General features: G+C 36.6%; 5 protein-coding genes across 5 annotated transcripts; 1 reads left to right on the top strand and 4 right to left on the bottom strand.

Annotated features, from left to right (window-relative positions):
* The first annotated feature begins 2343 nt into the window (after positions 1-2343).
* On the top strand, positions 2344-3314 carry LOC129987458 (uncharacterized). Its single transcript, XM_056095439.1, has 2 exons — positions 2344-2358; positions 2583-3314. The coding sequence occupies exons 1-2, from the start codon at positions 2344-2346 to the stop codon at positions 3312-3314; spliced, it is 747 nt and encodes a 248-aa protein (XP_055951414.1).
* Positions 3315-29874: 26560 nt separating this feature from the next.
* LOC129987459 (alpha-crystallin A chain-like) lies at positions 29875-30399 on the bottom strand. The gene has a single exon (XM_056095440.1). It carries the CDS (start codon positions 30397-30399, stop codon positions 29875-29877), a length of 525 nt encoding a protein of 174 aa, XP_055951415.1.
* A 9206-nt stretch (positions 30400-39605) lies between these two features.
* Positions 39606-40901, bottom strand: LOC129987460 (uncharacterized). The gene has a single exon (XM_056095441.1). It carries the CDS (start codon positions 40899-40901, stop codon positions 39606-39608), a length of 1296 nt encoding a protein of 431 aa, XP_055951416.1.
* A 16411-nt stretch (positions 40902-57312) lies between these two features.
* Positions 57313-58383, bottom strand: LOC129987461 (uncharacterized). The gene has a single exon (XM_056095442.1). The coding sequence runs from the start codon at positions 58381-58383 to the stop codon at positions 57313-57315; it is 1071 nt and encodes a 356-aa protein (XP_055951417.1).
* Positions 58384-63967: 5584 nt separating this feature from the next.
* LOC129987463 (uncharacterized) lies at positions 63968-65853 on the bottom strand. The gene is made up of 2 exons (XM_056095443.1): positions 65780-65853; positions 63968-65030 (listed from the first exon to the last, which is right to left on the bottom strand). Exons 1-2 carry the CDS (start codon positions 65851-65853, stop codon positions 63968-63970), a joined length of 1137 nt encoding a protein of 378 aa, XP_055951418.1.
* Positions 65854-72089: the final 6236 nt, after the last annotated feature.

A 72089-nucleotide genomic window follows, 5' to 3' on the forward strand; every position in this document is an offset into this window, starting at 1 on the left:
CATTCCACTTCAACTTTTTCTATAACATCATGAATAGTTTTAATAATTTTTATGTATGAAATATGGAAATTGAAATTTATTTAAATGAAATTTATTACATACTGATGGAGAATTATAATTTTTCGAAATCTATTTATTTCTAAAATAAAATATCAGAAGTTCATATCGAAAATATCAAAAAAAAAAAAAAAAAAAAAAATGTGACAAGCATTCAAGCATTGGTCTAAATTTAAGAGATAAGTTCTGAATACCGTTACGTAGTCTCTAAACAAAGTAAATAATTTAAATAATTATCAGTGTTTTGAGGAACGATGATAATGATGAAACAAATGAAGTAAATGATCTAATAATGGTAAATAATATTTGAACGCATGGAAAGCAACCGTAAAAGCCTCTCACGAAAGAATAAAAGGAAGTCTTAGAAATCTGTTCTAAACCGATATCATAGAACTCCCCCTACCTCTATACCCCAGTATTGCATTTTAAATGTTCAATAAGGACATGAAAATAATGGAATACCAAAAAATACTTTCCAGCAATATTTATCGCATTCCAGGAACATGTCAAATTTTTAGTTACCTATATTTACCGAAGAGACCCTACTATCATCTCTTTCCTTAACTTCCAAAATCAAACTAATTTTATCGATTTTAATTTCATTTGTATATTTAAAGTTCTGAAGCAAAAAATATTATGAAAAACGGAGGAGACAAAATAGTTAATACCGTGTTTTCTTCTCTGGAAATTTGTATTAGTATTTGGCTATTGAAACCTGCGGAAGCGTATTCTCGAAACTTCCTGACATACTTTGCAGTCAAGTGCAGCCCTTCCCTTCCTTTACTTCATAAAACTTTGGATTCTCTATAAAATTTTGTATGCTACGCGTGCTAAGATTTTAAGTTTTATAGTGCCGTACATATGCATTCTTTGATTCGAAATATAATGAAAACGAGAATATGATACTAATCTACTCATGGGACACGAATTTGGATACACCCATACCAAAATACTACACGGGACTGCAATTTCATTAGCAAGAATATGTAACACGTTTCGTATATCTAACTCACTGCAGTCTTGAGTTATAGCATTTACATGCATGAGACTGTACACGCCGCCATTTCTCAGATTGCATTTAAAATTTTAAAAGAATCCACACATTAGCTTCAGTGACTGTATACCAAATTGCAGCAATCATAAAAGCTGCATTTTTCAGTTATAGTGCTCTCATGTATGCGGAAATACAGAGCGGCGGACAGCAGTTGCAATATTAAACTCATCATTTAGTATGAGTGTACGATTTCTATGGTAACATTCTAAACCTTGTTTCACTCATTTGAGTCCAAGTGTGTTTGAGTTACTGAGTTTACATGCATACAGACAGACAGAAGATAATTTCTTTGTCGGATTCAGTTCAAAATTGATACTATTTGGGAATTTAGATTCTAAATCTGTGAACACAATTTTATAAATCCATTTCTTTATGTTACTGTATTTATCTTGTTCAGCTGTTCTCAATCAGCCAGACATAGATTTCTCGTAAAAGGATTTCGTAAAATGTTTGATAGAAATCTATAAATTTGTTATAAAATCTATAAAGCAAATTTCATTCTTCTTTAATGAGCATTTTTAAATTATCACGTTTACATAAAAACTAAAAAAGCCTTTTTTCGGATTCAGAGACATTTGAAATATAGAAATTCGGCAATTTTCGAATTTGGATATTTTAAGAATTACTATACTTTATATTTTCATATTTCGTGTACGAGGTAATAAGCATTATATAAAGGTAATTATGAGCAGTTATAATCAGAATGTTGTATATAAAACAAGACATTTTACGACGATTTAAATATTCTAATTCAAAACTTCCAAGAAATTGACTACGCTGGGGAGCATATTTTTTATGTGTGACGGCCTTCATGACCTCCAGGTGCCCCTCAGGGGCTCACCTTCTTTAGGTGAGTACGGGTGTCCCAATCCCGAGGTACCCAGGGATCTTTACTCCCTTTACGTTTCCACTCCACTACGCCTTATGCTATCTGCTGTGTTTTTCCTTCCCTCGACGGCAAGCGAGGGAGCTCTCCATGAGAAGCTGTCGCCGCTCTGTTTGCTTCTTGCTTCTCATGGACAGCCAAAACCCCACGTGTTTGCCGTGCGTGGCGACCCATTTGAAAGACGGGTGGTGCACTGTGGTTCCCTGTGCATCAATCGGCTGGTAGCTAGCCACCTGAGTGGTTGGTTTGCTAGGGATCAAGTGAAGGGGTCACTCCTTGGGCTTGGCGTTAAGGGTGGTCACTGTCCCCGGGGGTGACTCCCAACGTATAGGTTCCGGCTAGCATTATGGCAAGTGCCGAGGTTGGGAATTCCCAGAGCCGGTAACTGCCATCCCTTGTTGGGCTCCGTGGTGGGCGATGCCGTCGGGCCCGAATCATCTTCAATATCATATGGGGAAATCTAAACTTACGCATCACATTGAAAATACTATAAAAATTCAACCATTTGATAAATTTTTTGTTATACAGAGAGTTTCAAATGAAAAAGAAACATTTAATTCGGTATCGCCGTTTCTTGTTCAAAAGGCCATTGTAAGCACTATTGGCGAAGTTACTTCCATACGAAAGCTGCGTTCTGGAGATTTACTTGTTGAGGTAAATTCTCGTAAACAAGCTCAACAAATTTTAAAACTAAAGGCGTTAGCAACAATACAAATCAATGTTACTACTCATCGAACTTTGAATTCCTCTAAAGGTGTGATAACCTGCAGAGAATTACTAAATGATACTTTGGAAAAAATTACTGATGAGCTTAAACCTAAAGGAGTGACTCATGTGCGTCGCATCAATATTCGACGAGATGGACAGCTCCTTCCAACCAAGCATTTAATTTTGACGTTCAATTCTCCCAAGTTACCTGAGACTATAAAGGCAGGCTATATGAAATTGCCAGTAAAGCCTTTTATACCGAATCCTTTGAGGTGCTTTAATTGCCAGCATTTTGGCCACTCAAAAGCTAATTGCCGCGGGACACTTACCTGCGCATGTTGTGCAGTAGCCGGCCACGAGAGCTCTGAATGCACATCTAATGAAAAATGTGTGAATTGCAGGGGTGAGCATACTTCTTATTCTCGCTCTTGTCCTAAATGGAAACTTGAAAAAGAAATTGTCACTACTAAAGTGAAAAACAATATAACATTTCCTGAAGCTAAACGCCTGGTGCAAGCTCAAACACCCACAGAAGGGAAACGCTATGCATCTGTGATTAAAAAATCTGTTTCAGTATCAGGAACACAAACTAAACGTGTTTTATTGTAACAACTGATACTGATTCAGATCGAATCCCTGATAGTCCAATAGCAGAACAACGGCCAAACAAGGTAAACAAGAAAAAAATGTCTAAATCTCAAAGATCCCTTGCTTTAAAGCATTCGAAACAGGGATCTTCTCTTAAAGATTTGAAATCAAAAAGATCAATTGCTCTAGAACTGGGAAAAGCTGGTCTCGCTACCAAGGATTTACCATCTTTGTTTGGTAATCTATCGACAAGTACAGAGCTATTAAAAATCCATCCTTCAGAGGATGAAGAAGATATCCAAATGAGTTGCGATCAGCAAGCAACTCCACATACTGTCATTAATAAAGTTCCCCCCTAAAGCCGTTTAATGGTTTCTTTCCTCTCTTGGAATTGTCGCGGCATCAGGTCGAAACTTGCAGATCTTAAAGCTCTTATCAATGCGACACACCCTATTTGTATTGCACTTCAAGAAACTTTCTTGAAACCAAATACTTATTTAAAATTGCGAGGATATAACTCAGTAAGGAAGGATAGTGATATTGGAGCTGCAAATTCAGGTGGAGTTTGTATACTGACATCTAATCTCTATCCTAGTTGCACCCTTCCTCTTCACACATCCTTGCAGGCTGTAGTAGTGCAGGTTCATGTTCGAACCTTGATGACTGTCTGCTGCATTTATCTACCACCAAATGATGTTATTCCTCAAAAGGATCTTGATATGTTGATAGAACAATTACCGGCGCCTTTCATATTATTAGGTGATTTCAATGGGCACAGTAATTTGTGGGGTTCTGAGAGTACAAACTCGCGTGGACGACAGATTGAACAACTCATTTCTGATAACTGTCTCTGTCTCCTAAACAATGACGAGAAGACGTACTTTCACAGGCCCACACTTAAGTTTCATTCCCTTGATCTGGCTATTTGTTCTCCAGCACTCCTTCCCTTTTTGAATTTTGAAATTGCAAGTGATCTTTACAACAGTGATCGTTTCCCCTTGATTGTATCTCATTCAGAAAGTAGCAATTTGATGAATTCTCCACAAACGTACGCTTTTCAACGTGCTGACTGGGTTGAATTCACTAGGAATGCAGTGTTAACTGAATCTATGATCACTTCTAGCAGCATTACTGATGCTGTACAAAATGTAATTAACTGTATTATAGGAGCAGCTGATGCCACCATACCTAAACGATGTCCTATTCCACGAAAATTTTGCAACCCATGGTGGAATGAGGCTTGTCGCGACGCTTATAAAAAACAAAGAAAGTTGTGGGGAATTTTCCGCAGGTACCCAACTACGGAAAATTTAATAGCATTTAAGAAAGCAAGGGCAAACGCTCGTCGTATCCGGCGTTACAGCCAGAGAGAATCCTGGATAAAATATGTATCTTCAATAACATCCACTATATCTAGTGCGCAGTTATGGAAAAAGGTCAAAGCCGCTAATGGCATTTATAAAGAATTCGATTTTCCTGTTTTGAATACAGAAATGTCTACATTCTCTTCGCCTTTTGACATAGCTAATGCCATTGGTGAAACTTTTGCAGGCGTTTCTAGCAACGGTTCTGATAATCCAGTCTTTCTTTCAAAAAAGAAACAAGCTGAGAAATTCATTTTGCAGTTCAGGACCCGAAAGAATCTGCCATATAACTGCGAATTCCGGATGAATGAATTAAAAAGTGCTCTTTCCAAAACTCGAGATACTAGTCCAGGTCCTGATGGAATTACGTACAGTATGCTTCGGCATCTGGATGAAACATCTCTTACACGCCTACTTTATCTATATAATAGAATTTTGAGTGGAAATTTATTTCCAACCCAGTGGCGAGAAGCTACTGTAGTTCCCATCTTAAAAGCAGGGAAGGATCCCAAAGACCCATTAAATTACAGACCAATCGCTTTGACAAGTTGCCTTTGCAAAACCCTTGAGCGCATGGTTAATGCGCGTCTTCTTCATGAGTTGGAGAAAAATAGATGCATCCCGCCATTCCAAAGTGGGTTTCGTCGTGGACGATCTACTCTTGATAACATTGTGTATCTTGAGTCGCAAATACGTAACGCGTTTGTAAGCAGAAACCACCTTGTTTCTGTATTTTTAGATATACAGAAAGCATATGATCGTACTTGGCGATACGGAATCCTTCGGGTTTTATTTGACTGCGGCTTTAGGGGTAACCTACCAAATTTTATACAGAATTTTTTAAACACTCGTGTTTTTCGTGTTCGTATTGGTAATACTTTTTCCGATTCTTTTATTCAAAATGAGGGTGTCCCACAGGGAAGTGTTTTAAGTGTCACCCTTTTTATTCTCCATTTGAGTCAAATCCTTCATGTTTTACCATCATCCGTTTATGGAACATTATACGTGGATGATCTGCAGATCTCCTGTCAGGGATCTAATATGGCTTTACTAGAACGGCAAATTCAGAGAGCTATCAACAAACTTACTGCTTGGTGTGATAAAAATGGGCATATGATCTCTCCTGAAAAGAGCCGTTGTGTACATTTTTGTCGAAAACGGGGACTCCATCCTGATCCTGTAATACATATACGAGATGTTAATATTCCAGTAGTTCAAGAGGTAAATTTTTTGGGGATTATTTTTGATCGAAAACTCACCTTCCTTCCTCATGCTCTTCATTTGAGAAAGAGGTGTGAGAAATCCCTTAATATTTTGAAAGTCCTCTCAACAACATCATGGGGAGCAGACAGGACATCTTTACTTCGCATTTATCAATCTGTTATACTCTCCCGTATTGATTATGGATGCGAAGTGTATGGAACAGCTCGCTCTAATGTTTTACGACATTTGAACACGATACATCATTCTGCCTTACGGATCTGTTCTGGTGCTTTCCGCACATCACCGGTGCATAGTTTGTATGTAGTTTGTAACCAAATGCCATTGAATTTGCGCCAAAAACAGTTAAGCGCTCAATATTTTTTTCGTCTTCAGAGTTATTCAAATCATCCTATATGCCATATAACTGTGCCTATTGGACTGTCAAGATTATATACGGCTCGTCCTTCTAACATCCTTCCTTTCTATGAAAGGACTAAAAGAATGCTTGCTGATTTTCAAATTTCGGATGTACAAATCTGTAAGTTAGATTCTATATCATTTCCACCATGGGATATCCCAGACATCTCCCTCCATAATCCCTTTTCACAATATGATAAAGCGAATACAGCTCCAGTTGTTTTCCAAAAGCTGTATTTAAATCATCGTGATAAATTTTCTGCATACATTCCCATCTTTACAGATGGTTCAAAAACAACTGGTCATGTTGGCTGCTCGGTTGTCATTTCTCAAGAAACATTTAGTTTCCGCTTGCGAAACTCGTGTTCAGTTTTCACAGCTGAGCTGACGGCGATTTTACTCGTGCTTGAGAAAGTTTCAAGTTTACATGATCGTAAATTTTGTTTATACTCAGACAGTATGAGCGCTCTTGTTTCTCTCAACCAACCCCAAAATTCTAAGCATCCTTTGGTTTGGGATATACTTCATCTTTTACGAACACTGAATTCCAGGAATATTCAGATTTTATTTTGTTGGATTCCTGGTCACGTCGGTATAATTGGAAACGAAATTGCTGATCATGCGGCAAAAGCAGCATCCACTTTATTGCGGCGGCCAATTCCTTATTGTGATATAAAGAAGAGTTATCTCTCGTACATACGTATGCAATGGCAAACATTTTGGGATTCTCAAATCTCAAATAAATTGCATAATATTAAACCCAACATAAAACCATGGCCAATTGTTCCGGTGCGTGATCTCGATGTCAAATTGACTCGACTCCGCATCGGCCACACCCGATTCACTCATAAACATCTTTTGTTAGGTGAAAGATGTCCTTTATGCACATCATGCAATGTTGATTATACGGTCATCCATATTTTAATAGAATGCTATTCTTTTAATCACCATCGATTACGTTTTTTGGTGCATCGTCACCACATATTTGTGACTTGGTGGGAGAACGTCCCCATTGTAACATTTTTAAATATTTGAAGACCATTGATTTTTACCCACACATTTGAAACTTTTTAGCTTTTATTATATTTGTTCCGAATCTTTTATACTGGACTTTATGCTTTTAAGAACATTTTTCAATTATTATATTTAAAGTTTTGCCTTTTATTCACAGCTCTAACCACATGTGTTGGCGCAGCATGGCCATATGTGGCCCTTGTGCCATAAAACCAGAATTAGCAACAACAACAACGACCTCCAGGTACCTTATTGATTAGGTCTACGCTCCAGATTCTCCTCCTCTCAGTCTGCTAATTCATTCGATTCCCCTCGATGGCGCTTGGGAGCTCTCCATGAGAAGTTGTCGCCGCTCTATTTGCTTCCTGCTTCTCATAGACAGCCAGAATCCCCACGTTTTGGCCGTGCGTTGCGACCCATTAGACGGGCGGCGCACTGTAATCCCCGGTGTATTAGTCTGCCGGTACCTAACCACCTGCGTAGTTTGTCTGCTAGGGATCAACCGAAGAAGTTTCTCCTTGGGCTTGGCGTTAAGGATGGTCACTGTCCCCGGGAGTAACTCCCAACGTATAGGTACCGATTATCACTAATGTAAACGCCAAGGTTGGAAATGTCCAGAGCCGGTGACTGCCTTCCCCTGTTGAGGTCCGTGGTATGCGGTGGCTTCGGGCCCGAAGGGTCCCTTCAGTGGGCAACATATTCCTCAAACTTTCAATATTGATAATCATTTTGATCGGTTTTATATTACGAAACGCATTTCTGAAAAAGACATTTCAAATAGTATCTTCAAATTCTATTTGCAAGATGTGTTGTGGTGACTTGCTGATAGAGATCGACTGCCATAAGCAAGCACACAAAATAAAAGTTCTGACAACTATACTGGTTCGTGTTACACCTCACCTGTCATTAAACATTTCAAAAGATGTCATAACTTATGGTGAGATATTAAATCATACAATAGATTTAATTACTAAGGAGTTAAAATCCAAAGGTGTTACGAATTACTATTGGGCGAGACAGGAAAACAATCGAATCTAAGCATCACATTCTCACGTTTATGTCACCTGAATTATCCGACCACATATATTCAGGGTACATTAAGCTCCCAGTCAGAATTTATATACTAAACCCCTTGAGATGCTTTAAGTGTCAACGCGTTGGTCACTCGAAAGAAAGTTGCCATCGCGTAGAACAAAAGAATTTGCATTTTCCACCCGAAGATCCTTTCCCTACAATTCCGAGTTCAGCATGCATGAACTGCTATTGGCCTTTTCTAAACTGCATGATACCAGTCCCGGACCAGATGAAATCATGTATAATAGGCTTTGCCATTTATCTACACCCTCTCTCTCTAATCTGTTGCATTTATTCAACAGTATATGGATTGAACAGATGTTCACTTCACAATGGCACGAAGTGATTGAGATTCCAATCCTCAAACAAGGGATTCCCCTTATCCTCTGCATTATAGAGCTATTGCGCTCGCAAGTTGTCTATGCAAAACGCTTGTGCGCATGGTTAATGCCCATCTTGTTTTTGAACTGGAGAGGAAAGAATGCATTCCACTGTTGCAGAGTGTTTTCTAAAAAGACGTTCAACATATGATAATATCGTCCTATTCGAAACCCAAATACGCAATGCATTTGTTCTCCGAAATCATTTTGTCTCCATTTTCTTTGGGGTTGATAAGGCCTACGACCTCACATATTACTTTGATATACTTAAAACCCTTTCAAATTATGGTTTTCAAGGAAATTTACCTATTTTCTTAAAACATATTTATCTTAAGAACATTCGAATTGGCAATTCTTATTCAGATCCTTTTATTCAAGCTGAGGAGATTCCATAAGGAAGCGTTCTTAATGTAACTCTTTTTATTATTCATTTTAGTCGAATTCTTAATATTTTTCCCCCTCTGTCGAGGGCACCCTGTATTCGGATGATCTTCAGATCTCCTGTCAAGGATGCAATATGCATCTAATCAAACGCCAGCTGCAAGTTGCAGTTAATAATATAGTAGATTAGCGTGAGAAAAAAGGCCTACGATTAACCCCAAAAAAATGTCGATGCGTTCACTTTGGCCGGAAGCGAAGAATTTATTTGGAATAATTTATATTAGGAATACTTCAATTCCTGTAGATGAAGAAATAATGTTATAGGGAGTAGCGTTTGATAGTAAGCTCACTTTGTTTCCTCATATTTTATATCTGTGGAAGAAGTGTGACAAGTCAATGAACATTCTAAATGTACTTTCTTCTTTCTGGGAGTAACTCCCAGCATATAGGTACCGATTAGCACTGAAGTAAGCGCAGAGGTTGGAAATGTCCTGAGCCTAATGTTGGAGTATCTAAGTGCCTTCCCCTGTTGAGCTCCGTGTTTTGCGGTTGCTTCGGGCCCGAATGTACTTTTATGTCGTATTGCTCGTCGCAACAAGGGTCCCTTCAGTGGGCAACATATTCCTCAAACTTTCAATATTGATAATCTGAAAAAGGTGAGACATTTCAAATAGTATCTTCAAATTCTATTAGCAAGATGTGTTCTGGCTGATAGAGATCAACTCCCGGAAGCAAGCACACAAAATAAAAGTTCTGACAACTATACTGGTTCGTGTTACACCTCACCTGTCATTAAACACTTCAAAAGATGTCATAACTTATGGTGAGATATTAAATCATACAATAGATTTAATTACTAAGGAGTTAAAATCCAAAGGTGTTACGAATTACTATTGGGCGAGACAGGCAAACAATCGAATCTAAGCTTCACATTCTCACGTTTATGTCACCTGAATTACCGCACCACATATATTCAGGGTACATTACGCTTCCAGTCAGAACTTATATACCAAACCCTTTGAGATGCTTTAAGTGTCAACGCTTTGAGCACTCGAAAGCAAGTTGCCATGTCATTGTGACTTGTGCCCGATGTGCTGCGAGAGGACAGAAGAACCAAGAGTGTTCCGTACAAGAAAAGTGCTTGAACTGCAAAGGTGATCATACGTTCTTTTTCCTCTCGTGCCTTCATCGATGTCAATTTAAAAAAGAAATAACAACAGTTAAAATTAAGGAGGAAATATCATACCCAGAAGCCATAAAGAAAGTTCTTTATTAAACCCCTTCATCCGTTTCTGAAAGAATTTTTGTGAAAACTGTACATGTCAAAATTGTACTAAAAATATGAATCCTTTATCAACTTCTAAACCTTCATCTGATTCCGATACTGATAAATCTATTTGTTAATGATCACGACACTGAGAAGTCAGAAACAACCAAGCGAGAATCATCAAAAACAGACAAATCATTAAAACTTAAATTTACAAAACGGGAGACTCGAAGACAAATCTTTCTGCAAAATTCAAGAAACCAGCTTCTAAAAATTCAGACGCTTTCGGACTTACATGTCAAGGTATAGCCCATAAAGACTTAACATCTATTTTTGGTCTCATACCAAATAGTCCCGATTTCAAACATTATCCTTCGGGAGATGAATCTGAATTTGAAATGAGTTGCGATGTTTCTGCAATTCCTGTCGTTGCAACTAATAATCCATCAGCGACGCACATGTCTTAATAGGCATCTTCCTTTCTGGGGATTGTCGCTGCATACGGTCCAAACTTCATGACATCATCAAGGCCATTATTAACACCTTTCACCTACAAATTCTCGTGGGAATTGTACTAATAGTTATAAACAGATTGAAGACTTTATAACTAATAATTGTCTATGTCTCTCAATGATGAAGAAAAAACATACTTCCACGAACCCACACGTACCTTCCACAGTATTGACTTGGCCATATGCTATCCTGACCTACTCCCGTTGTTGAACTTTGCTGTCAGTGAAGATCTCTACAAAAGTGATCGCTATCCCATAATAGTCTCCCAAGCTGATAGAAGTGGTGTGACTCTTGTCCTATTCCACTGGATAGATTGGGCTACTTTGACCAGTTGTCAGAAATTACCGAGACTTTGATTAATACTTACGATATTACGGAGGCAGTGCAACACATTATTGATTGCATTATATACGCTGCTAATAACACCGACCCAAAACGTTTCCCACGTTTACACGAAAATTTCGTCGACCGTGGTGGAATGAAACTTGCAGTGAGAGTCACAAAGAACAACAAAAAAAGAAGTCGGAACCTTTTTCGTAGGTATTTTTCAGCAGAGAATATTATTGCTTTTACATTTTCCCGAGCCAATGCATGGCAGTGCCAGAGGAAATCAGGGGTTCACTTCATCTCATCTATTAAATCCTCTCTTTCTAACAAATTGGTTTAGAAGAAGATGAAGGCTACAAATGAATTTATAAAGACTTTCTTTCACTGTATTGAAGATAGGAAATGAAATGGTTTTATCTCACTTATTTGTTGCCAATACTCTCGCGGAAGCATTCGCAAAAGTTTCTGCTGCTGATTCGTACCAGCCTGCATTCGTGGTAACTAAGAATCGCGCATAACGAAAGAATTTGCATTTTTCCACCCGAAGATCCCTTCCCTACAATTCCAAGTTCAGTAGGCATGAACTGCTATCGGCCTTTTCTAAAGTGCATGATACCAGTCCCGGACCAGATGGAATCACGTATAATATGCTTCGCCATTTATCTACACCCTCTCTCTCTAATCTGTTGCATTTATTCAACAGTATATGGATTGAACAGTTGTTCACTTCACAATGGCAAGAAGTGATTGAGATTCCAATCCTCAAACAAGGGATTCCCCCTATCCTCTGCATTATAGACCTATTGCGCTCACAAGTTGTCTATGCAAGACGCTTGAGGGCATGGGTAATGCCCATCTTGTTTTTGAACTTGAGAGGAAAGAATGCATTCCACAGCTGCAGAGTGTTTTCCAAGAGGACATTCAACATAGGATAATATCATCGTATTCGAAACCGAAATACGCAATGCATTTGTTCGCAGAAATCATCTTGTCTCCATTTTCTTTGATGTTGAAAAGGCCTACGACCGCACATATCGTTTGTTTTTCTTAAAACCCTTTCAAATTTTGGTTTTAAAGGAAAATTACCTATTTCCTTAAAAATTTCTTATCTTAAGAACATTTCGTGTTCGAATTGGCAATTCTTATTCAGATCCTTTTAATCAAGCTGAGGGGATTCCACAAGGAATTTTTCTAACTCTTTTTATTATTCATTTTTGTCAAATTCTTAATATTTTCCCACCCCTGTCTAGGGCACCCTGTATTCGGATGATCTTCAGATCTCCTGTGAAGGATGCTATATGCATCTAATCGAGCACCAGTTGCAAGTTGCAGTTAATAAAATAGTAGATTAGTGTGAGAAAAACGGGCTACGATTTACCCCGAAAAAAATCGATGTGTTCACTTTGGCCAGAAACGAGGAATTCATTTGGAATAATTCATGTTAGGAATACCTCAATTCCTGTAGATGATGAAATAATGTTTTTCGGAATAATGTTTGATAGTAAGCTCACTTTCTTTCCGCATATTTTATATCTGTGGAAGAAGTGTGACAAGTCAATGAACATTCTAAAAGTACTATCTTAAACCTCTTGGGGAAAAAACCACACATCTTTGCTATGAATTTATGAAGCAACTATTTTATCCCGTATGGGTATGGGTGTATGGTTCTGCATGGTCCTCCGTTTTGCGTAGACTAGATAATATATACCACATCGCCCTGAAAATTTGCTCAGGAGCGTTCCTATCCTCACCAGTCGAGAGTCTTTGGAATGTATGTCACTAACTGCCACTAAATTTAAGGTGCCAAAAAATATATGCCCTGTATTACCTCCGATCATTGTCCGTACCGAAACATTCCATGGTTTATATGATGCTTCCTACTCGTCTTCAGAGATTTTACGCAGCCCGAGTATCCAACATTCTTCTTTTTTGTGAAAGAGTAAATTCGCTCCTCCCTGATTCTGAACTCCATGATGTGGGTATTCAGTTATTTGATTGATTTGCGTTTCCAGCTGGGGATATTCCTCATATTCCCTTTTTATGGATTCCCTTCCTGTGGATTCCAAAAGTCTAGAACGGTCCCTGTGGTTTTTAAAAAACTTTTCCTTTCTCATCACTGTCAGTTTTCATGGTACATGCCTGTTTTTACAGATGGTTCTAGGTCAGATGATCATGTTGGGTGTGGTGTTGTTTTTGGAACGCAAATATTTGGCTACAATATACATATGAACCTGTCTGTTTTGCCTACAGAATTACTGGCAATTCTCTCTGTCCTACAGAAAATTTATCAAAGCTCTGAATGCAACTTTGTGTTTATACTAATAGCATGAGTTCCTTAGAAACTCTTTCCCATTTTCATAATCAGTTTCATCCCATTGCCTTGGAAATCTTGTATCTTTTGAGGACTCTAAAGAATAGAGATAATGAAATATCATTCTATTGGGTCCAAAGTCATGTGGGAATAATTGGAAATGACCTGACGGATAACTCTGCTGAAACCGCACCTTTGTTAATGCAGCATGAAATACCTTTATCCAACGCGAAGAACTTTTACTCAAGAAAATTCCATTCGTTACGGCAACAATCATGGAATCCACAGAAAAGTAATAACTTTCGTAGTATAAAACCACCAATTACATCCTGGTCTTGTCATCCAAGGCGTGAGCTCGATGTCAAATTGACTAGACTCCGCATTGGTCATACTCGTATAATGCACAAATATCTTCTATTTGGTGATCGAGCTTCAATCTGTTCGAAATACCAAGTGATTTTAACGTATCGTCATAATTTTATTGAATGTCTTGATTTGAATTTTCATTGTTTTCGTTTTTTTAACTCAACATCACTGGGCACGTCAAAGCTGGTGGGGAGAAATCCTCACAAAAATCTTTTTAAGCTTATAAAGCAATTGGTTTTTATCATTCCATATAAACTTGTTTAATATTCCACCGTTTCCTTTTACAGTTTTAACGCAGACATTCAATGCATCTTTTTTTCTTATTAAAGATTTTTAAATTATATTAGAAAAATCTTTTATTAACCATACGTCTGCCGCAGTATAGCCTATTCTGACTCTTATGCCATTAAAACAGACAACCAAGCAAACAAGAAATTGACTTGGTAATCAGTCATTTAACAGCTAAGAGAATTTGTGTTACATTGACCTCTCAATAGATTTGAAAATGAAAAATGCCTTAATAACTATATTCTGAAATTTAGATACGAAGATGTCATGGCCTGGAGGTAATATAACAATTTCGGCTTCGAAGGGTTCAAATTCAGAATCAGATTCCTTCGAAGTTCTAATGTTAAGCGAGTTTTGTGTACGCAAACTAGAAATGCCACGGGTAAAAAAATAAAAAAATTACAAAAACAACGACGGATTTTCGTGCCACATTACTAAAATTTTGAAGTTTCTTTTTCGCATCTGGAATTTATTATTCAGAAAATACAATTCACGAAAATCTAAATTATAGAAATTAAATGCTGTTTTGTCTCTTTTTAAGAAGACAAGAAAAGGTGACCTCTTACTACATGATGTTAAGTTCGATTGAAATGGAAGACAACAATTTGCAGTTTCTTCGGACAGAAGTATTTGGACACCTCTCTGCCTCCCCACCTATCTGGGCACTGCCTTATAAATATAACGTTAATAATCTTTTGATCTTTGACCCCCCCCCCTACCATACCATACCATACCATACTGTTCATTATTTGTGTTTCATTTTATAACCAGAATTTGTAATTTTAAATTGTATGTCTCAATTGTACTTGACATATTTTTTAATACCATATGTCTAGCGCAGTATAGTGTTTATCTACCATAAGCGTGGCGCAGTATAGCCAAACATGGTTCTTGCGACAGAAAAATCCAACCAACCAACCAACTTTGACCCCCCCCCTTCTCTCCTCCCTGCAATGGAGGTGAAATTACCAGACGACAAGCTAAGCAATATAAGCCGATAATTTCTTACAAGTATTGATTGAACTGTTACCGAAATAGTAAAACGGTTGAATTACCAAAAAACGTGATGGCTTAACATTTCATTTGGATCTCAATCTACCACGCCAGGATATCTTTCATTTTTTTACATTCTTTGGATTAACAAAATAGTTTTGATTTACTTCATCTAATAGCACATTTCTACTTCAATCTAGGAAATTCGTTTACTTTTCGTAAGAATTAAACGGTTTTGCGTATTATTCTAGACATTACTCTTTGCGAAAAAGTCAATATTTACATTCCTTAAGAGAGGAAAAATGCGCTCATATTAGCCATCTCTTCTAAAAGAAAGAATGAAACATTTAATAAATTTGTTACTTTTTGTATACAACATTTTTAATTTTCAATTCCAGTATGTAGCATTATAAATCAAAATGCACTATTAACATAATCTTCTTTTTTTGCCTTTCGTATGATAAGCTGCTTACATTCCCGATTCAATTGTTTCTAATCAGTATATTTTGGTCAAGCAATCTTTATACCTTAGGTGTTTTGTTTAGAGACAGTCTTTTTTTAAAGAATATCAATAAATGTTATCCTGTTTTCTGCCATATCTTATAATTATACATTCGTTGCAAAATCAATTCTTTTTATTTTTTCGATTAATTATTTTAATCAGCATTATATCAGCATTTCTCCAGTTTCTTATAAAATGAACTGCTTAGAAGATTTCATTTATTTTATCCCGACAAACAGAATTCCATTTCCTTGCTCGATTGTTGATTGCTTTGCTATTTTATCTGGATTTTTAAATAACTTATTATTTCCTGGAGATTTTCTCATATCTAGAATGTTTTAATCAATTAGTAAGACAGGAGGATTTTCCAGACACAAATGTCAGAGAGCTTTCAAGTGAAGAAATTTATTTAAATTGTACAGAATTTGAAGGTTTTATCTATCAACTTTAAAGATGTGAAGAACAATCAAAATCCAACCTTCATTATTCAAAACGAATCGCATTTGCCGGCCAGCTATTTCCCCACGGATATTATTTAAGCTTATTTTTATTTAAATTGTTTGGATATGCTTTCATATCTATAATTTCGTCACATTATCATGCTCAGAACATAAGTAAAAACACACGCTTTGATTTGCATATTTCTACTCTCCAAAGTCCGTATGTGCCGAATTCGGTAGATGTAAATTAAACGACCTGATCAACACACACACATTCATCTTTATTAGAAGCAGGAAAACAGACCAAATCATAACACAAGAGCCCTTCGAGAAAGATAAATCTGTGACATTGTATACATGCATTTTGAAAACAAAACTGGGAATAGGAGGCTACTGTTTTGCATTTAAAGATGGCATAAAAATGCTAAAATAGAAAGGGAGAATGGAAAAATTCCAGAGACAACTTCAGACTGAATCATAAGGATTTCAAGAAGGAAATATTCGAGCAAGTAAGAGAAATGAATGTTGAAAATTTGGACAGTCTCTTTAGTATATTGTCCAAAACAAATTCCCTTATCTCTATTCCTCTCTATAAAACAGATTCCCTAACTCTTTATTTACCTTTTTAACCAAACTTTAATCAGTCTCTTAAATTGAATCAAACCACGTATTGGTTCTCGGGGTAAAGAAGAAGTCGGCAGTCTCACCGAAGAAGCACTTTCAGAAGAAGCTCTAAAACCTCCACACAGACTTACAATTAGCACCTACAATTAATATTTTTACGGAAATTAACAAAACATTAGGGGTAGATCAAACATTGATCGATCTGTAAATAAAGTCCTCAAAACTGTCAAATTAAGCCATTCTCTTCGGGCTGTTAAGAAATCGCGAATGCCACAGGATGCGGTTTTTCTTTTCTTCATCCATTTTATTTATCAGATGGTCAATTTTATTTCTGTGGTGCAATGGACAAACCTATCCACTATGCAATATCTCGCCCTTCCACTCTTTCGTGGAACTCTAAAAGGTTCTTACTTTCACTGGTAAATCTTTCATATAAAAGTGTCTTTAAAATCAAGAAAAAGATTCAAAGAAAAGAAACATGATTAAATTAGTAATTGATAATGTTCAATTATTCCGATTATCGATTATCATATAAAATTTTCCCGTTCCATATTTCAATATCTCCTCATATTATTCATAATTCAGTCTCGATCCTTCTCTGATATTTCATTCTTATAATACTTTCTTCCTTATCTTAGTATTCGATGCATTATGCAGCCTTTCGTGTTTTTCCTTATAAATAGATAATAGATATTTTTAAAAGGACCGACAAAACTCAGAGTGTTCTTAATAGACCTCAAGAAGATTATTAAATCTTGATTCTTAATGACGGAGGGGAATTTTTTTTTTTCAATTTTAAATTATAAAAATCAAGACGATCTTTAAAGTAACGTTTATATTGTCTTAGTGTTTATTAATTTTTAGAATATCAGTAGCCCGTCAGCCGCTGCTCAATTTCGTAGCAGCGTTGCCCGAGGAACACCACTTGGAGGTCGGCTACCAGAGTTCCTCGAGGGCTGTCCTCCTACACTCCGATCACTACATTCCGGGACAGCCCCGGGAGGTCGAAAGAACCTCGACCTCCCTCGCACACGCCTAAGAAATGGGTTCCATCTGCTGGTCACAAATTCGGGGTATGAGTAAATTAAAGTGTCGTGCGTTGACGGTAGGGGGGTGGATCAACGCGTCCACAACAACTTAGTGCACTCCTGCAGACTTAAATATTTAATTATATCTAAATCGTTTAATTAACCTAAATGTTGGAATTGTATATGTGTGAATGATGCTTAACTAACTGGTCCCTTCAACAATCAATTTGGAAAGAAGTGATGCCGAATACAGGGTTTTGGAGTGCGCTAAGTGCCTTCCTGGAAGGGCTTTGGAAGGAAACTGGCCCACATTCATGCAAAGCATGGGGAAACCAGGTAAACCTCATGCAGCCAGTCCGGCAGATATCCGCTATCCACAGCGGAGGACTCCGCCTCCCAGTTCAAAGAGCTTCGGCGCTCGGCCACTGGTGGGGCGCTGAAGGTGGCTGGTGAATGGGAGTGGACCAGCGCGGCCACTTTTATTTGAAGACTCATAATCGGGATATTCAAATATTACTGTCGCTCCTAATAGCAAAAAATGTTTAAATATGTCTTTAGAAGATGCTACTAAATTGCGCTGAGATTCTTCAAATAATATATGCCACCTTAATACGAAAACCTATCTAGCTAATTTTCTATATATTTCTGAAGTCATTATTGTTTCGCTCTCAATTGATTTATAATTGGTAGTAATTTATCAAATTATTTCTTGGGATGGAAATACGTTATAATGCTATGATATGATGAAAACATTTCATAATAATATTACATTCAATTTTTACAAATGCTGGATTAAAAAAATATATGCTTTTATTTTTACTGTTTATAATTCTCCTAGCAATGGCATTTTAAATGTGTAATGTCTTTAATAAACAGTCTAGTCTTTTGTAGTTACTTCGATAACGTTTCATTTACAGTAGTATAAATAGTTTTAATATTAAATTCTAAGATATATTCTGCAAAATAATCAATGAATATGTCAAAAATAATTTGCAGTGCCGAAAAAATAGTATAATCTTTCCACAATTTCGCCATAATAGTTCTGATTTAATGTTGATGATCCTGCATTAAAGGCAATATACAGAACCGCAGAGTTTTTCTTTAAACACATGAATGTATTAATAAGACAGTAAGTACCTGATTTATGTCACGAACTAAACTTACTGATGATCTTTCATATGTATCTTTTAATTCAGAATTCACACTTACTTGCTCTTTCGATTTTAATAAATTCATGAACAACGCTTCTTACCTTTTCCATGCTTAATTTAAAAAAAAAAAAAAAAAAAAAACAGACACAAATATCATTGCAATTATGTGCGAATATTCTAATTTAATTAAACTCAAAAGTCAAGCTTCAGTCTTTAATATGCTTACTTTAAAGCACCAAAAATTATTTTTTTTCAAATGAAACAACAAAAGAAAATTATTTGAAATTTTTTTTTATGTCAATAAGATTAAAAGTCTTGCTTTTTCAAAGATATGTAACAGAAAAGATGATATTTCCTGCTTCCATTTACTACATGCATTTGTCATAGAGATGGCTAATCTCTTGAATGCGACATTTGATATATCTAAATGAGGCTTGGCGATTCAGTAGGAACTAGATTTTCCTGAGAAAATTTTGTCACTGCGCTTTCCTTCAGTGTATTCTATGAACTAATACGCGTGTAACTCCTTAAATAAAATAAACTCTTAATTAAACTTTTAAAAAAAGCATTTTTGCATGCTGTATCAGTTCTGAACGAAATAGGATTTCCCCCCTACATTTCTGCGTATTGTTGATAAAACCTTCTTTCTATTAAAAAAAAATGGTTTTCCATCTATTGTATGTTTTATTTTTAAAATATTTAGTTTCAGATGCTGGATAGAATAGTTGAAATAAGATAAGAATTTTTAGTTTTAGATTTAATTTCAATATTTACTTCCGTGTTGCAAAATAATGTGCGATTAATGAAATAATAAATGAACTAACTATTTTGAACTATCCATATTATTCTTCCCTTAAATGATCATAGATGTTAATTTATGCTATCAAAAGCTGAATTTAAAATTCATCAAACTAAAAATTTCCTAAATGGTGACATGGATGGCTGCGCTCTTCGTCATTGAAAATATAAATTCAACTATTGAAGGCTTTAAATAAATAGTTTTTGTAATGGTACCTTGACATTATATTTCAATGATTATCTATGTTCTGCTAAAGGGTTAAATATGAAGTAGTTAAGTATTTTACTCTTAAATTGAGATGATTATAACCATTTGTTTCTTTTATTGTACTATTTCCACGATTTCCTTTTGTTGTTTTCATTTCTTTGTCTTGTATTAGGTTAACACATCGTGTATTGTATCTTCAAATCCTTTGAATGAACCTATCATGATTTGAAATGAGTCTTTGTGCGCAAACATGGCTATTACTAGAAGCACTCCTTCATAATCAAGAAATCATATTCTCACATTTTATACAAATGCATAATGCTACAATAATAAGTATTTGCGCATAAGTGAAATGTCTTTTAAATATCTTGAATTTAAAGAAATATACATTTTCAATAATTACATACGTATGAAAACATTTAAAACAGTTTCTCATGTTTCTTATCATTTTTCTTTCACACTGAGTAAGAATTTGATAATTTTTTTTTAATTTCACGTTATTTTAGAAGCTTATTTTATCTACTCCAATAATAAACTAATTAATAAAGAAAAAGACATTCTTAAAATATTTTCTCCCTTTTTTTTCCTACCGTCCATAAAGAAAATGTATAACAGCAATGAATATCTGCTTTTTTTTTACTTGTTATTTTTTATATTATTTGGTTTGTAATTTGACAATTAATAAATAAATTTAAGTGTTTGAATGATTCAAAAATTCTGCCTTACTTTTATTTTCCATAAATATTTCCTTACTGAAGGATAAAATATTTTGGTTTTCTGTTATTTTCTGCAGTTACTACAGTGTTTTTATTTGAAAATGACATTTTTTATTACTCTATTCTAAATTGAAATTCAAAGCTACCTCCGATATTATTCTTTCAGGTGAGTATTTTAAATATTTTTTCTTGTGATTATTTTTATATTTACTTAAACTTCATTATAAATGTCTTAAAAATTAAAAATAATTGAAAAAAATCTATAAAACTCTTTGGTCATCTGATTCCATTTTCTACTAAAAATTTTCACATGTTCATAATTTTCAAAAGTTTAAATTCGAGAAACTGCAATCATACAACTAAAGTTGTATGTTTCAAAACAGAATATCTGCTTCTAAATTTAAATATTTTATTTCTTTCTTTTGAGAAAAAAAAAAAACATTATAACAGTAAAAATACCTGTTGCTGAATGCACAGACATGACCGATTACAAGGTTAATGACTTTGAAACAGATTTAAAAATTAATATGATAACATTTGGAGTTCATTATTGTAAATATTCATTATTTGTGAATTATACTAAGCATATTCTTAAATTAGATCTGTATTCTTCTGATAATTAAGATGTTAATGATATTTATAACTTCAGAAATAACTGAAATAATTATTAGAAATAACTGAAGAAATACTGAATTTTTTAATTAAGGTAACATTTTTAGCACTTAAATCAGACTTTATTTCAATTACTCTACTTTTATAAATTATTATAGTATGCACATGTATTGTTTCAGATTATATAAATACGCTTTACTTCTGTGTTTTTCTCCGATTTTTCTGTTACTATTCGGGTTACTTATTTTTGAAAAGAAAGCTATGCGCAGTAAAGTTCTAGCAATATTTGATTATGCTGCTGCAGCATTGACGATTGGTAGTCACGGACGATTGATAAAAGATAGTCACAATCTTTTTAAAATGATGGAAAAATGTGAAAATTTATATTAAGAATTTTTTAATAGTTTAACTAAATTTTTCAAACGTTACAAATTTAATATTTTCACTTTAAATATACGTACGTTGTACAACGCAATCAGTATACAAAATCAGCTTCTGAGAAAAGCTACTTCCAATCAAGTATTGTCCCCGAAAATATGTTCGTCTATCAAAATATATTCGAAAGTGTTGTAAGGAATATTCAAACTGTAAGATTTCTGAGGTGACCCAAATCTGTACAGAGGACTATATATTTGTGAAAGAACGCATGGATATGAGAAAAATTGCTTAATAAAGGATGCAGCACTACTCTTAAGGAGTATTAAAATAGTTTTCCTGAAGTTTAAAGCCCCACTTCGTCCTATTCCCTAACGATTCATTGAATTGTTCCTTCGAGCGTAAACCGCTTCCTCTGTATCAAGAAAGTCAAAAAGAGTTAAGAACAATAAGTATCCCAATCAAGCGCTCGTATAATTTCGAATGTAAATATATTGTTACACTTCAATTAAAATTCCAACCCTCATATATTTCAATCATCTGCAATTCATAGCATCTGTTATATTTCAGAAAGTTTAATAAATCTGTTAAGTTCGTTAATTATATGCAAAAATGAAACTTTTGGAAAATTAAGAGATTGTTGCATTGGTTTTCACAATGAAAACTGAATAGCACCTATTCACAGCAAAATATATTAGTAAAACTGCGGCCTCTTATCTTTAATCATTATATCAAGGAATAGCTATTTTGAACTCTCAACCAATTGTTAGAGCAGGCATTACTGAAATGCAATAAAAAGGCCTGATGGAATTTAGGTCTTTCCATTTATCAATTTAATTTCTGGACTAAATAGTTTGAAAGAAAGGGATGAATATATTTTTAAATAGACTTTCCATATGCTTTTCTCTATTTTCAGCTGAGTCGTTAACAATGTATTCAATCATTATGCGCAATTTCAAAGAAAGCGAGTCTCACAGGAAAAGATATATATATAAAGTTTTACATAAGTCGTTGAATCGTTAGAAAAGCAACAGAAAATAAATTTAAATTTGCGTCAACGATGTAAAATTTCTGCAATTCATTTATACTATTAGAACTCAAAAGATGGTGTGAAACAGAAAATGAGCTAAGATTAAATTTTTCAACGAAAACGGTACCTAAATTTTAGGAAGAAATTTTTTAAAGTCTAAGAATTCCAACTCCATCTTAGATTTTAATGTCTTAGTTTCATATCTAGGATAATACAAACCAGTTTATCATTGGCGTATAATAAACCTCCACTCAAATATTTTAATGTCTTAGTTTCATATCTAGGATAATACAAACCAGTTTATCATTGGCGTATTATAAACCTCCACTCAAACAGGTGAAAAAAGAACGATATATATTCAAGAATCAAATGGATATCTTGGAATGTGATGGCAACAAAATAAAAAAAATGCTAAATTGAAAATATTGGGGTTTTTTTTTTCACTATTTCAGAAAATCGGAAATAAAATTGCTATTCATAAAAACAATAATTTCTCCAACGCAGGATAACAAAATATATATATATATTCCAAAACATTATCAAAATAAAACATTAGGATTCTTAAAATTAATGAGTCACAAAAGTTTTAAATAAAATTTTAATAATCAAACAGAGAAAATTGTACTAAATCTATCTTTAAAAACAATTAATAATTTTAATTTAAACTGAGCTCAATTTAAAAACACACTCATAGAATTGAAGTTTTTAAAATGTTTCACACTCTCTTTTCACAACAACAATAGCCAACTTATTTGTACATGCGCCAAATTAATTTCTCATAATGTATTGTTCTGCAAGATGTTGGCGTAACTCCTAATTTCGTAATTTGTCATTTTTGCAGTCATCGTATTTAATCCATTCCTCCTGAAGCACCTCTGTTTATTCACAATAGCGATTTCCTCGGTTAAAAAAGATTTGAAAGGACTCCTTGTAAAAAATAATTTTTTCTCGCGAAAGAAAACAAAATGATGCTTTAGAGATCAAATTGATTTTATTAGCATCCGATTGATGAGCTTTCTTCACGATGAACCGACGAAATAGGCCATTGCTTATAAGTATAGGGAAAATAGTTATCGTATCTCATTTGCGATAAAAAGCGGAAAGAAAATGAAATGAAGGACTCAAAAAAGTATTGGCAATAACTCGTGCAGAAAGAAAAATTTCAGTATTTTCTCAACGAGAAATTCAGTACGCACTTCTTACTTCGACTGTATTACAAATCGAGCCAAATACAGTCAGCCAGTCCCGGAAATCAAGCAGCTTTTGAATACATTTAAAGTATCAGTTTGATGCGTTTTATAAACGTGATTTCCATTTGGCGACTCTCTAACTGACAACAAATACCTGTTATTTGAAACTAAAATTTTTACTTGGCGATAAGAACTATCCTGCTAAATGAGAAGTAATGAAAATATAGAATTATATATCTATTGATTCATAAATTATTTTCATTTTATTTAAATGCCCTAATATAAAGCTCTCTTTATGTGTGATATTTCAGAATATTCAGTAGAAATAAGAAAATTATGTAAACGAATGAAACAATTCATAATTTTTCGCCTTCTTAAATTCAAGCGTATGCTCAAAGATTTCCTATTCAAAATTATTTTTAATATAATATAATGCTGGAATGCAGAATTAAAGTGTCAGAAATCATATAAATTTCTTAATTTTTATTTCCTTAATATCCAAAATTTTGGAAATCAGAAATGCTAAAATTTTTTTAAATGAGTTTTTGCCAAAACTAAATAGATGTTATTATAATGGAGGCCATTGAATGATGTGGCACAGCTTTTATTGGCTTTTTAAATACTTACATCTTTTATTTTCACATACAACTGATAACGACATATAAAATAATTGCTGATGGAATCAATGAATTACCTTTTTCACGCTTAGGATGAAAGAAAGAAGCCTCAATCACTTTTTAAGACATATTTTAAGCAATGTGTACCAATTTCCATTTGGAGCTTTCAAAATGTATTTCAAATTTAAAAGAACGTGAAATATTTCCGATTCAGCTATATCCCCGATGCAATGCACTGTCTTGTAATAGAATATGAATTTGGCTTGAATAAAAAGCTATTTCTTTGTCGCAACTCTCAAATTAGCATACTTTTTCTATTATTGATGTAATGTGATTTGTATGCAATCTACCAACTGTAATCTTGCTAAATTTTAAAAATGATTTTATTTATAATTTCAAAATTTTTTTATTAATCATTAATATTTTCTATTTGAACTACGTTTTGCAACAACATTAATGCTTGGCGAAAGCCGTTATCCAATCAATATATCAAAAAACATAAACATATGCAGCGAAACTTCGCCAAATCCATGTCATAAAATTACACTACTTGGCACATTTCAATGCGTAAAAACTAACAGTCATTTCACGCCAGCATTTGAACTTGCGACATTCTGTTGGCGAACTAACGGAAATGTAAGAAAACATTTTTAAAAGTTTATGTGTATCCAAACTTATGAAAATAACAACAAAAATTTTGAACTCTGAATATTAGCAAAAATTGATAATATTAGCTGAAGCATTCAATGTTTTTGTAAACAATTGTAAATTGCATTGAACGTTAAAAGTAGGGAAAAATGATTTCGATAAATAATGATAGTTGGTTAATTGGTTTTTATGGCGCAAGGACCAGATCTGATCATTCTGCGCCAAACATTTGTTAAAAATATAAATAATGATAAATAATTAGCTTAAAGCCCAGAATATCTTAAACATATTGTTAAATAACATTGAAATCAGGTTGGGTTTTTTTACATTTTGTAATCGCCAAATGTTATAGAAAGTTTCTCGAATCAAATAATTTTAAATACTTAAAGCATTAGATGTATCAAGACATTTTATAACCTGCTTAAATTGGATGTTTTCAGAACCGTTTTCTATTCGAGCGACAATTAATATACATAATTCTGTCATACATGGATTTTTTGATCTTACGCTCTGCGCTTGGGTCTCCTAGCAAAAGTTGGTCTAGGAGATGCCTCAGGGTTAGCTACTGGAGGTGTAGAAAAGGACGTACCTGGAAGACTTACCTGGGGAGGAAGAGGAACTTCCTCCCAATCCATAGGCTCCTGGCAATCCACGGACTCCCAGTCCATCGGCTCCTCAGTGCAGGCAGCCTCCCAGTCCATCGGCTCGAAACCTGCAACGAAATCTGAAGAAGACACACAAAAATCCATAGTTTATTTGTATATGAGTAAATAAGTAAAGAAATAAAATGAAATATTTTTATTCAAAAAAAGTAATGTCACTCGAAAATAATATCCGCTGCTTTTTCGCAACTCAAACTTTCAGAAACTTGACTGAAAATGGCGTCTCTTATTGAAAAATCTGCTGTTCCATGAATTTCAACCAATCAGATTGTGAGTTTGGAAAGTTGAAGTTAAAGTTAAGGAAATTAGTGGTGTTAAAAATGCCAAAAAATATTATCTAAATTTCATTTTCCTTACGGAATTATAACGCGAAATTTATTTGGTTATTTCTTGCCTGCATCTTGCGCTCAATCAGGGAATTTTCTTTACCGTATTAGCATCTAAGACAATCCTTAAGACATGCTTATTTTCTGTAATATTCACGAAATTTCAATTCTGAATAATTCGCTATATTTTCTTGTGCTCTTCGATTTAGCAAATATTATTTGAAATTTCATTATTCCATTTTAGAAACTGAAAATTTCAAGTTTTAGGTGAAATGTCAGTGAATTGGTTCTAGATACAGTGCGACAAAACGAAGCTGTGTGCGGTTGCGTACATAAATCTATACAAAATGGGGTTTCTAGAGCATCAAGTTGTGCATGGAAACTGATAAATTCTGCCTTTATAAAACTGAAACAGTTTCGATTTAATCAAACGCATGTAAAACAGCCCTTCTCCAGAAATCGGTACAATACATAACCATATCTAATGAACTCAAATTTGCATAAAAACATCGAATTTACTGTTATTTTCGTGAAATTTCCGTTTGTAAAACAGCAACAAACATGAATATACTTTGATCAGTAGATGAATAAAAATAAAATTGTTTTTTTATAAGACATCATGATCCTCTTCTTCATTAATAATTTTTAAGAATCAAATTATCAATAATAATTTTAAATCAGAAGTAAGTATTTCTATTTAAAAGATATGCTAACAAGAAAGTATTAATTTTTTGATATCAAACAACTTCTGTGTTAAATGTGAACACGAATCATCAGTTATTTTATCAAAACTTTAATATTTAGTAGATTTTCTTATCGTGTTTGCAAACATAAAAAACAAATGAAATCATGAATTTGAAATTTGAAATATTTACGAATGTTTGTGGCCGATGATAAAGGGAAGATATTGTCTAGAAAAAAATATCATTGATCAGTCAAGCGTATTATCAAGAATATGAAACGGTTGTCCTATCGAAGATGCATTTTGTTGCAAAAGTTAAAATTGAGGAGTCAACAAAACCATAAGGAGGGGGACAGTAGCAGCTTACTACAACATATTAATGGCTGGCAATCTGCAAAAGGTGAAACCAGCTTATCTATTTTTCTGAAACTGGGGAAGATCTCTCAAAACCAGGGCGTATACCTCCAATGGATGTCGTCACACGTATACATTAGTGGTAATGAGGTCTTTGATAGATTGGCCAAAAAGGGTTGTGAGAATGAAACGGCCACTGGCTCATCGCGTACTTATCTAGAACTATATTCAAATCAAAGATCTAACCTCAATTTAATATTGCGTATTCCACCTGCGAACCAATGGTACACGGTAAAATCACTTGGCACTCTACTGGAAACCAAATGTGACCGTGGTTCCCGGTATTCTCTGGCTAGACTAAAAAGTGTCCACCTTAAGTGTCTTTCTTTTGAAAGTGGTAAAAAAATCCATCCCACTTGTAATAAATGCTGTTACCATCCAGCTTCACTGGATCACATTCTGGGTTGCATCGGACTTTCTAAGGAGGCTTAACATCTCATCCCTTTATTATTATAGATTTATTGGCGGTCAAAAACCTGCTGGAGCTGATCTGACATATGTCAGATCTTTTGAGGATAAGCAACAACAATAACAAATTGAGAAATTATTTGCTCCAAAAATTAACATCCTTGAAACGAAAGTAATATTTTTGAAGAGGACAATTATATCTTCGTTTATGGATGGAAATTCGGTATATCCAACAAATGACAATATTAATTGTGTAGTAAAAATTGATACGTATTTCCTTAAAGAATAAAGCGGCCGATTTCTTTATTCGTTTTATATATGTTTTCTGATGCTGAAAACACCTATTTGATATTTGATCTTTTTTTATTATTATTGATGATACAAATAAATGAATGACTGATTTCTTGGTAAACTTACTTTTCTTATTACATCATTTGTGTTATATTGATCATTTTTCGTAATATATAATATTTTTTCCTTTCTTATAATATTATTTGATGTACATTTTGGTTTTAACTGCGGCCAAAAAGGGCCAAGAAAAAATGTCACCAAATTATAAAAATGTTAATTATTAATTTTATTTTAATTATTAATAAACTTAAATGCATTATTATTTATTATGAAACATTTTGAAAGCGCGAATTTTATATAGTTTGATGATTAAAATCGCCAAACTAGCGAAATTTTTTCTTTGCGGTTTTTGGTCCATATTAAAACCGACAAAAACTTTTCTAAATTTTTATTTGCAAATATTTTTTGCGAGATCTGCAAACATCTCTAAAATTTCACCAATGCAGATGTTTTTTGCAAACATCTGTAAAATGTACTTTACAGATGCTTAATTATTTTTAGCATTTTTTTACAAAAATTGGCTTAGTTATTCATGATTGATAGCTTTCGCCATCATTCTTTCGTTTGTATAAAAAATTACTTTTCTAGTTTAAATTAATCTCAATGTGTGTTTATGCTTTATTCATGTTTTCCAAAAAGTATTAATTCGGGTTTTTTTTTTACAAAATTAATAATGTTGCTCAATTTTTACTAAAATCTGGGCTTTCATTTGTTTACTCTTGTGATTCGATTTAATAGTATTTAAAATAAAGAAAAATAGTCATCTCCAAAATTTTTTGTAAATGTCATCCATATGAGTATTAAATATTAAAGTGGGAATTTTAATTATTTCGTTCAAATTTAGTTTCAAATTATGCCATTAATATGCTTTTCTTTTCTATACCAGTATTTAAAAAAAAAATACTTGTCGGTTGTAACGGCGACCAAAAAGCACCAAGAAAAAATTTCGCCAAATTAGCGATTTCAATCTTCAAACAATATAGCATAAGATTCGTACGTTCAAAATTTTTCATAATAAATCCTAATGGACTTAAATATATTTTTATAATTTGGCGAAATTTTCTCTTGGCTCTTTTTGGCCACAGTCAAAACTGAATCGCACCCTTTAATCTTAAATTAAATTTCTGAAAATCCTAATTAATTTATAATGTTTCTGGTTCAGATGAAATATATTTCCTCCATCTCCTTGCCATCTTTATAAATATATTTTGGACTGAAATTTACTTTAATGCGTCTCTTGAGTTTGCCGCCAATATGGAACGGTTGTAGTGTAGATTTGTGTGCCCCTTCGATTGGCGACAAATTTCATCGATGAAGCACTACTTCTGGTTTCCATAATGTTTTGTTTTCATTGTTATTACTGTAGGGTTTCTGACCCAAAATCCCCTTGACGCTGATTTTGGCGTCAAAAAAAATCACCAAAGAAATCAAGGTGCACGCAACTGTAAATATTTACCAAGGAAGCAAGCAAAATTGTCAGCCTTTTAGCGATTCTGCAGCTGATTTGTTAACTACTGTGTTTCGCCTTGCATACCAACTACTTCGACGATTTTGCAATACCGGCATTTCGGTGAAGTGGCATATAAAAATTGATTTCAACCCTAGTCTGTATGTTTTTATTTCGCCATTCTTTTGGCATTTTTTCGATATGATTTTTCAATTATTTTCTTTTATCGTCAAACAAGAAAAAAAAATGTCCAACAGTGTTGTACTGAATCTGATTCCAATTACTCAATGAAATCTATGCAACAAAACTAATATTTCTATAATATTTCAAATAATTAATTTAATTAATTTATTTCAATACATGACATAGTTTTAAAGCTTTATAAAATGCACAAAAACTTCATATATCATTTTTAGTATCCCAAACATTCAATTTTACTTTCAAAATTTAAAGATTACTTCGCATCTCCCATCGCTTTCTTTTCTTTAATACTGAGAGGAATCTTGCGTTCCCTTAATGGCGGTTTGTTCGCTTTCTTTGGTGCTAATATTGTGAGCATTCCATTTGGACTGAGCGAACAATTGACAGTCTCAGCATCGCAAGTGTCTGGCAACATATACCGACGGGTGAACTCTCTGGCCACAAATCCATGTTCATCGCTTTTTTCTTCCTGCTTGCCGTGGATCACAACATATTTATCAGCAATCTTCACCTCTAACTCTTCTGGTTTGAACTGGCTGACATTCAAATCTATTTGAAACTTGTCTTTATCGTTTTTAACTTCAGATTTTCCTGAATCAGCAATATTGATTTGCCTTCGGCATCTTCCGTTTTGACCCCCTACTGGGAGCAGGTCATCTTCGAATAAGTTAACGCCGAATAATTGGTCCGTGATACGTTCAGGATAGTCAAATATATCCCACCAGTTGCCTTCCAAAATTCGTGGCACAATTTCCCGAGCAAGATCTTTTCCCGACATCTTTGATTTTCCGCCAAAAGACTTCTTATAAAAACGTGGCAATATAATGAACGGTTTTAAAATCTTTAGTCGATATTTGTTAGCAGTATTTCAAATAAAACTAGCCAACGCTTCTTGAAATATTTGTTTTTGAATTAGTCTACTTTTTTCCACTACAAATTTTTTAAATTTTATTCTCAATTCAATTTTTTTTCAAAATACTGAAATCGCACAAAATTCTGTTGTGATTTCTGCTGCCAGATTACTCAATTCTGCTATCATCACTTGCAGCTGATTTCATCTGCTTATAAATGTCTGATTTTTTAAAAAATTGTCTGATTTTTTCTATCTATTATCAATGATCAAGCAATAGATGACAAAAATTTTGAAACACCAACGTTTACTTATTTCAACAGCATACTACAGGCGATATAAGCTGTTAAAGTTATTCCTTTTTAAGATGAGAAGGTTTGCAAAAAGAATATTGAAATTCAAAACAATTATTAAAATAAAAAAATGATATCTGCTATTGCAAATTTCAAGTTATGTGAAAACATAGCATGAGAGAGAATTTTCGTAGCTTCACTTTACGGTCTCTCCAAATGGCTGTAATTCTCCGCTGTCTCCAGCTGCCGATACGCTACTATACGAATGGTTACTCCTCACATGAATCGATACTGCTCTCACAATAAACACCTGGACTCGGCGCACAGCTCAGTTTATCAATAGTTTGGGCTTCACACAACGCTTGCACTTCGCTGGACTAATCCAACTTTTCTGCCGTTACTTCGCTATCCTCTCGATGACTCGATACAAGATCCCGACTTCGTTGATCCCCGACTACGATTCACATCACGATTGATTACGGCCTGAGACTAAAGACTTTTTATAGTTCGCGGAGGCGGGTCAGAAGGTCTTGAACCAATCAGGCTTATCTCGATTACCAATGGCTCAAATGCTAAAATTCTCAATGTTTTCAGAAATATCTATTTTGTCATCAAATCGCGAAATGGTCGCAAAGTTTGTAGCAAAGCTTTAAGATCACTGACGCAGTCAGCACCCACAAGGCTGATCGTAAAACGGTCTTTCCAGTGATTCAACTAAATGTGCTGGGAAACAACTTTATATGTTTGTAACAATATGTGTAATATCAGACGTGAACATCTTTTTATCAGGGTCTCTTTTATTTATTTTATAAGATGTGTAAAAAAATAGCAATAATTGCGAAAATAAATTGTAATGTTAGTATATTTTTATTTCAGCATAAGAAGCATTCATAAGATCTGCAAACCAGAATTTGTAATGAAGAATAATATTCAAAAATAATATTTTTTTTAATATACTACATTTTAAGACTAGCTAAAAAGTATAAAATAATTTATCCTAACCCAATATATATATATATATATATATATACAAAATTTGTACCGAATAGATGCATAATATCAGACGTGAACATCTTTTTATCAGGGTCTCTTTTATTTATTTTATAAATTGTGTAAATTATTAGAAATTAGAAAGTTGATGAATATTTATTAAAAAAAAAGTTCAGAATAAATACATTTTTGACAATTAGATATCAATTAACATGTATTATATAGTTTGCAAATAATTCAATGGGAATAGACAAAAACATAATTTCTTAAAATAAAAAAATGAATACTAAAATATTAATAATAATTATTTCTGTTCACATGACCTGTTTTTTTTTCTAATTATTAGATAACTAATTATATTTTACAATAAATTTTAAAACTTTAGTTCTCTCCTACTCCTACCAGTAATTAAATAATGATACCAAATTATGAATACAGTTCACATTTGCAAATGCATTAAAAATTATGCATCGAACGAAAAATACAAACAAAATGTTACTTGAAAATTAGTTTATAAACTCATTCTCTCATAAATGCTTTCAGAAAAGAAATCTAGTGTAAGGGTGCCAAAGATGCCAAGTAGCCAAAGTAAAAACTCAAAATGATTGACAATATAAGCAATACTGTAAATCAGTTGCAGTTGGCAATAACTGCTTTTTAAAATTAGAGTTATGAATTCATGGATCCGAATTGTTTAAGATTGTCTTTTGAGTATTTATTTTCCGCTATTGCTCGTTTCCTCTGAAATAAAGAATTTTTGCAAACCGTCTGCGTGATCTGCTCTTCGAAAAAATAAAATTGGTAATATTTCTAAAATTGATGATATTTCTGACAGTCCCATTCAACTATTGTTCCTTAAACAACGATAGACAATCGACAGTATCGAATTTCTGAAATATGGACTTCTTCAAAACTATCGATATTTTTCTCTCGGAAAGTATTAGACGCATTTTCAATCGATAATTTTTAAATTTTCTATACAGCAATATTATGAACTGTTCGCAGCATTGCAGCTATCTAACAGAGATCATGTATTCTGATTATGGAATGCTGTAGCTTATTGATTATTGAAACAGTTTTCTATAATTTTATTTTTTTCTTAATTCCTGATGCAATTTTAGTCAATAATTTTCAAATTATCGACAGTAGGCCCAAAACAATGCAACATACAATAGGTCGTGCTATAGGTCAAAGCTGAATTCATTGAAATGATACTGTAGTAAATCGTATATGTATATTTGTGTTTATAAATAGCATATGCATAGATGGAATAAATTCAATGTACTAAATAGGTATTTGAGAACATATTCGTGTGTGTGTGTGTGTGTTCGTGCTTGTTCGTCCATTGATATATATGAAATATTCGTCCATATGTTTGAAACATACTTGTATTTATATGTTATATTTAGATAAAGTACTAAATACTTATACATATAAACTTACAATAGAATGAAGTATATTCTCTCTTCGAACGAACGTCTGTAATATTCAATTCACGTGCGTGTAAAACAACGTAGTACTTATATACGCAACAAATATATATGTAAGAATGTGTATAACGTATTAAATACTTTACACTTATTTACACCGAAATATGTAACTATTTGCAAATCGATGTTTGTACAACAGACGAATTCATAAATGTAAATTTCAATACTTATATGCATTAAATATTTCACGTAGAAAAGTATATACGTACATATGTATGTAGCTTACTGTATACGGGCATACGTTGTATAGGTATTCATAATATCACATTTTATGTATATTTTTATTTAATTTTACTTTTGTTGTACATGCATTTGTACTTCTACATGAGATAGATCATAGAGAAAGATCTTTCTCGAATGGAGAAGCAGGCAGACAAAGAAAACTCGGACGCTGAAACTGCTGTTGCTGTGTATGATTTACAAGTGGTTCTTTCGGTTCCGAACTGTTTGGTGTCAGACTTTTATTACCTGTCTAAGGTGGCTTCATACAACTTTACTATATTTAACATTAAAAAAGATGAAGTGTTCTGTTACTTCTGGAACGAAACACAGGGACACCGTGGCCCAGTAGAAATCGGAACATCCGTCTGGAAGTATCTCTCTTACCTTGATGCACAGGGGTCAGTGAAAAATGTCATCTTTTACAGCGACAAGTGTTCTGGACAACAAAAAAACCAATACTTAATGTCTATGTATCTCCACGCAATTAATAAAATGAACTTCGATTCAATCACACACAAATATCTTGTCACAGGGCATACTCAAAATGAAGGTGATAACGTACATAGCCAAATTGAAAAATCGGTCAATCACTTTTTGCGTGGACAACCCGGCATATTTTCACCAGTTCAATACTCAACAATAATCAGTATGACAAAAAAAAAAAAAGGAAAGCCATACAAACTTGTTGAGATGATGTACTCCGATTTCCTAAATATTAGGGATACGGGCATCCCTATCCCAGCAATTTCAGAAATGAGCGTCATTATGTTTAAAAAGAGTGAGCCCTTGAAGATTTATGGAAAAAGGTCTTACGGGGATGCGCAGTTCCAAATCGTAGTAGATTTAGAAATGAAGAAAACTCGAAAGTCTGGAAGTCCAACATTTCCTGATTATGAGCAGGCGTACCCAACTCCATTCAAGGTGGCAAAAAAAACAAAGGAGAAGCTACTGGGTGTGTTAAAAAATGGCCTTATTCCTCGACAGTTTTCCGATTTTTATAACAGTTTGTAACTAGTTTGTACCTACTTTATTTCCATATTAAAGCGTTTCAAATGAATTATTTTTATTTTATTTCCAATTAATTAAATAATAACTTACCTTATTGTTGCCTAGAATTGTCTTCCGTATTTAATAATAATACTTACGTAACAACGGCATATCTTCATTTCTTTCTTAAATAGTAATATTTTAGGCATTTTTTCTTTGCCTGTATAAGTAGTTCAGTAAAAAACAATTATTTTACCACCAAAATATTTCGCTGTGGCTAATAATATATTCGGGAATAATTTATTTGATTGTGCAAAAACTTTGAAACGCTCTCCTGAAAAGTAGTGTATTGCAAATATGCCACTGTTCATTTCAAGCAGCGATTTGGGCTCTACGCTCTGTTAAAATTTTAGTTCGTTTATTGTCTTTTGTTTCTTTAGTTTGTTTTATTTGGTCAGATTTTTTGTTTGCTTTCTTAGTCTCAACTTTATGCTTGGTGTTTGGTTTAGATTTCCCAGTTTCAATGGATGCAGAAGTATTATTGAGTGGAAAATTCTTAGCTATCGGTTTTAATTTAGATAACGGGGGGCAAATTATTTTTGTAATTTTTTCATCAGTCAGTGTACTTGAGGAAGTTACTGATTTCACTGCATTGCTATAAGAAAGTGGTCTTTGTTCAGGTGTCAACAGCTTTTTTGCTTCAAAGTATATGTTTTTCTTTATTTTAAGTTCTTGAATTTTCTTTTCTAATTTCCATTGTGGACAGTCTCGAGAGTCGGATTGATGTGCTTGTTTACAATTTACACATTGTGGGTCTGCAGTGCACTCATTGGCTTGATGGCCAGCAGTTGCACATCTAGAACAGGTCTGTGTCCCTCTACAAGCTGTCTTGGAATGACCGAAACGTTGGCAATTATAGTACCTGATAGGATTAGGTATATAAAGGCGTACTTTACAGTTTAAGTAGCCTGCTTTAATGCTGGATGGTAATTTCGTTGTATTAAAAGTTAAGATAATACTATTAGTGGCAACCAGAGTACTTCCTTTTTTCATAAAGATGCGTTTCACTGCAATTACACCTTGGCTGGCAAGGCCATCAAGAATTTCACTTTCTGGAGAATTCAAGAGTTCCTTTTCAGATATAACACCACGGCAGAAATTAAGTGTTCGGTGAAGTGTTACAGAAACTGGAGGATTTAAAAATGATTTTGCTTGCAAAAAGGATTTGGTTTGATTGGTTTGGTTGTTTAGGTTTTATGGCGCAAAAGCCATATCTGGCCATGCTGCGCCAATCAAATGGTAAGGAGCATTTAAGATATTTAAAGAGGTTATTCCGATTAAAAAAAACTAGGCAAGGTTAAAAATTCCAATCGCAAGCCGATGCATTAAAACGGTATTTAAAAAACATCCATGAAAAAAGTAAAAGTTCATAAATTGCTGACACACGAAAAAGATTCCAAATTGGACAAAACTTAAATAAAATGTATCAAACCAATGGTCTGCAGAAATTTAAAAATGTTAGAGTGAGGTTTCTCACCCAGTAGTTCAAGCATGTCTATAGACACTGTATTAAAAAATCGTAACCGCTGATTATTAAAAGCAGGACAATCGATTAAAACATGATGTACACTTAAAACTGTATGGCATGTCGTGCATTTTGGACATGGTTGACCAAATAAAAGGTGTTTATGGCTGAATCGTGTATGACCAACGCGGAGCCGAATTAATTTTACATCAAGCCCACGCACTGGAATGGTAGGCCATAAGCGAATCATTGGTTGGAGAGAATGCAGCTTATTGGAAATCTGCTGATCCCAAGATCGTTGCAACAACATGTGAACGTGCCGAGCAAAACATGTCTTTGCATCGCCATGCGGAAGCGCTCGCTCATGAAAAGTGCTTGAGGATTTTGCTGCAGCATCTGCCATTTCATTTCCAGGTATTCCGACATGGCTCGGAACCCAGCAGAATAGAATTTCGAACCCTTTGTTTTCAAGGGATTGAAGAAAAACCAGGATTTCCAAAGCAACCGGATGCATTAAATAACTGAAATTGGAAAGAGATTCCAAAGCACTCTTGCTGTCAGTGTAGATGCAAAAGGTGCGTGTACAAGAAGTTGAAATCACTCCAAGGGCATATGTTATTGCAACCAATTCAGCAGTCAAAACAGAGAATGATGTGGGCAAACTGTAGCTATATGTCTGAGTAGGTAAAACAACACCACTACCGACATGACTATTAGATTTTGACCCATCAGTGAATACTTCTGTGTACGAATAATACTGGCTGCGATGATCTTGAAAGAGCTTCTGAAAGATAATAGGTGCTGTTGTGGATTTGTCAAATCCCGTAAACGGGTTCAAGAATGAGAAATTTGGAGTATCCCAAGGTGGGAAAGAAAAGTGATTAATAGGTTGAATTGTAGCCTCATGGAGTCCCGAATCATTCAGCAGAATTTTTACTCTCTCACAATAGGGAAGAATGTGAGAGGGGCGTGCATCATATAGTCTACGAAGACCAACTGGTAGAGACAACTGCCTAACAGGGTGTTTCGGAATCGACTGCACTCGGAAATAATATTGTGCAATTAATTTCCGACGTCGCAGATCTAGAGGCATTCGATTGCAGATGACATATAAGCTTTCTACAGGTGATGTGCGGAAAGCACCAGAGCAAATTCTCAGGGCAGAATGATGCACCGTATCAAGCCTGCGCAAAACAGAAGGGCGTGCAGAACCATATATCATGCAACCGTAATCTATACGGGATAAAATAACGGCTTGGTATATTCGGAGAAGGGATGGGCGATCGGCACCCCATGAAGTATTTGACAGCACTTTTAGGATATTAAGAGATTTCTCACACTTCTTTCGCAGATATAGAATATGCGGAAGGAAAGTGAGTCTTTTGTCAAAAATCACTCCCAAGAATCGCACGTCATCCTCAACAGGAATGGCGTTTCCTTGAATGTTAATTATAGGATCTGGGTGCATGTTTCGCTTCCGGCAGAAATGTACGCAACGACTCTTTTCTGGAGAAAGAGTGTGCCCATTTCTTTCACACCAGGAAACTAGTTTGTTCACTGCATTCTGCAGTTGCCTTTCAATCAAGTGCATATTACAGCCTTGAGCAGAAATCTGCAAATCGTCAACATATAATGTCCCTTGAACAGATGGTGGAAGTTGCTGTAGAATTTCGCTAAAGTGAGTTATAAAAAGCGTTACACTGAGGACACTTCCTTGTGGAACACCCTCAGCTTGGATAAAAGGATCGGAATAAAAATTACCGACACGTACACGAAATATCCGAGTAGTCAAAAAATTTTGAATAAAAACAGGGAGGTTTCCTCTAAAATCCAAATTTAAAAGTGTTTGAAGAATACCGTAACGCCACGTACGATCGTAAGCCTTTTCAATATCGAAGAAGATAGAAACAAGATGATTCCTGCGAACAAAGGCATTACGAATTTGTGTCTCCAGAAGAACTATGTTATCAAATGTTGAGCGTCCTCGTCGGAAGCCACTCTGCAACGGTGAGATGTATCCATGTTTCTCTAACTCAAACACTAGGCGGGCATTGACCATACGCTCGAGAATTTTGCACATACAACTCGTCAAAGCGATTGGCCTGTAGTTCAAAGGGCTGGCAGGATCCTTTCCCGGCTTAAGGATTGGAATCACTATTGCCTCTTGCCATTGTGTAGGGAATTTATGCTCATACCAGATTCGATTTAAAAGTTTTAACAAATTGGACAGCGACACCTCATCTACATGACGAAGCATACTGTAAGTGATTCCATCAGGACCAGGGCTAGTTTCATGTGCTTGACGCAAGGCTTTCTTCAGCTCAAACAGATTAAAAGCGTTATTGTACGCAAGAGATTTACGTGCAGTAAAATTTAAATTAATTCCTTCCGCTCGCTTTTTGTTCACTTGAAATTTAGAACTGTATGAATTAATAGCTGAAACTTTTTCAAATGCTTTCCCGAGAACATTGGCAACTTCTATAGGTGAGGAATAAATTACATTTCCCGATTTCAACACAGGAAATAAAAATTCCGGATATATTCCATTAGCTGCCTTCACTTTCCTCCATAGTAGTTTGCTAGAGGTAGAGTAAGTGATGGAGGAGACGTATTTAAGCCAGGATTCCCTCTGGCTACGCCGTCGAATGCAGCGAGCATAAGCTTTGGCTCGCTTAAATGCGACAAGATTTTCCGTTGTTGGGTATCTGCGAAATTTGTTCCAAAGCTGTTTTTGTTTCTTATAACTGTCGTGACAAGCCTTGTTCCACCACGGTCTGCGGAATTTCCGTAGACGGGGTGAGCTTTTGGGGATACATTTATTTGCAGCTTTCATAATGCAATCGTGGACTATCTGTACTGCTGACGAGATATCTGCTGTGTTAATCATATTTTCAGTAATTTTAGCCAGTTGTGAGAAATCAGTCCAATTCGCATGCTGAAATAGGAAGCGAGGTCGACCTTGTGTCGTACCACCACCATCAGCATGAGATACTATTACAGGAAAATGATCACTCTCGTGTAAATCGTTTCCAACTGTAAAATTTAGCAACGGAAAAAGCATTGGTGAACATATGGCGAGATCTAAACTGTGAAAGGTACACGAGGGTTCGTGGAAGTACATTTTCTCTTCATTATTTAGCAGACAGAGAGCATTATTAGTGATGAACTGCTCAATCTGTCGTCCACGAGAATTTGTGCTATGCGAACCCCACAAGGTACTATGGCCATTGAAATCACCAAGTAAGATAAAAGGTGCTGGAAGTTGCTCTACTAAAGTGTCAAGATCTTTTTGACTGATTGAATCATTAGGTGGTAAATAAACACAACATACTGTAATTAATGTTCGTACATGTACTTGAACCGCCACAGCCTGCAAATTAGTATGGAGTAAGAGAGGTGTGCTGGGGAAAGAATTGGAGGTCAAAATGCAAACGCCTCCAGAATTATGCGAATTAATGTCCGAATCTTTCCGAACAGCACTATAACCCCGCAATTTAAGAGGCATGTTTGATTTCAAGAAAGTTTCTTGAAGACATAAGCAAGCTGGATGAAATTCGTTTAGAATGGTCCTAATTTCATTTAGCTTGGACCGAGTGCCACGACAGTTCCAAGAGAGGAAATGACCCATCAAGAAAACGTTGCATGAGAGGTATTAGGGACATTCGTTAGAGTCGTCGATAAATCGCAACTCATTTGGATTTCATCCTCCTCTTCGGATGGATGAAGTGCGATTAGTTCGGGACTTTTGGGCACGCCATTGAAAATGGACGATAGATCCTTTTGGACTATACCCTGATTCGCAAGTCCCAGAGCGACAGAGTTATTTAAACTTGATGCTTTTATCTTTTGTGAAAGATGTTTTTCGGAAACGCCACGTTTCGAAAGCTTAAGCTTTAGTGATTTATTTGATTTCCGTTTGCGTTGAGCTATTTCAGGTTTTCCAGTTTCAGGAGCACTAGTTACGGACTTTTCAGTATCGGAGTCTGATTTCACAGGCGGCTTAATTTCATCGACATTTTTAACACAATTAGTGCAAGAGCAATTTGCACAAAATTGTTTTTGCAAAACAGAAGCATAAGTTACACCAGGTGTTGGTGTCTGGACATTGACTTTACGCCTAGCTTCAGAGTAAGAGATATTTTCTTTATGTTTAATTGTTAGAATCTGTTTCTCCATCAACCAACGTGGACATGACCTAGAAAATGAAGTGTGATTGCCATTGCAATTCACACATTTTTCTTCAGAGGAACACTGCTGACTTTCGTGGCCTTTCACTGCACACCGGGCGCAAGTGAGAGTCCCTCGGCAGTTGGATTTCGAGTGTCCAAATCGTTGGCACTGAAAGCACCGGAGAGGATTTGGTATGTAAGGCCTCCCGGCTAGTCTCATATAGCCCACTTTTACCCGTTCTGGCAATTTAGGTCTATTGAATGTCAAAATAAAGTGTTTTGTGGGAAGGAGTTGTCCATCCCGCCGAATTGTTATACGGCGTACATGCGTCACTCCTTCGGGTTTCAATTCTGCTGTAATTTTGTCCAAGGTGTCGTTATATAGCTCGCCACAGGTTATTACGCCTTTTGAAGAATTAAGCGTCGTATGAGCACTTACACTAACGGTTAGAGATGCTAATGCCTTCAATTTAATTATTTGTTGAGCTTGCTTGCGGCTACCGACTTCTACAAGTAAGTCACCAGAGCGAAGTTTTCGAGTTGAAACAACTTCTCCAAGTGCTCCTGTCATTGCTTTTTCTACTAGAAACGGTGAAACGCTGTTAAATGTTTCGTTGTTTTCAGAAATGCGTTTTACAATAAAGAATTTGTCGAAAGGTTTTTCAAAAAGGTTAACATTCTTTTGTTGCCCACTGAAGGGAGCAAAGTTTTTACGGACGATACGATATTGATGGGGATTCAGGCCCAGCGGCATCGCCCACCACCGAGCCCTACTCGGGATGGCAGTAACTGGCTCTAGATATCCCTAGCCTCAGCACTTACCATAATGCTAACTGGTACCTATACGCTCGGAGTTACCCCCGGGGACAGTGACCACCCTTAACGCAGAGCCCCAGAAGATGACTCCTTCGCTTGATCCCCTAGGGCAGACCAGCCAAATGGCTGGGATACCAGCCGATTGATACACCGGAGACCGAAATGTACCACCCGTCTAATGGGTCGCCACGCACGGCAAACACGTGGGATTTTTGGCTGTCCATGAGAAGCAAGAAGCAAACAGAGCGACGACAGCTTCTCATGGAGAGCTCCCTCGCTTGCCGTCGAGGGAAGGAAAAACACAGCAAAAAGCAGAAGGCGTAGGGGAGCGGAAACGTAAAGGGAGTAAAGATCCCTGGGTACCTCGGGATTGGGACACCCGTACTCACCTATAGTAGGTGAGCCCCTGAGGGGAAATACATGAGACGTCTATTTACCATCTTCTCAAGAATTTTGCATAAGCAGCTGGTAAGAGCGATTGGTCGATAATTACGTGGATTTGACGGTTCTTTTCCAGTTTTTAGAATAGGTATAACAATAGCCTCCTGCCAATGGGGAAGAGTGTTCACGCCAAATTCTATTGTAGAGAAATAGCAAGTTATGTAAGGAGGTATTATATAGGTGCTGTATCATAAGATAACTGATATTATCTGGACCGGGAGATGATTTATGAATTTCCGAAAGACAACGCTTTGGTTGGTTGGTTGGTTAGTTGATTTTACTGGCGCAAGAGCCATGTTTGGCTATGCTGCGCCAAACGTATGTTAGATCAACAGGATCAAGGTATAAAATATATAAAATTTTAAAAATATTAAAATAAATATCTCTTAAGTACATAAATAGAAATGTCTAAAATCATTGAAAACAAGTACTATACATATGAAATACTTGAATAAATTTACGGCAAAGATTAAAAGGAATTAACCGAGTACATAACGTCATACAATAAATGTAAATTTTAAAACCGACAGATAACTACGAAATCGATAATTTTAAAAAACTAAGGTCGAAAAGAAGATGTATATTTATTTATATTTTGTTGGAATAATAATATGGGAGTATCTTTTCTCCCGTTTGCGTGTAGTAGTTGGTAGAGGCGGAGTTGGAGGACTAGTGTCTTCAGATGTATCCTCTAAGTTTTCTGACATATTATATTCCAGTGTATCACCTTCCGATGCACTAGAACACATTTCTGCGTCAGTATCCGATTCCTGACGTAATGGATCACTGGAGTTTCCCGAAGGGAAGTCAGCTAAAATTCGAGTTTCAGTATGAGCAGAATAAACAAGGGCTGGAGAGTTTGTAATCAAAGCAGCACTTGTTACATCATTCGTTCCAGAATTGCCCTCTACGGAAGCGGAAAGGGGATGCTTTCTTGGTGAAGTTTTATGAAACTTTGTACTCTCTTTTTTATCCAAATTCATCTTGTGAGATTCTGAAAGATGCGAGGTTTTATAATGTTTCGGTGCGTTATTAATATTTAGTTTTTGATTATCTTTATTAATCCTATAATCTTTTTTGAGCTTTTTCCTGTTATTAACTTTTTTAAAACCAGAGCAATCAGATGAACTTATATTAGATTCTGGGACAGTGGGTTGATGGATTTTCTCTCCACATGTACTGGGATTGAATTCTGCTATAAAAGATTCGTCATATCTAGGGCAGGTCTCCGAAGTTATGTACGATATTTTAAATCGAGCAGAATCGGATGGTAGGACTGCAGATAAGATCTGAGTGCTTGTGGTTCCGAATGTTTTATTCACCACAGATGCATAGCTGACTCCTGGAGGTGGAGTGCGAGACTTCACAATCTGTCTGGCTTCGATATAAGAAATATCTTTTTTTACCTTCTCAGCAATCACTTCTTTTTCAAATTTCCAACCAGAACAGGAACGGGAAAAGGAAGTATGAGAATCTTTGCAATTTACGCATTTCTCTGGTTTAGTACATGCAGAACTGTCATGACCAGCTTCCGCACAGCGGGCACAAATAAGAGTTCCACGGCAGGAAGCTTGTGAATGCCCAAAACGCTGGCATTTAAAACACCGCAGGGGGTTTGGAAAATATGGTCTAACTGCCAATTTCATGTACCCCGCTTTAACTGACTCCGGTATTTTAGGAGAGTGAAAAGTGAGAATTAAATGCTTAGTATCAACTAGTTCACCATTTTTTCTGATTTTGATCCGACGCACATGTGTAACGCCAATTGCCTTGAAATCTTTACAAATTTGCTCTACCGGAACATTAAAAAGTTCTCCACAAGAAATCACACCCTTTGAGGAGTTAAGAGATGCATGTGGAGTAACAGAAACAGGGATAGTGCTCAGAGAATTCAATTTAAGAATTTGTTCTGCTTGTTTACGAAATGCTACCTCAATAAGCAGATCTCCTGAGCGTAGTTTCCGAATAGACTTAGTGTTACCAAGATTAGAGGATATGGCCTTCTCAACCAAGAACGGAGAAACAGTATGAAAAGTCTCATTTGTAGTAGAAATACGTTTTAAAATAAAAAATGTATCAAAAGATTTGTTAGATTCGACTTGATTATTGAGGTGTCCACTGAAGTTAGAAAAGTTTTTGCGGCCCATATGATATTTATAGAGGTTCAGGCCCAGCGGCATCGCCCACCACGGAGCCCTACTAGGGATGGCAGTAACTGGCTCTAGATGTTCCTAGCCTCAGCACTTACCATAATGCTAACTGGTACCTATACGCTGGGAGTCACCCCCAGGGACAGTGACCACCCTTAACGCCAAGCCCAAGGAGTGACCCCTTCACTTGATCCCTAGCAGACTAACAACTCGGGTTGATAGCTACCGGCCGATTGATACACCGGGGACCACAGTGCACCACCCGTCTAATGGGTCGCCACGCACGGCAAACACGTGGGGGTATTTGCTGTCCATGAGAAGCAGGAAGCAAACAGAGCGGCGACAGCTTCTCATGGAGAGTTCCCTCGCGTACCCTCGAGGGAAGGAAAGACACAGCAGAAAGCAGAAGGCGTAGAGGAGAGCGAACTGAAAAGGAGTAAAGATCCCTGGGAACCTCGGGATTGGGACACCCGTACTCACCTAAAGAAGGTGAGCCCCTGAGGGAAAAGACAACGCTTTAGTTCAAAGAAACTGAAATCTGTGTTGTAGGGAGTACATGAAAGTGATCGAAAATTAAGTTTTTGATTTTCAACTGTAGTTTTATGGTGTGAAAAGGGTTTGTTTGTTTTATTTGAGGTTTTATGGCGCAAGAGCCATATTATTGACCATACTGCGCCAAACAATGGGTAAAACTATATCATTTAAAACAGTAATCGAAGAGAATATGAGAAGCTAAAAAGTAAACAAGATTTAAATCAATGGATAAAACTTTATGGACTTTAAAAAAGCAAAAATTTGGACATGAGGTGTCTTATCAAGCAGGAAAGATAATGAAGGGCAAGACTTTTGAAAAAACTGTAAACGCTGAGCATTGAAATTGGGGCATTCTGACAAAATATGTTGAACAGACATTTGACAATGGCATCGCGAACACAGTGGTGGTTGTTCACCTAACAACAAATGAATATGTGTGAATCGAGTGTGCCCAATTCGTAATCGTGTTAAAACAGTATCCGCTTTTCTGTTCGCTAATGAGGGCCAGGGTTGCACATGGGGTTTGATAACATGAAGTTTGTTGTTTGTCTCCAGATCCCACTGTCTTTGCCAATTAGAATATAGAAGCTTTTTAATATGTTTCTTTATGTCGTTCACAGGAATATTAGTAGCTATTGAATTAGTCGCCAATTTGGCAGCCTTATCTGCCTCTTCGTTGCCCAAAATTCCAACATGGGATGGTACCCAACAGAATAAAATAGTGTAACTACGAGAAGTTAGTTTATCAAAAGTATCTAAGATTTTTAAAACCAAAGGATGTGAATTACATGATTTTAGAGAATTTAAAACACTCAAAGAATCCGTATAGATGATAAAGTTTTTGTCCCGGCTACTAGAAATTTCTTCTAAAGCATATAAAATGAATATGTGTGAATCGAGTGTGCCCAATTCGTAATCGTGTTAAAACAGTATCCGCTTTTCTGTTCGCTAATGAGGGCCAGGGTTGCACATGGGGTTTGATAACATGAAGTTTGTTGTTTGTCTCCAGATCCCACTGTCTTTGCCAATTAGAATATAGAAGCTTTTTAATATGTTTCTTTATGTCGTTCACAGGAATATTAGTAGCTATTGAATTAGTCGCCAATTTGGCAGCCTTATCTGCCTCTTCGTTGCCCAAAATTCCAACATGGGATGGTACCCAACAGAATAAAATAGTGTAACTACGAGAAGTTAGTTTATCAAAAGTATCTAAGATTTTTAAAACCAAAGGATGTGAATTACATGATTTTAGAGAATTTAAAACACTCAAAGAATCCGTATAGATGATAAAGTTTTTGTCCCGGCTACTAGAAATTTCTTCTAAAGCATATAAAAGAGCACTTATTTCTGCAGTAAAAACTGAACAGGAGGGGTGAAGTGTAAAAGAAGAAACTGTATGAGGGAAAACAACGGCAAAAGAGACATGAGCAGCTGATTTTGACCCGTCTGTAAAAACTGGAATAAAATTTTGATATTGTTGTCTGTGTTCTAAGAAAATTTTTTGAAAAATGATATTTGCTGTATCAGACTTGATAAAAGTTTCAAAAGGATTTAAGTATTGTATTTCAGGGATTTTCCAAGGTGGAAAAGTATTTTCCGGCTGAGGAGTTGCATGTACATACAGTAGATTAAGGTCTAAAAGAATATTATGAACTCTCGTAAAAAAGACAGGGATGAATGATTTTCGGGCACCTTGCAAGCGAACTAAAAAGGGACGAAGTTTAAAATCATAAAATGGATGATTAATGTTCGATTGAATTTTAAAATAATAATTAAGAGATGAAAATTGTCTTCTTAATTCAAGGGCTGGTTCACAGGTTTCAACATACAAGCTTTTAACAGGGGATGTCCTGAAAGCACCTGAACGAAGACGGAGAGCTATGTGGCGAATAGGATCCAGTTTTTGTAAAATGCTTTTCCTAGCAGAACCGTATATTGAGGAACCATAATCCAGCTTGGAAAGTACAACAGCCTTGTATATTTTCATCATAGAATTTCTGTCGGCTCCCCATGCTGTAGTTGATAAGACTTTTAAAATGTTTAAAGAGTTTTCACACTTTTTACGTAAAAGTTTTATATGCGACTGAAAGGTGAGTTTTTTATCAAAGATAATGCCCAGAAATCGAATTTCATTTAAAAATGGTACTGGCTGATCATACAGTTTCAGATCAGGATCAAAATGAAGGTTACGTTTCCGACAGAAGTGCAAACCAGCCGTTTTCAATGTTGAGATGGTAAAACCATTAGTGTTCGTCCATTGGGTAATATTATTGATTGCGATCTGCAATTGTCTTTGTATAAAATTCATATGCATCCCTGTACAAGAGATATACAGGTCATCAACATATAAAAAGCCCTTCACAGACATTGGAAGTTGTTTTAAAATGTTATTTATTTTTAAAATAAAAAGAGTGACGCTTAAAACGCTGCCTTGGGGAACACCTTCCTCTTGTACAAAAGAATCTGAAAGTTCAGATTCCACCTTAACACGAAATTTTCTAAACTTTAAAAAATTTCTAATAAAAACAGGAAGATTTCCTCTTAGTCCCAGATCATATAAATCTTTTAAAATTCCATATCTCCAAGTTCGGTCGTATGCCTTTTCGATGTCGAAAAAAATGGCAACTAAGTGCTTTCTTTGTAAAAATGCTAGGCGAATGTCGGATTCGAGAGCAAGAAGATTATCGAGAGTGCTCCGTCCTCTTCGAAATCCACTCTGAGAAGGGTGAAGTAAGTTATTTGTCTCCAGATAAAAAATTAGCCTTCGATTTATCATTTTTTCTAACAATTTACAAAGACAACAGGTCAAAGCAATAAGTCGATAATTTGTTGGATTAGTTGGATCTTTGCCTGGTTTTATTAGAGGAATTATTATAGCTTGTTGCCAAAAAGAAGGAAAATATTGTTCTCTCCAGATACGGTTATAAAGATATAATAAGCTTTTTTTCGACTCTGTTGTTAAGTTTTTGATCATACTGTAACTAATGTTGTCAGGACCGGGAGAAGAATCGTGAACAATGGCAAGGCACGATTGGAACTCTAAAAACGTAAAATCGCTGTTGTAGGGCAGGTTAGTCTGAGAATTAAAATTTAGTTTTTGCTTTTCTGCTTTCTCTATGTATTTCAAAAATGCAGAGGGATAATTTTTACTGCTGGACGTATGAGCTAATGTTGAAGCTATGGAATTTGCAATATCTTTTGTGGATGATATGGTATTTCCTTTATCAATTAAAATTGAAACAATATTAGAATGAGAAGCACCTGAAGCGTTTTTAACTTTATTCCACAAATTATGGCTAGATATTGTTGAAGTGATACCAGAAACAAATTTTTGCCAAGAAATTCTTCTACTGCGTCGTTGGATTTTTCTGGATTCTGCTCTAGATTTTTTAAATTTGATAAAATTTTCAGTAGAGGGATAACGGCGAAAAATATTCCATGCCTTTTTTTGTTTTTTATATGCTTGTTGGCAATTAGCATCCCACCATGGCTTGTTTTGCTTCCTACGAACTCCAGATTTCTTTGGAATAGTGTTATCTGCTGCCTCAATTATAATATTGACAATATGTTTCAGAGCTTCATCAATAGTGGATGGTTGGTTGGTTGGTTTGTGCTGTTTATTGGCGCAAGAGCCATATTTGGCTATGCTGCGCCAATCCAATGGTAAAATATAAAAGTGAGGTAAAAAGTAGATTTAAATAGCAAATTTAGTTAAAAAATGATAGACTAATCAAGGAAGGAATTAATGTCTGGATTCTATTGATCACAGTGATACGACATATATTGTACATACTAAATACAAGTATAAAATCTTACAGCTTTTAAAAATTTAAAAATATTTGGGTGGGGATTTTCACCCACCAGGTCCTGCAAGTTCAACGAAGTTAAATGAAAAAAGCGAATACGTTGGAAGTTAAAATCAGTACATTCAATTAAAATATGTTTAATAGTAAAATCCACACGGCATGTGGGGCACTTTGGTGCCGCTTCACCGAAAAGAAGATGTTTGTGTGTGAAGCGAGTATGTCCTATACGCAGGCGAGTCATTTTGACGTCAAAATCACGTATAGGGAGTTGGTTGGTTGGTTGGAGTTTTATGGCGCAAGAGCCATATCTGGCCATACTGCGCCAAGCAAAAGGTAAAATAGGCTTTATTAATCATTAAAATTACTTACAGCACTAAACGAGGATAAAAATTTCATAAAACATAATTGCAAAACGTTTATATATGTTAAAAGTAAACAACAAAATAACATTTTGAAAAGGAAGTAAAAAGGAAACGAATGATGGAAAGTCGTTAAAATTTTTAAAAAGATAATTCAAAAGAAATTTGCGGAAACATTAAATGTGATTTAAAAAGCCAATGGCTCTCAGAAAGTTAAAAATATTTGGGTGGTATTTCTCACTCACCAGGTCCTTCAAACTTACTAATGACGTATGAAAATATTGGAGACGATGTGAATTAAAAGTAGGACATTCGATCAAGATGTGTTTTACACTAAAATCAACATGGCACTCCGGACAATTTGGTGCCCTTTCGCCAAAAATAAGGTACCTGTGCGTGAAACGTGTATGGCCTACACGGAGGCGAGTCAACCTGACATCAGCTCTACGAATAGAGAGGACAGGCCACGGGCCAATGTTATTCTTCACTTCATGCAGTTTGTTATGGATCTGCAGATCCCATTTATTTTGCCAAGTTGAATAGATGTGATTATTGAAAGACCTCCTAATATCATTATAGGGAAGTCCTTGGTTCAAATACGACAATGCAGATTTTGCAGCAGAATCAGCCATTTCATTTCCATGAATGCCGACATGACTCGGAACCCAACAAAAAATTATTTGGAAATCCTCGTTTTGCAAGAGGCGCAAAAGGGATAAAATTCGTATTGCTGTTGGGTGCATGCGATTATGGTAGTGAGAAAGTGTTTCCAACGCACTCATGCTATCAGTATAAATTATAAATTTGCGCTGTGGCAAAGATGAGATCTTCTGTAGAGCGCAAAATATAGCAAGCAACTCAGCAGTAAATACTGAGCAACAATTATGAACCCGATGGCTCACTGTATCAGATGGAAATACTATGCCATAACCGACATGATCATCCGATTTCGAGCCATCTGTGAAAATTGGATTAAAAGAGGAATACCGATGGCGATGATAGAAAAAAAGCTGTTGGAAGACAGCAGGTGCAGTTGAGGATTTGTCGAAGCCTTTAAAAGGATTCACAAAAGAGAATTTAGGGGTATCCCAAGGTGGGAAAATAAAAGAGTCAACAGTTTTAACATTAACAGTATTGAGATCCGAATCACTTATGAGCATTTTGGCTCTCTCACAGAATGGTAGAATGTGAGACGGACGGGCATTATACAATCTACGAAGACCACTCGGGAATGTCATTTGACTTAAGGGGTGTTTAAAAATAGATTTTATTTTGAAATAATATGAAACCGAAATTTTCTGGCGTCTTAAATAAAGGGGCAACTGGTGACAGATAACATAAAGGCTTTCAATAGGAGAAGTACGGAACGCACCGGAGCAGATCCTTAAAGCAGAATGGTGTACAGTATCCAGCCGACGTAAAACAGATGATCGCGCCGAACCATATACCATACAACCATAGTCAATGCGCGAAAGGATGATTGCATCATAAATACGGAGTAGAGAGGTCCGATCGGCACCCCAGGATGTTCTGGAAAGTACTTTCAAAATATTTAACATTTTCTCACACTTCCTTCGCAAATGCAATATATGCGGAAGGAAGGTGAGCTTCCGATCGAATATTACTCCTAAAAACCGTATTTCACTCACCACTGGGATAGGTATATTTCGAATATAAATATTCGGATCCGGGTGAATTATTCTCTTCCGGCAGAAGTGAACGCATCTACTTTTCTCAGGTGAGATTGCGTGCCCATTGTCGTTGCACCAAGCTACCACCTTATTTACTGCGTTTTGCAATTGTCGTTCTATGAGATTCATGTTGCTACCTTGACATGAGATCTGCAGATCGTCAACATAAAGAGTTCCATTAATAGATGGAGGCAAATGATTTAAAATTTGGCTCAGATGAACTATAAAAAGTGTAACGCTGAGGACACTTCCTTGCGGAACTCCCTCAGCTTGAATAAAATGATTAGAGTAAAAGTTGCCAATTCGAACACGAAAAGTACGTCTTGTTAAAAAGTTTTGTAAAAATATGGGTAAGTTACCCCTAAAACCTAGATTAAAAAGTGTTGAAAGTATGCCGTAGCGCCATGTACGGTCGTATGCCTTCTCAATGTCGAAAAATATGGAAACTAGGTGGTTCCTCCTCACAAAGGCATTGCGTATTTGGGTTTCCAGCAATACGAGGTTGTCAAAGGTAGACCGACCTCTACGGAAACCACTCTGCAACGGGGAGAGGCATCCCTGTTTCTCTAGTTCGAAAATTAGACGAGCATTGACCATGCGCTCGAAGGTCTTACAGAGGCAATTTGTAAGAGCAATCGGTCTGTAGTTAAGAGGAATTGAGGCTTCCTTGCCAGGTTTTAATATTGGGATCACAATAGCTTCGCACCATTGTGAAGGGTACTTCTGTTCAATCCATATTCTGTTAAATAGTAATAACAGATTCGAAAGGGAAGTTGCATTCAAATGGCGGAGCATATTATATGTGATCCCATCTGGCCCGGGACTGGTATCATGGACTTGAGACAAGGCCATTACCAATTCAATCATCCTGAAGTCACAATTATATGGAAGAGTACTTCGGGCATTGAAGCGCAAAGGCAACCGTTCCGCGCGATTCCTAATTGCCAGAAATTCAGGGCTATAAGAATCTGTTGCGGAAACTTGTGCAAACGCTTGGCCGAGAATGTTAACAACGTCTAATGGGTTTGAATATTTCATATTACCGGTTTTTAAAACAGGAATAGAAGTTTCATTATAGATCCCATTAGCAGCCTTAACCTTTTTCCATAAATGTTTACTCGAAGTAGAGGATGTGATGGATGAAACAAATTTAATCCATGATTCTCTCTGACTACGACGCCGTATGCGGCGAGCTAGCGCTTTGGCTCTTTTAAAAGCGATCAAATTCTCAGTTGTAGGGTACCTTCTAAAATGATTCCAGAGTTTCTTTTGGTTCTTATGACTGTCGCGACAAGCTTTATTCCACCACGGCCTACGGAATTTTCTTAGACGTGGGGATGTTTTTGGAATGGTGATGTTCGCGGCGTTAATTATTGTATCAATGACATTTTGTACTGATTTCGAAATATCTGCATCGCTGACCATAGCCTCATTGATAGCTGCTATTTGGGAGAATGTAGTCCAGTCTGCCCGCTGGAACAGAAACCGCGGAGGACAAATAATCGCACCTCGACCATCAACGTGGGAGATTATTAGGGGAAAGTGATCGCTATTGTGCAGATCATCTTCAATTCTCAAATTCATCAACGGTAGCAGTTCAGGAGTGCATATGGCTAGGTCAAGACAGTGGAAGCTACGTGTGGGCGTATGGAAGTACGTTACCTCGTCATTATTGAGCAGACAGAGACAGTTATTAGCTATAAACTGTTCAATCTGCTGCCCTCGAGAGTTTGTACTATCCGAGCCCCACAAAGTACTATGTCCATTGAAATCGCCAAATAAAATGAAGGGTGACGGAAGTTGGTCTACTAGATTGTCCAGGTCTTGCTGACGGATGACACCGTGAGGCGGAAGATAAATACAGCAGACTGTGACCAAAGATCGTATATGGACCTGCACAGCCACAGCCTGAAGAGATGTATGTAAAATAAGAGGTGTGCTCGGATAAAAATTTGATGTGAAAATACAGACACCCCCGGAACCATGAGATCCAGTGACTGTATCTTTTCGAACACAGCTATATCCGCGTAACTTGATGGGAATGTTGGGTGTCAAGAAGGTTTCTTGGAGACCGAAACAGATAGGATGAAATTTGTTAATAATTGATTTCACGTCATGAAGTTTGGAACGAATGCCGCGACAATTCCAAGAAACGAAGGTACCCATTAAGAGAGAGATTTAGAAGGGGAGTGTGAGTGAGCAGCTGTAGGAGTTGCCTGATCTTCGCAACTCATAGAAAGTGCATCTTCATCCTCAGACGGATGGAGCTTAAAATCAGGGATAGTTGGTGTGCCTCCAAAGATAGACGTTAAATCCTTATGGGCTACACCATCTATTGCTAATCCCAAAGCGACGGAACTCCGAGAAGTAGATTTTTGTAACCTGACAGAAAGATCTTTATGTGATATGCCACGTTTTGCAAGTTTCAATGTCAGTGAGGACTGAGGTTTTTTTTTACGAGTTTTTTTAGATGCTGACAGATCCGGTTTAGGAGATTCTGAAATACTTTTAACTGAATTATCAGAGTCAGATTCTGATGTTTTTATAGGAAGCTTTGGTTTTGGAGTTTGTTTTATGCAGTTTTCACAGGAACAATTTGAACAAAATGGTTTTTGGACAACGGAGGCATAGCTAATGCCTGGCGTAGGTGTCTGAATTTGAACTCTACGTCTAGCTTCTGGGTATGTTATATTTTCTTTTATTTTGATAACAGTGACTTCTTTTTCCAGTTTCCAGCGGGGGCAATTTCGAGAATAAGAGGGATGATCGCCACCACAGTTTACGCACTTTTCTGTTGCGGAACACTGCTGGCTATCATGCCCTTTATCAGCACAGCGGGCACAAGTGAGTGTCCCGCGGCAATTAATCTTCGAGTGGCCAAAGCGCTGGCATTGGAAACACCTCAATGGATTTGGTATATAATGACGCACAGGTAACTTAATATAACCGGCATATATAAATTCAGGTAGCTTGGGGCTATGGAAGGTTAGCACATAATGCTTTGTTGGAAGGAGTTGACCATCCCGCCGAATGGCAATCTGGCGAACATGAGTCACTCCTTGAGGTTTCAATTCTGAAGTTATTTCTTCCAGAGAGACATTGAATAATTCTCCGCAAGTTATTACACCTTTGGAGAAGTTTAAGGATGTGTGTGGACTAACAGAAATGGGTATAGAAGCTAGAGCTTTCAGTTTCATGATTTGCTGCGATTGTTTTTTGGAATCGACTTCAATTAATAAGTCACCAGAACGCATTTTTTTAATCGACTGCACCTCACCGACGGTAGCAGAGACGGCTTTCTGAACTAAAAAAGGTGAAACGGAGTTAAAAGTATCTTGTTTTTCTGATTTTCGTTTAATTACAAAAAATTTGTCAAAATGATCAACATTAGTAAAAGGTTTATGTACTTTACGCCCACTGAAGGGACCACGTTTGGAGGAGCCCATACGATATTAGAAAAGATTCGGGTCCGACGGCACCGCCCACCACGGAGCCCAACAAGGGAAGGCAATTACCGGCTCTGGTCATGCCCAGCCTCGGCATCCACCCTAGTGCTAATCGGTACCTATACGCTCAGAGTTACCCCCGGGGACAGTGACCACCCTTAACGCCAAGCCCAAGGAGTAACTCCTTCGCTTGATCCCTAGCAGACTAGCCACTAAGATGACTACCTACCAGCCGATTGATGCACAGGGGACCACAGTGCACCACCCGTCTTTCAAATGGGTCGCCACGCACGGCCAACACGTGGGACATTGGCTGTCCATGAGAAGCAAGAAGCAAACAGAGCGGCGACAGCTTCTCATGGAGAGCTCCCTCGCCTGCCGTCGAGGGAAGGAAAAAACAGCAGAAAGCAGAAGGCGTAGGGGAGATTGAACATGAAGAGAGTAAAGATCCCTGGGCACCTCGGGATTGGGACACCCGTACTCACCTATAGTAGGTGAGCCCCTGAGGGGTCACGTATAGGGAGAACAGACCACAATCCAATAGTTGGTTTAATGGAATGTAATTTATTTTCGGTTCGCTGATCCCACGTCAATTGCCAAGAAGAAAAAATGTGTTTAGCCAAGGACTTCTTAATATCGCAATAAGGAAGTCCCTGAGACAAAGCATTCGCTGCTGATTTTGCCGTTAAATCCGCCATTTCGTTTCCAGCAATGCCAACATGACTCGGCACCCAACAGAAAATAATTTGAAAGCCTTCATTTTGTAACAGGCGCAAGATAAATAAAATTCTAACAGCAATCGGGTGCATCCGATTGTGATAGTGAGTTAGTGTCTCCAAAGCACTCATGCTATCAGTGTAAATAATAAATTTACGCTGAGTAGAAGGGGAGATTTTCTGAAGAGCGCAGAAAATGGCCACCAACTCAGCAGTAAAAACTGAGCAGCAATTGTGTAAACGGTGGCTCAGTGTATCAGATGGTAGTATGATTCCACAGCCAACATGACCATCTGATTTCGAGCCATCCGTGAAAATTGGTGTAAAGGAAGAAAACCGATAGCGATGATATAGAAACATCTGTTGGAAAATAATCGGTGCAGTTGAGGATTTTTCAAATCCTGAGAAGGGGTTTAGAAAAGAAAATTGTGGTATATCCCAAGGTGGAAAACAAAACAGATCAGCGGATTTAATAGTAATATTTTCAAGGCCCGAGTCATGAAGGATATTTTTAATTCTCTCATTGAATGGAAGGATATGAAATGGACGGGCATTATACAATCTGCGAAGAACAGGCGGAAATTTAATTTGACGTAAAGGGTGCTTTGACACTGACATGATTCGGAAGTAATACGAAGCGGACAATTTGTTACGCCTTAAATTTAGGGGCATTTGGTGACAGATAACATGCAGGCTCTCAACGGGAGAGGTCCGAAATGCACCGGAACAAATTCGTAAGGCAGAGTGGTGAACAGTATCCAATCGCCGCAAGATGGAAGCGCTGGCAGAACCATACACCATACAGCCATAATCGATTCGGGATAGAATTACTGCTTCATAAATGCGGAGTAGGGAGGTTCGATCGGCACCCCAAGATGTTCTGCAGAGTACCTTCAGAACATTTAAGGATTTCTCACACTTCTTCCGCAGGTGCAAGATGTGCGGAAGGAAAGTCAACTTGCGATCGAAGATTATTCCCAAAAACCGTATTTCATTTACGACAGGAATCGATATATTACCAATGTTAATATTTGGATCCAAGTGAATGTTTCTCTTTCGGCAAAAGTGCACACAACGGCTCTTCTCCGGTGAGATATTGTGTCCGTTGTTTTTGCACCAAGCTACTAATTTATTCACAGCATTCTGCAATTGTCTCTCAATAAGGTTCATACTGCTTCCTTGGCATGAGATCTGAAGATCATCCACATAAAGACTTGCTTGTACAAATGAAGGCAAATGAGTTAAAATCTGGCTCAGATGAATAATAAAAAGGGTGACACTGAGGACACTTCCCTGCGGAACTCCCTCAGCCTGAATAAAACTATTAGAATAAAAGTTCCCAACACGAACTTTGAAAGTCCGATGTGATAAAAAGTTCAATAAGAATATGGGCAGGTTTCCCCTAAAACCAAAGTTAAAAAGCGTAGAGAGTATGCCGTAGCGCCATGTACGGTCATACGCCTTCTCAATATCGAAAAATATGGAGACAAGGTGGTTCCTCCTTACAAATGCGTTGCGAATTTCAGTTTCCAGTAATACGAGGTTGTCAAAAGTAGACCGACCTCGACGGAAACCACTCTGCAACGGAGAGATGCATCCTTGTTTCTCCAATTCGTATATGAGCCGAGCATTGACCATTCTCTCAAAAGTCTTGCAAAGACAGCTTGTTAAAGCAATTGGTCGGTAGTTCAGAGGATTAGAAGATTCCTTGGCAGGTTTTAGAATGGGGATCACAATCGCTTCTCGCCATTGTGAAGGGTACTTCTGCTCAGTCCATATTCTGTTGAAAAGCATTAACAGATTGGAAAGGGAAGTGATATTCAAATGGCGGAGCATATTGTATGTAATCCCATCAGGCCCGGGACAGGAATCATGGGCATGAGATAATGCTGTTTCTAGCTCAAACATTCTAAACTCGCAATTGTATGGAAAGGTATTTCGTTCGTTAAAGCGCAAAGGCAACCGTTCCGCACGATTCTTAATTGTAAGAAAGTCAGGGTTATAAGAATCAGTAGCGGAAACCTGTGCAAATGTTTGACCGAGAATGTTGGCAACGTCTAATGGGGCAGAATACTTCACATTCCCTCTATTTAAAACAGGAATGGAGGATTCATGATATATTCCATTAGCAGCCTTTACCTTTTTCCATAGAACTTTGCTGGATGTTGAGGATGTGATAGAGGATATGAATTGAATCCAGGATTCCCTCTGACTACGACGTCGTATGCGGCGAGCTAGTGCTTTGGCTTTTTTAAAAGCTATAAGATTCTCTGTTGTAGGGTACCTTCGAAAGGTGTTCCAAAACTTTTTCTGCTGCTTGTGACTGTTGGTACAGGCTTCATTCCACCACGGTCTGCGAAATTTTTTTAGAGGTGGTGAACTCTTTGGAATAGTGGAAGTTGCGGCACATATTATACTGTCAACGACATTTTGAACTGCTTCCGAGATGTCTGATGTATTTACCATTGTCTCTGTGATACCTGCCAGTTGAGAGAAAGTAGTCCAATCTGCCCGCTGGAATAAGAAACGCGGAGGACAATAAGTCGCACCGCTTCCATCAGCATGGGAAACGATAATAGGATAGTGATCGCTATTATATAAATCGTTGCTAACAGCAAAAGTTAGCAACGGCAGAAGTTCGGGAGAACATATGGCCAAATCAAGACTGTGGAAGGTACGTGTAGGCTCGTGAAAGTACGTCTTTTCATCATTGTTGAGCAAACATAGACAGTTATTAGAAATGAACTGTTCTATTTGCTGCCCACGAGAATTTGTACTATTTGAACCCCACAACGTACTATGGCCATTGAAATCGCCAAGCAGGATAAAAGGTGAAGGAAGCTGGTCCACTAACTGGTCAAGATCTTGTTGACGAATGACATCATGAGGCGGTAAGTAAATACAGCAGACTGTGACCAAAGTTTTTATATGAACTTGTACAGCCACAGCCTGTAGAGAGGTGTGTAGGGTGAGAGGAGTGCTCGCATATAAATTGGAAGTGAAGATGCAGACCCCTCCAGAACTATGAGCTCCACTGTCTGCATCTTTCCGAATACAATTGTAACCGCGTAATTTGATTGATATATTTGGCTTCAAGAAAGTCTCTTGAAAACCAAAACAAACAGGATGAAATCTGTTAATAATAGACTTGATGTCATGAAGTTTGGGCCGAATGCCGCGACAATTCCAAGAAAGGAAGGTACCCATTAAGAGAGTGATTTGGAAGGAGAGAGAGAAGAAGCAGTTGTTGGAGTTGCATGATCATCGCAACTCATACCAAGTTCATATTCATCCTCAGACGGATGCAGTTTAATATCGGGGCTATTAAGCGTGTCACCAAAGATGGACTGTAAGTCCTTATGGACAACACCTTGCGTCGCTAACCCCAATGCGACGGAATTTTTAGGTGCAGAATTTTTCAGTTTCTTTCGCAAATCTTTTTGCGTAAGGCCACGTTTTGCTAAGTTTAATGTCAGAGAGTTCTGTGATTTTGATTTTCTTCTAACAGTTTTTTGAGTATCAGTATTAGTTTTCAGAGTATGTTCAGCATCGGAATCTGATGTTTTTTCATTATCTGTTGTTTTCCTGGCATATTTTAAGCAGTTTTCACAAGAGCAATTCTGACAGAAAGTTTTCTTAACTGCTGAAGCATAACTGACACCAGGGATTGGGGTCTGTGCCTTAACCCTGCGTCTGGCTTCAGGATAAGATAAATCCTCTTTGAATTTTATTGTCGTAACCTGCTTTTCCAGTGCCCAGCGAGGACAAGATCGAGAATATGAGGGATGATCGCCACCACAGTTTACGCACTTTTCTTCTGCGGTACACTGTTGGCTATCATGCCCTTTTTGTGCACAGCGGGCACAAGTGAGAGACCCGCGGCAATTCATTTTGGAGTGGCCAAAGCGTTGGCACTGAAAACACCTTAGTGGATTAGGGATATATGGCCTAACCGGTAACTTTATATAGCCTGCATAGACGTACTCCGGTAATTTAGAAGTTTTAAAAGTTAATACGTGATGTTTCGTCTCAAGTATTTGTCCATCACGTCGTATGGAAATTCGACGCACATGTGAAACACCTTGAGATTTCATTTCGGAGACAATTAACTCTACGGGAAGATTTAGTATTTCGCCGCATGTGATGACGCCTTTAGAGCTATTAAGTGATTGGTGAGGGGTTACAGAAACTCTTATTGTTGCCAAGGATTGTAGTTTTTGTATCTGTTGTGCTTGCTTACGAGAAGAAACCTCCACAAGCAAGTCGCCAGATCTCATTTTTCGAATAGATGCAACTTCGCCGACTGTAGCATTTATTGCCTTTTGTACAAGGAAAGGGGAGACTGTTTCAAAAGTTTCTTTATTTTCAGAAATTCTATTTAATACGAAAAAAGCATCAAAATGTTCATTATTGTTGAAAGAAATAGGTACTTTGTGACGCCCACTAAAGGGACCCTTCTTGGGAGGAGCCATGCGATATTGAGAGTGATTCGGGCCCGACGGCACCGCCCACCACGGAGCCCAACAAGGGAAGGCAGCCACCGGCTCTGGCCATTCCCAGCCTCGGCACTTACCTTGGTGCTAGCCGGAACCTATACGCTGGGAGTTACCCCCGGGGACAGTGACCACCCTTAACGCCAAGCCCAAGGAGTAACCCCTTCGCTTGATCCCTAGCAAACTAACCACTTAGGTGGTTAGTAACCAGCCGATTGATGCACAGGGGACCACAGTACACCACCCGTCTTTCAAATGGGTCGCCACGCACGGCAAACACGTGGGGTTTTGGCTGTCCATGAGAAGCTAGAAGCAAACAGAGCGGCGACAGCTTCTCATGGAGAGCTCCCTCGCCTGCCGTCGAGGGAAAGAAAAAATACAGCAAAAAGCAGAAGGCGTAGAGGAGAGCAAACTGAAAGGGAGTAAAGATCCCTGGGTACCTCGGGATTGGGACACCCGTACTCACCTATAGTAGGTGAGCCCCTGAGGGGTCATCAATAGTGGAAGATTTAACTATTTCTGAATTGATATTAGCCAGAGAGGTGAATTTTTGCCAGTTTGCTGCATTTAAAACATATTTGGATGGTCGGAAAGAACTAGCTGCATTGTGCCTACTGTCGGTCAAAATTAAAGGGAAATGGTCGCTATTATAAAGATCATTGTCAACAGATAAACTGAAAAAAGGCAATAAAGACGGAGAGCAAATAGCGAGATCAACAGAATGAAAAGTTCGTGTTGGTAAATGAAAATGCGTTTTTTCGTCAGAATTTAAAATGCATAAATTATGATCTGCAAGAAATTGTTCAATTTGCTTACCACGTGAATTTGATTCCGAGCTTCCCCAAAAAGGACTATGACCATTAAGATCTCCCAAAATAATGAATGGAGAAGGTAATTGGCAAAACAAGTTATTTAGGTCCATTTGACTGATTTGTTGTTTAGGTGGTAAATAGAGGCTACAGACGGTTATTAAATTTTTCATCTGAATTCGTACAGCTACAGCTTGCAAATTAGTGTTCAGATTTACTTGCATTGATGGAATATCCGTTGCGACAAGAATTGCTACGCCCCCAGAAAATCGGTTTTGAATATTGTGCTTGCTGAAATTTTTGTAATGCCGTATGTTCTGCTTGTCGGTTTTAAGATAGGTTTCCTAGAGTGCAATGCAGGCAGGATGGTATTTGTTTATAATGTCTCTCAATTCTGAAGATTTATTCATGTACCCTCGGCAGTTCCAAGAGACGAATGTAGACATAAAGATTAAAAAAGAGCAAGGGAAAAAAAGAGATTGCCTTCAGTAAATAGAAAATATGAAGGACAGAGGACATCAACCTTTGGGCTTTTTAAAAAATTTTGATTTAAAATAGTCTGATGAAATATTAGTGGGATCAGAATCCACTCTGTCCTCATCCATATCACTTATGCTATCGTCAGATGGATGAATTTTAAAATGTTCTTCTTTTTCTTCAGTTTTATTTGTTTCTTTTGTTCTGGGTGTCTTTTTTTCTTTGAGCATTTTTTCCTTCATTAAAACTTTTTTTCGTTTTGGCTTTTTAAGAGAAGAGGAAGAAGTTTCTTCCCAAGATTTTTTTATTTCCAGAAGGGCAAGGTAGTCAGTCTTTTTTATAGTTATGGTGTCAGGATCTGCTGTGCGGATTGTAGGAGTATTTGTTTCTATATTTTTTAATGGTTGGTTTTGTGAATTGCTTGGTTCTGAAGTTGAAACGGCTGAATTTAACGCTGATGAATACGAGAAATTTGGTTTTGGTGTTCTTTCGCTTACTATTTTACGTGCTTCTGAAAAGGAAATACCTTTTGTTATTTTGATGGTTTGAATTTCTTTTTCTTGTTTGTAGCGTGGGCAGGAACGGAAGTAAGATGGATGATCGCCTTGACAGTTATAACATTTTTGTGTGGTAGATGTACAGTTTTTACTATTGTGGTCCGGGAGGGAGCATCGAGCGCAAATTTCTTTATCACTCCTGCAAGCTGTAATAGAATGACCAAATTTTTGGCATTTAAAGCAGCGGAGTGGTTCTGGAATGTATGGTTTAACTGGGCAATTGATATAAGCTATTTTTACAGATTTCGGTAGAACTGGAGTATTGAATGTCAGAATTAAATGTTTGGTAGGAAGATTTTGATTATTTTTTTTAATTGTAATCCTGCGAACTGCTATTACTTTTTGATCTTTTAAATTATCTAAAAGGTCCTCTTCAAGATCTCTCTGGAATTCTTTTTCAGATATGACACCTCTGGAATAGTTAAGGAAACGGTGGGCCGAAACAGTGACTTCTATGTCCCCTATCTTTTTTAATTTTGTAATATTTTGTGACTGTTGGTTGTTTTTTACTTCTATAAGCAGGCTTCCATTATTTAACTTTTTAATATTTTGGACTTCGCCGACAACGCCAAGTATAGATTTATGTATCAAAATTGGTGACAGAAATTTTAAAGTAGATTTTTCTGAATAAACAACAAAAAATTTTACAAAAGCATTACTGTGGTTAAGAACATTAGTACCCATACGATATTGATAGTGATTCAGGTCCGGCGGCATCGCCCACCACGGAGCCCAACAAGGGATGGTAGTTGCCGGCTCTGGAAACTTTCCAACCTCGGCACTTGCCATAATGCTGACCAGAACCTATACGCTGGGAGTCACCCCCGGGGACAGTGACCACCCTTAACGCCAAGCCCAAGGAGTGACCCCTTCGCTTGATCCCTAGCAGACTAGTAACTCAGGTTGCTAGCTACCGGCCGATTGACACACCGGGGACCACAGTGCACCACCCGTCTAATGGGTCGCCACGCACGGCAAACACGTGGAGGCATTTGCTGTCCATGAGAAGCAGGAAGCAAACAGAGCGGCGACAGCTTCTCATGGAGAGCTCCCTCGCCTACCCTCGAGGGAAAGAAAAAAAGGTGACAGCAGAAGGCGCAGAGGAGAATAAACCTAAAGGGAGTAAAGATCCCTGGGTACCTCGGGATTGGGACACCCGTACTCACCTATAGTAGGTGAGTCCCTGAGGGGGGTGTGAAAAGGGAGTCGAATAATTTTTACTGTTTGAGATTTGAGCTAATTCGGAAGCAATGCAATTTGCCATGTCTTTTAAAGATGTAACAGGAACACCATTATTATAAAAAATTCGTATACTTTTAGATTTGAAAATGCCACATGTTTTTTTTACTCTTTCCCATAATTTTTTGCTTGATATTGTAGAGTTAATGCTATTGACATACCGTTCCCAAGATTCTCGCTTGCTACGTCTTTGTATTCGACGCGAGTTAGCTTTGGCTCGCTTATATTCTATTAAGTTTGCAGTTGTTGGGTTTCGGCGAAATCGACACCAAGCCTTCCTTTGTTTTTTGTGTGCTTCGTGGCAATCTGAATTCCACCAGACCTTCCTTTGTTTTTTAAAAGTGTTTGAGCATTTACTTATCGAGAGATCAGCTGCGGCAATTAAGATTTCAGTCACAGTATTAACAGCGGTATCAATATTGTTTTTAGAGACCATTTCTTCATTTATGATAGCGAGAGAATTAAATTTACTCCAGTTGGCTGAGTTAAAGTTATAGTTTGATGTTCGATGAATAGAAAAACTCTGTCTTCTTATATCTGATATAATTAAAGGGAAATGATCGCTATTATGCAGATCTTTATCAGTACTTAAAGTAAAATAAGGTACAAGGTACGGAGAACATATTGCGAGATCAATGGAGTGAAAGGTTTTGGTTGGTTCGTGAAAGTACGTATCTTTGTTAAGAATACAAAGATTGTTATCATTTAAGAACTTCTCTATCTGCAGACCACGAGCGTTAGTATCTGTATTACCCCAGAGGGGGCTGTGGCCATTCATATCTCCAAGAATTATAAAAGGTTCGGGAAGCTGGGATATGAGGTTATTAAGCTCAGTTTGATCAACGAATGTATTTGGTGGTAGATATAGACTGCAAACTGTGATTAATGGTTGGTTGAGTTGCGTTTTATGGCGCAAGAGCCATTTTTGACTAAACTGCGCCAAACACTAGATATGTACATTCTTCATATTTTATGTGATAATATCCAGTTCAGTAAAAGAAAATTTTAAAGTCTAAAAGAACAGAACTTAAATGAGTTTATAAATATTTACATCACTAAGGAACTTAAAAAGATTTGGATGGGGATTTTCTCCAGTCAGTTGGCTTAAGGAAGCGCCGTTTGTTCCAAATCGGTTGAGTCTATATGCATTAAAATTTTGACACTCTATTAAAATATGTCGCACTGAAAGAATGCATTGACAATGAGAGCAAATAGGTGCAGGCTCTGAGCAAAGCAAATGCTTGTGCGTAAGTTTTATATGACCGATTCTAAGGCGAGTCAATATTACATCTTGTTTCCTGCATAAATTAGATGTGTTGATGCGACCGATAAAAGGCCAAAACGCGTGTAATTTATTTGTGAGCTGCTCGTCCCCTGTGGTTTGGTTTTGGTTTTGTGTGTTTTACTGGCGCAAGAGCCATATTTGGCTATACTGCGCCAATCAAATGGTAAAAGTATAAAATTTGTTTAAAAAAACCCCATTTATTTAATTAACACAGACATATAAAGAAAATTTCGCCTAAAAAAATGATGTGAAAATAGTTTTAACATCTTAAAATTTAAAAACTATGATTCATGAGATTTTGTTACAATGATGAAACGTACAAATACACAAAAAAGAATGATTAAAAAGTCTAAATACAAGTTAAAAAGCCAGTAGCTCTTAAGAATTTAAAAATATTTGGGTGGTATCTCTCACCCACTAAGTCCTGCAATGTTGAAGACAAGGTAAAAAAACGAGCACGGTATGAATTAAAGACGGGACATTCAATCAAGACATGCCGAATAGTAAAATTAACTTTGCATCTATTGCACATAGGCGCATTTTCCCCAAATATGAGATGTTTGTGGGTAAAGCGCGTATGCCCTATACGGAGACGTGTCAATTTAACATCCATCTCACGTATAGGATGAACAGGCCGAGGCACAATATCCGCTTTTATAAAATGTAATTTATTTTCAGTCTGCCGATCTCATGACTTTTGCCAGATAGAAGAGAAGTGATGGGCAATAAACCTTTTATCGTCCCCTGTGATTAATGAGCGAGTGTGAATCTGAGTAGCTACTGCTTGCAATGAAGTCCTTAAAGTTAATGGGGAGGACGGGAACGAGTTCGAGATTAGCAAAGCTACTCCTCCTGAAACTCTATTGCCCGAACCAGTTTTCTGTATGAGATTATAATGTTTCAATGAAATTGTTTCTCTCGGCTTTAGATAAGTTTCTTGGAGGGCAATGACGGAAGGTTGGCGAGAGTTAATGATGTCCTTTAAATCTGAAATTTTATTTTTAATACCACGACAATTCCAAGAAACAAAGCTTGCCATGCTGAAAAGCAAAAGGAAGGAAAAGAACAGCAAGCTCAGGAACTTTTTGGAGAAGATCTGTCTCGCTAGCTGTAGACAGAATATCATCATCCGATGGATGAATATCAAGCGGTGGGTCAATATTTGGTGGGTGTTTTGTTGCCTTTCTCGTTTTCTTCAAAAAATCATCTTTAGATACTGTTCGATTTTGAAAATCTTTATTTTTCTTTAATGCAGCAAGACGAGCTCTTTTAGCTGCCTTAGTTTCTTTTATAGGTTCTCGTGTTTTGACATTGGAGTTATTCTTGTGATTTGGTATATTTATGGTTAGTTTTTGCTGAAGAGATTGGGGTTTATTTTTCTGAGAAGGTGATGTTACAGAAATTGTTTTCACAGAAGTTGACGGCTCTTTTTCTATTTGTAAAGGATTATCAGAAGACGTAGAAGCTGATGATATTGCTGGTTGCAATGATTTTTTCCCTGTATTATTTGAAGAATTTGCTATGAAACCACAATGTGCGCATTGTTTTAAAACGGATGAATAAGCAAGTCCTGGTTTAGGGGTGCGATCGGTGACTAGTTTCCTAGCTTCGGCAAATGAGATGTTTTTTCGAACTTTTGTTGTTTGTATTTCTTTCTGTAAAATCCACTGAGGGCAAGATTTTGAAAATGCTGGATGATCTCCCTGACAATTTTTGCATTTAAAGTCACCAGAAATGCAGTCAGAGGAATCATGTCCGGGCATAGAGCATTTAGCACATATTGTTGGGCTCTTATAGGCATGCTGTGAATGACCAAATTTTTGACAATTGAAACATCGTATCGGGTTAGGAATGTAAGGTTTTATCGGACATCTCAAATAGCCTGCTTTAATGGATTTTGGTAACTCAGGAGTAGAAAAGGTGAGAATAACATGCTGTGTGGGAATTAATTTGCCATCACGTTTGATATTAATTCGTCGAGCTGCGCAAACCTTTTGATCTGATAACTCATGTACAAGCTCAGATTCAGAATGCTTTTTAAGACCTGGTTGAGAAATTACTCCTCTTGAAAAGTTTAAATTTCTATGAACTGAGACGTTAATTTTTAGGTCACCTAATGTTGTTAGTTTACCAAGAGTTATTGCTTGAGATGGATTTGCTACTTCTATTAGTAAGTCACCAGATTTCAACTTTTTTATGTTTTTTACCTCTCCAATGTGTGATAAGATTAGTTTATTTACAAGAAATGGCGAAATTTCATGAAACGTTTCATTAGTAGACATTACAAAAAACTTAGTATCAACGGAAACAGCGGTCAGATTTTGAAAGCCCATACAAAAAGGACAATAGATTCGGGTCCCAACGGCACCGCCCACCACGGAGCCCAACAAGGGAAGGCAGCCACCGGCTCTAGATCTAACCAGCCTCGGCGCTTACCTTGGTGCTAGCTAGGACCTATACGCTAAGAGCCACTTCCAGCAACGTCTACCACCCTTAACGCAGAGCCCCAGAAGATGACTCCTTCGCTTGATCCCCTAGGGCAGACCAGCCAAATGGCTGGGATACCAGCCGATTGATACACCGGAGACCGAAATGTACCACCCGTCTAATGGGTCACCACGCACGGCAAACACGTGGGGTTTTTGGCTGTCCATGAGAAGCAAGAAGCAAACAGAGTGGCGACAGCTTCTCATGGAGAGCTCCTTCGCTTGCCGTCGAGGGATAGAAGAGATACAGCAGACAGCAGAAGGTGTAGAGGAGTGGGACCTCGGGATTGGGTGTCCCAACCTCGGGATTGGGACACCCATACTCACCTATAGTAGGCGAGCCCCTGAGGGGTCAAGGTTGTCAAGGATGTACCAACAGAAGGAGAAGGAAAAATAGACATTGTATCAGCATTTGAAGAGAAAGAAATGGAAAATAGTGACTTTGGTTTATGGAAAAATAGTGACGATGATCCTATCAAAATTTAGAAGCTGAAAACCGTGACATATGGCACAAGTTGCGCGCCATTTTTAGCAACACGAACCTTGAAACAATTGATCATTGATGAAGATGAAAAATTCCCATTTGCAGCACCTGTTGTCATGTCAGACTTCTACATGGATGATTGTTTATCTGGATGGAACACATTGGATTCTACGAAAGAATTACAAACCCAACTTACTCAAATGCTCGCTTGTTGTGGGATGAAGCTGCACAAATGGTGCTCTAATAGCCCTCAACTTTTGAGTCATAACTGTGTGAATAGTGACTACTTCTTTGATTCCTCAAACGAAGTAAAAGCTCTGGGACTGTTGTGGAAACCTCAAGTTGATTGCTTTGCCTTTAGAATGACTGTAGATAATTCTGCTAAATATACAAAGAGAACTGTTTTATCAGTTATTGCAAAAATTTATGATCTTCTTGGCTTGCTTGGACCTTTAATTACAAAGGCAAAGATTTTCATGCAAACTCTTTGGCTTTTAAATAAAGATTTGAATGATTCACTTCCAACAAAAGAATCTCAAGAATGGACCCAGTTCCTGGACTCGCTTCGTAAGGTTAATGACTTGAACATCAGCAAATTTGCTCTTATGGAATTTTTTCTTTTGGGAACAACTCAATGTTTTTTAGGGATTTAAGCTGTTTCTGCAGACAGAAAAATGTCTGTGACTGTTTTACAGTTAATGTATTTGCATTAAAAGAAAATGAACAAGAAAGCACAGCCGCAACAATAAATAACGCAGAAAATAATTGTAAATTTTTTTCTTCTCCTTTATCCAACAATTTTCAACAAGATATTCAAGAAGGAAGCTTCGTACTTGTAAAATTGGAGGGTAAACGATCGATAAAATATTTCGTTTCAGAAATAATCGACATCCAGGACAACAATTTTACAGTTAAGTATTTAAAAAAAGTCAGGAATCATGCAAAGTTTTTTCGAGAGGATGATAAAGAATATAATATTGAAGTAGAGGATATTGTAATGAAACTTCCAAATCCGAATCTAACTGGATGCTCTTTTCGCCAATTACAATATTTGATATGGATCTTTCCAAATATGATGTTGAATAAATAGCATTGTAACTCAAGAAAATACTAAAAAATAAAATGTGTACACATGTTCCAATTCTGTATCTGTGAATTTCAAATAATATATGCATATTTTTTTTATTTTATAGTAAAAAGTTATGTACTAAAAGAGAAACATATTTTAGCTTAATTCTACCTTTCAAGCTTTACATCAAAATTTGGCTCCTGAATTTATGTCATGTCTGTTACCATTTCAAAATTTTCCTTAAAAAGTTTAAATTGACATAATATTGCTACAATTAGAGTTACATATTAATTGACTCTGCCTAGTATATATAAGAATGACAGACATTTTGCATTAATTGTTTTTTATAGTGTTTTATATTAAAAAAATCCTTATAAGAATTCTATGTTAGTAACAGACATGACAAACGAAAGTATAAAAATACCATAAGAAATATTTTTTTATTCGAAAGTCTTTATTATATGGCTAAAATGACTCTATACTTATATTAAATATAGCTTTCCATTATTGTACACTGAACTTAAATACAAAAATTTCAAGAAAAATGTCCGGTAACAGACATGACAATTTTCATCATATCTGACCAAAAAAAACATCAATTAAAAATATATAAAAGAAAAAAAATGTATCAAAAATATTCAAGTAATATACAGAAATAATGTCTGTTTAATAATATTAAAAAAATTTACTAATTAAATTTTTTTATTTTTATTTTTGTCTTTTCAATTTCCAAATGGCACCGAATTTTGAAAATGACCCGTTCATCTGATTTCGAGCCATCTGTAAAAACTGAGATGAAAGATGAATACCTACAGCGATGATAGAGAAATATATATTGAAAAACCGCCGATTTCTTCTGCGCTCTGTAGTACCGCATTAAATAGCTTGTCTCGTCAAAAAAAGAAAAGCGTTTTATTGGTAACAGGAAATATTTTCTTGCAGAATAAAGAAGGTACTTTGATAAAATGCACTTGCATTTTTGATTCGGCGTCAAATATAAATATTGAGTAGGAAAATGAGCGAAATTCTTGGAATTAAATTGAAAAAAAAATACAAACTACAGTTCCCGGGCTTAATTCAACAAAACAAAATTTAAAAGGAAAGCTGAACACTTATTTCAAATAAAAATGGAAGTTTTACGGAAAATACTGAGTTTCTTGTAACAGAAAAAAATAACAGGTCTTACTCCTAACGCTACTTTAGATGTTTCGGAAATGAAAATTCCTAAATTTATAGAATTATCTGATTCCATAATTTTCCAGTTTTTTGAGGCAAAAGCGATTCATGCTTTATTGAATGCGGGTGTTTTCTTTAGAATAATGAAAGCTATTGTTTACAGGGTGAACAAGGAATTATTATTTAGGGAAACAGAATTTGGTTGGATTGCGAGTGGACGACTAGAAGAGGCGAAAACTAACGATGTTTTAGGACCGTGGTTTCGTCTCAACGATAATTCTATAGAAGACACATTGAAACAATTTTTTGATTTGGAATCGATAGGTATAAAAGATGATCCATGAAGATCAAGCTTTAAAAATATTTAATGATACCGTGCAGTACAACAACGGCAGATACATTGTAGAGTTACCTTTCCGTAAACATATTAAAGAGTTTGATAATCTTATTGTAGCTAAACAACGATTTCAAAATTTGTGGAGGAGATTACAGAGAGATACGGATCTTATTCAAAATATGGAGAAATTATTCAGGATTATCTAAACCAGGGCATAATAGAAAAAATAGATACTTCTGAACTGTGTAAAGATAAACCAATTTATTATCTGCCTCATCAGGTAGTGAAAAAAGAAGGTAGGGTCACAACTTCTACACGCATAGTATTTGATGCTACATCTCATCATGCTAACGGGCTCTCTTTGAATGATTGTGGCCAGAGCCCAATTTATATCCAAACCTTCTAGACGTGTTAATAAATTTTTGGCTCAACAAAATAGCAATATCATCCTTCATTCGCCAGGCTTTTCTTCAAATTTGCTTGGCGGATAAACATAAGGATGGAGTGCGTTTCTTATGGACACTCAGTGATCCTCGTACTGTGAAAAGACCAGTTCTTGAAGTTTATCATTTTAACCGAGTGGTTTTCGACGTAAATGCTAGTCCGTTTCTACTTGCAGCTACAGTGAAACATCGCATTAAGTAATATGGAGAAGAGTATAATATTACTGTAAAACATCTAGATTCTTACATGTATGTAGAATCTCGAGTGTCTTGACTGCATTACGAATCAAGACACTCGAGAAGATTTCTGATTTGATTTTATTGTTTTTTTTTATGGCGCAAAGGCCAATACTGGCCAAGCTGTGCCAAACTCGAGTTAACTTAAAATACAAAAAATATACTCCTTACAAGTAAGGGATGTAAAGTTGAAATAACAAAGTGAATATAGAAATTAGAAATTATGCATGAAATTGATGTCAAGTAAGAATGAAAATACATTAATATGAAAAGGTTCGCCAATTATATCTTTCAAATTTGGATAATCTCTGCCGAAATATTTTATTCTTAGAAAGCGGTATTTAGGGCATTCATATATGATATGCCGAACTGAAATTATAGTACTACATTTTACACAAATTGGAGCAGTGTCTGAATGAAGTAAATGTTTGAGTAAAATAAGTATGACCTATGCGAAGCCTTGTTAACACAACACTCATTCTACGGCTGAGAGAGTCATTCTTAAAACCAGAAATAAATGGTTGGATGGAATGTAATTTATTATCAAGTTGCGAGTCCCAAGTACTCTGCCACACACGAAGCGAACATTGCTTTAAAATTTGATTGAAGTCTTGAAACGGAGCAAAAGTTTTCTCATTTGAATTGACTGTTTTTGTGGCAACATGAGCTTGATCGTTCCCAGGGATACCAACGTGTCCTAGAATCCAACAAAATAGAATATTAAAATTACGATCCAGCAATCCAATTCCTGGAAAGTACAATGTGGTCAAATATTACAGCTGAGCCAACATGGTCACCGATTTTGGAACTATCTGTAAAAGCAGTGCCGTATTTTTCAAACGATTGCCTATGATCGCAAAAAATTTGTATGCAAACAGATGGCGCAGTTGTAGATTTTTGCAGCTTATTAAAATCATCGATAGTAAGAATGCTTTTGCATGTCCAAGGGGGAACTCCGTCTTCTTTAGTTAAAATATCAATGTTCTTTAGATTAAAAGTATCTAAAAGAGGGCGGATTCTAAAATCAAATCACGGAAAAAACGAAATCTTTTTTCGTATAACTGTCCATAAATCGGATTCACGACTTTGTCATATAAAGGATGTGATGGATTCTGATTTATTGAGTATTAAGTATTTGAGTGAGTTTGTTTGTGTTTTAATGGCGCAAGAACCATTTTTGGTTATATTGCGCCAAGCAAACGGTAAAATCAGAGCTAATTATAAAATTTGTTATAAAATGTGTGACAGTACAATAGTAACATGAATATTAACATATGAAAGTGGGCCAGTTTCCTTCCAAAGCCCTTCCAGGAAGGCACTTTGCGCACTCCAAAACCCTCTATTCGGCACCACTCCTTTCCAAATTGATTGTTGAAGAAACCAGTAAGTTAAATATGACTTACATACAGAATATCTACTTTTCGGCTAAATAAAAGGTTTCATTACACATTTATTTAAGTCTGCAGGGGTGCGCTAAGTTGTTGTGGACGCGTTGATCCACTCCCCCTACCGTCAACGCACGACACTTTAATTTACTCATACTTCGAATTTGTGACCAGCAGATGGAACTCGTTTTTTAGGCGTCTGCGAGGGAGGTCGAGGTTTGTTCGACCTCCCGGGGCTGTCCCTGAATGTAGTGATCGGAGTGTAGGAGGACAGCCCTCGAGGGACTCTGGTAGCCGACCTCCACGTGGTGTTCCTCGGGCAACGCTGTTATATGAAATTCAACAACGGCTGACTGGCTACTGATAATCTAGAGAAATATTAGAAGACAAAACGAAATAAAATTTCAAAAATGCATTGCAATTTCTAGTGCAAATTAAAATTGTACTGAATGGATTTTCTGCTCAATCATTTGTATCATACTCATAATATTCTTTTTTTATATATCTGATAAATATTTTAATATAGTATTTTTATTGTCCTGGAGAGCAGCTTACGATTGATGAGAAATTTATAGCATTTTGGAAAATGCTCGTTCGGTCAGTATATTCCCAATAAACCCGCAAAATATGGTTTAAAAATCTTTGCCCTCGTTGATTCACGAAGTTATTACACTCTGAATTTGGAAATTCATTGCGGAAAGCAGCCAGAAGGTCCCTATGAAGTTTCCAAGGCTTCTGTGGACATAGTGGATGGTCTTATTCCGAATACAAAAATTCCAACCGTAATCTCACAACGGAGTGTGAGATTACGGTTGGATTACACTTGGAATTACACTTGTCGGAACAATGAAATCTAACAAGAAAGAAACCCCCTCTGAATTTCTTTCTTCAAAAACTCGAAACGTAGGCACATCGCTCTTTGGATTTCAGAAAGATCTTACCCAGGTTTTATATGCAAGTCGTAAAAATAAATGTGTGATCCTAATTAGTACTTCTCACGATGATGATAAAATCGATCCCGAAAGCCAAAAGCCAGATATAATTTTGGAATACAATAGAAATAAAGGAGGTGTTGATACAGTTGATCAATTGTGCAACACTTACAGTGTAACCAGAAAAACTAGGAGATGGCCTTTAGCTCTTTTTTTTCTCACTACTGAACATTGGCGGAATAAACGCCTTTGTGATCATCAGCCAAATACGCCCAGAATCTCCAACTCAGCCACGACGATTTTTTTTGAAAAACCTATCAACATCATTGATGAAATGTCACCTTCAGCAATGTCTGCTAATCCCACAATTACCCACTCATGCGAAGGCGATAATTCAAAGATAGTAGCGAATAATGAAGCAGAAAGAGGAGACACTTGTGATCCCCCTCCTGCCAAAAAGATTCGAGGACGCTGCGTTTTGTGCGGGAGGCAAAAAAACAATAATACGACGTTAAAATGCTCTGAGTGCTCCCGATTTACTTGCAAAAACCACACGAAAGACATAAAATATACA

The sequence above is a fragment of the Argiope bruennichi genome, chromosome 10 (assembly GCF_947563725.1).
Source record: "Argiope bruennichi chromosome 10, qqArgBrue1.1, whole genome shotgun sequence".
In the NCBI taxonomy this organism is placed as follows: Eukaryota; Metazoa; Arthropoda; class Arachnida; order Araneae; family Araneidae; genus Argiope; species Argiope bruennichi.

What these genes read in the sequence shown, in the direction of transcription:
- LOC129987459 (XM_056095440.1), bottom strand. Translation starts at nt 30,399, where the DNA reads ATGTCGGGAAAAGATCTTGCTCGGGAAATTGTGCCACGAATTTTGGAA.
- LOC129987460 (XM_056095441.1), bottom strand. Translation starts at nt 40,901, where the DNA reads ATGCCGCTGGGCCTGAATCCCCATCAATATCGTATCGTCCGTAAAAAC.
- LOC129987461 (XM_056095442.1), bottom strand. Translation starts at nt 58,383, where the DNA reads ATGAGATCTGGCGACTTGCTTGTGGAGGTTTCTTCTCGTAAGCAAGCA.
- LOC129987463 (XM_056095443.1), bottom strand. Translation starts at nt 65,853, where the DNA reads ATGTCTATTTTTCCTTCTCCTTCTGTTGGTACATCCTTGACAACCTTG. An exon ending in CAGGGGCTCGCCTACTATAG is followed by an intron (nt 65,031 to 65,779) that starts GTGAGTATGGGT and finishes AAACTTTTCAAG; the next exon opens with AGGAGTAATTTCTCAACCAG.